Source organism: Leuresthes tenuis, unplaced genomic scaffold, assembly GCF_036924035.1.
Source record: "Leuresthes tenuis unplaced genomic scaffold, fLeuTen1.0.hap1 SCAF_15, whole genome shotgun sequence".
In the NCBI taxonomy this organism is placed as follows: Eukaryota; Metazoa; Chordata; class Actinopteri; order Atheriniformes; family Atherinopsidae; genus Leuresthes; species Leuresthes tenuis.
In genome coordinates, this window is record NW_027325369.1 from 2887753 (window position 1) to 2959841 (window position 72089).

At 40.0% G+C, this 72089-nt stretch overlaps 3 gene segments (V, D, J or C); all 3 read left to right on the forward strand.

Annotated features, from left to right (window-relative positions):
- The first annotated feature begins 19319 nt into the window (after positions 1 to 19319).
- Positions 19320 to 23452, forward strand: LOC140270694 (Ig heavy chain C region-like). The segment is given in 8 exon segments: positions 19320 to 19595; positions 20362 to 20709; positions 20799 to 20825; positions 20943 to 21049; positions 22270 to 22636; positions 22726 to 22752; positions 22870 to 22976; positions 23147 to 23452. Coding segments are annotated over 8 exon segments (1083 nt in total).
- Positions 23453 to 28343: 4891 nt separating this feature from the next.
- Positions 28344 to 49067, forward strand: LOC140270696 (T-cell receptor beta-1 chain C region-like). The segment is given in 8 exon segments: positions 28344 to 28356; positions 28435 to 28714; positions 45306 to 45314; positions 45959 to 45999; positions 47904 to 48251; positions 48341 to 48367; positions 48485 to 48591; positions 48762 to 49067. Coding segments are annotated over 8 exon segments (852 nt in total).
- Positions 49068 to 69522: 20455 nt separating this feature from the next.
- The window catches only part of LOC140270737 (T-cell receptor beta chain C region-like), a 2589-nt gene continuing 22 nt past the window's right edge, over positions 69523 to 72089 (forward strand). Inside the window, 5 exon segments of the C gene segment in view lie at positions 69523 to 69803; positions 71117 to 71439; positions 71532 to 71550; positions 71674 to 71780; positions 71892 to 72089. The exon segment at positions 71892 to 72089 is cut by the window's right edge and continues 22 nt beyond it. Coding sequence covers positions 69662 to 69803; positions 71117 to 71439; positions 71532 to 71550; positions 71674 to 71780; positions 71892 to 71933 — 633 coding nt within the window.

Consider the following 72089-nt stretch of genomic DNA (forward strand, 5'->3'; position numbering starts at 1 on the left):
AGGTGTGTTACTTATTGCTCTGGTCATATCTTTCCCTTCTTGAGAGTTTTCATGAGCTCTTTTCTATGAAAACACTGTTTTTATAAAACTATTTTCATGCTGGTTTAAAAAGTGTGTTGCAGGAAAGATTTCTGCTCATACTTCTTAACATCTATTGTGATGAGTTACTGTGCCAGTGGGAAAGTTTTTTGCATGTGGAAGAAGCTGATTGACCTTAACAAAGCCCAAATAAGTCCAGAGCTTTTTAACAACCGAAGGTATTATTCTGGATATTTTACTATCAAGGGCCGTATCTTTACCCCAGATGTGGAACTGTTTGCTATGACTTTCCAGCCAAGCTGTCTACAGAGAGAGTTCACCTCTGTTGCTTGCCAGGACTGCATGTGACATCATCAGCTCAATTTGTTCATTGCCAAGCAAACATACAAACAATACCACAATGCATCATTCTCACTGTTTCTCACAGCATTTAGATTTCTATCACTGAGACAGAAGAACTCTTTGACTAAATGACAGAAATTCAAGCAAAAACCCATCATCATCTACACTTTAAGTTCATCTCTGTGAATTCTGCCTCCGGAGGACTTTAAAGCATTAAATATTCATGGTCCTTCCTCCTCTTTATCTCGTAAGATAACAAAGCTGCTACACTCAGATCAACAGTCACAGCTAAACACAGAAGGAGGAGTGGAGTGCTGGCTGATTGGTTCAATATTCGGAAGGGGCGGAAGCACAATTACTCAACTCACCCAAAAGAGGGATTTGTTTGTCTGAGCTCTCTTCAGATTCAGAGAACATTCAGCATCGCAGTTTATGCTGTCATAGACACGGGGCATCAAATGTCCTGATGCTGAAATTATTCACTAAACTCGTTTTCTTCTGCATGACTTTTAACGTCATGCTAGTTTCAGGTAATGTTGTTTTATTTGCTCTTCCAGAGGTTGTGTTTATAGTTATTTTGCTGAAAATTGGGCTGCAGAGAACTGTTTATTTCAATCAAAGGTCACATTATTTATCCCCCACAATATTTCATAGGTCTCTCTTTTCATTTGCAATCCTATGTCTGTTTCTGTCTCAAAGTGTTTCTATGTAGTTTCATTTCTTTAAAAAGAGATTCTTTTCAACAGGTTCTTCTCTCAGCGATGAAGTCCTCCAGACTCCAGCTGAAATGTACTGCAACCCTGGAGAAAAGGCCAATATCAGCTGAGAGATCGGATTTATCTGAGAGAAAAACCAACAAACCAAAGACACGGCAGGGCAGGTTATCAAAGTACATCCACAAACAGCACTCAGGACACACACTGATCAAGCAGAAGAGCACAAAAACAGGAACAAATAGGGAGGGAAAGAGAGCAAAAATAACTGAATGAATATTAAAACAAACAAAAAAATCCAGAACATGAAATCCAAAAGTCATGGTATTACTAACACACCGAAAAAGGGAACATTCAGCTGATAAACGCTGATTAGATCAGTCCTTCAGAACCATTAATGTTCTTTACATATCAACAACTGCCAAAAACACACCTGAAAGAAGCCGTTAAATTTAGATTATGTGCAGCTGCCATGGATAAAAACACAGATGTCTACATGTAAATTTCACTGCTTTTTTGAGCATGTGTGACAGTTTCACTTCATGTTACAATTTTCAAGGCTTGGACGTTTAGCAATTTTACAGTTTTTACACCTGAATTGAAGGAAAGTGTTTCACATTTCTGTCCAACATGACATTCCACGTGCTACATCATTAAGATGTGGTTATCAAACTCACAACAGTTGTTCTGACAACAGTTTAAAAAAATGACTGTTGTAAGATCTAAACTAACAACCCTTGAATAAATGATCAGACGAATGACGTCAGTGACTGAATGTAGTGGAATGCTTTATTTCTAACTGTGTTAGAAGGTCTGTGTTGTTGGATTCCTCTCATGAAGTGGCAGTATTTATGTACTGAGGCATGTTTTCCATGTTTAGAGAAGGAGGAAGCGCTTTGAGGCCGCCCACCTGGAAAAGTTTCCTCTTTTCCTGACAGATTAATCAGTCCCCACGAGACACCGCGGTGGATGTGAAGGTGCAGATAAAGGCCAGACCTGCACACTGAGAGCTGAAACACTCGACCCAAACAGCAGCGCAGTTTACTTCTGTGCTGCAGGTTAAATATCTCTGCTCTTCAGTACAAAAATCTCCTCATTGTTTGATCTCTGTGTGTTACAGCTTGTAGGCCTTTGTATCATGATCAGCTCATTCTAATCACCAGATTTTCTTTTCCTTTCAAAGAGGAGGAGCCTTCTGAGAATTAACACGGCATTCAACCTCACTCAGACATTCAGTGTCTTGGCAGCTTCTCCTGTGAACAGGATCATCATGAAAGTTCTCCTCATATTTCTACTCTGGTCTCTGTGGATTAAAGGTACACTGACTGTTTTATTTCATAATGAAATATATAGAAATCTGTCAAAATAATGTCAAGATGAACCTGCATCAGGTCCATGTAACAAATTATCTTCCTATCTTTTTCATTTACGACTGAGATAAATGTAGTTTTGCATTCAGCTTTAATGTCAAACTAAGTTACTTCTCAAAAACACTGATAATCTGGACATGGTGAAACATGACAAACATCTCTTCACTGTAATTTATTTACTTTTTCTCAAAATGAAAGCTCATATTTTTTGATGTTGTGCTCTCTCCACACAGTTCACTGCCAGGATGTAACACAGGACCCCACAGTCAGCTGGAGTTATGAGTCCAAATCTGCAGCTATGAACTGCAGCCACAACAAAGACATTTCTCACACCCAGATGTACTGGTACAGGCAGCGTCCAGGAGTCATCGTGTTCACAGCTTTAGGAGGGCAGCCAGACTATGGAGGGAGCTCTCAAAGCAAATATTCAGCCATCAAAGACAACGCCCAGAGCGGGGCTCTTACTGTAAAAGACCTGCAATCTGATGACAGCGGTGTGTATTTCTGTGCTGTTGGAAATCACAGTGATGTGAAGAGTGGGAAGAGCTGAACAAAAACTGGTTGCAGACAAAACTGGGTGTGAATTAGCAGCCACATCTGCTCTTTTACATCTGTCCAGTAGAGGGCACTAAAGCTCAAGAAATGCTCAAGCTTAACTTCTTAAAATGCAGCTCTATGAAATGTGACGGCGCTGGTGGAGATTTGATACGAGGACACTGACGAAGAGTCTGAAGCAATCAGAGTTACTCTGCGGTCTGTGTTCATTCAGACAGGAAGTCAGCTTGACATCGTTATCTCTGCCAAACATCTGCATGAATGATTGACTTTTCTTTTTTGCTTTTAGGCTTATGAAGTGCATCAGTCTCCCTCTGATTTGCTCACAAAACCTGCAGGCAGATAACAGATTAGGATTATATATACTTTAGGTCATTGTTCAAACACACAGTCATTAAACTTTCAGTGTTTAAACTACTGACCTTATGGGCATTTTGTTTGTCCATTTACATGTCATGTAAGGTCTCTGAGCAACTGAATTACTTTGACAAGTAAAAATGATGTGTATCCTCATCCTCTTTTGTGTGGCAGGTAAGAACTTTATCATAACAGTCTTCTTAAATGTAGATGCAGTTTATTTGTGTTCACAATCCGTTACAATTTAATTACATTTTCTTTATATTTCGATATATCCAGGTGTTAGTCTGGGTCTTGAGGTTCATCAGTCTCCCTCTGAGCTCATCCAAAATCCTGGTGACAAAATGCAGATTCTTTGCAGCTATGACAAAACTGACTACAGGGTGATGCTCTGGTACCAGCGACCACCTGAAGACACATCTATGAAACTCATCGGACATTTGTACTATAAAGAGCCAAAAATGGAAGACCCATATGAAAAGAATTTTAATATCTCTGGAGATCTGAGCGTCAATACAGTGAAGACTGGCTTTCTTACAATCGAAGCTCCAGAACAAAAGCACAGTGCGGTTTACTACTGTGCAGCTAGCAAAGCACGCTAACAGAAATCCCCTCTGAACGTTACAAAAACTGAACTATAATTCTATCATCAGTGGTTTTCAGACACGCTCCCGAGCAGCTGCTGTTGTGGTTAGTTTGATGCACTTTCAGACTTAACTTGAATAACATTGTTTCCACCTGATTTTCCCACTTTATTCCTAATATGTATTTAATTCAACAAGCATTACTCTTTATATAACCAGGCAGCAAACCCAAAATGAAGTCAACTCCTCCTCTCCCTCTAAATCAACAATAATAGCAGACCCGTTGAGCCTTTAGAAACTGACCATATTCTCTTTTCTGGCACCAGGAGCTGCAAAGGCTGATCTTCAGCACTGCATGTCATAAATGCTGTTAAACCTCCTCAGGCAGTATTTTACATGGAGGCCATGCAGTATGAATAACCTCAATTTGTGTCGATTTTTCAGTCAGTGACACCTTCCTATCTGTTACATTGTTTGCAGAGAGGCTTAATAATACATAATATATACAATATGTGTAATAAAACTCATAAATGCACATTTTATGAGAGTTTTCTATTAATGCAGTGTCACAACGGACATAAATACAAAACATGAGCGGTTACTCAGAGAGAAAACTCCTCCCAAAAAACTCAATTTTCAGCTGCACGGTGATGGTGTTTCTACATTACTTCCTTTTCCTCTTTAAACCTCACTCATCTAAGTTGAGCCTTTTTTTGATTGTCATTTTGACATTTGACTCTCAGTGTCTTGACTAACATCAGCACACCTCTGTATATAATTTTATATGTAGTCTATATCCTGTGGAAGGGCTATATAAAGAGGATTTTAACATCTCTGGAGATTTGAGTGGGAACACAGCAAAGTCTCTCTTATAATCAAAGCTGCACAACAAGCTCACACGAAAAGAAAAATTATAAAAATCCTGTCTGAACTTTACAAAAACTGCACATCAGTGGGTTTAAATAAAATATGGAACTAGACAAAGCTGTTATCTGATCATGCTAAAACGCTGAAAATAGTGAAAATTTAGCTTGAAAGTTAGTTGCTGTAGTTTCAAAAGGCCTGAAAGGCATTTTTTAAAGGACCTGGAGCTTGATGAAGACAGCTAGAAGGTTGATGAAGGTTGATGAAGACAGATGGCACATGTATTTTCACAGCCATAGTCAAGTTTAGCTTGTTTCTCCACAGTTTAGATTTATTGTATTCCGGCTCAGCTGCGCTTTGTTTTTTTTTAAATAAATCAAGTTTTGTTTTAATTATATCTGCATCTGGGTCCTCAAACTTCCACCACAGCAAACCAACCCGTTGTGATAAGGACAAATTGTCCTACATTTTAATGCTAAAATGATTTCTGTGGCTTAAAGAGTTTGGAAACCGTGACATGGTAAAAACTTTTTCTTCTGCAGAATCTTTCTGTATTCTTCCACTCTGTCAATTGGAGCCTTCACTCTACACATGAACATTCCATCTCATTGGAATGCATTGTAAACTCAGAAATAAAAAACCTCTATTTTAAAAACTATAAAAGCTAGAAACAGATAGAGCCATGTCCAGAGAGAGCTGAACATTTTGTACAAAAATGGTTTAATTTGCAGTATGCGGAAGTAGTTAAACAGCAAAAAACATACAGAATAATAAGTCAAGTTTATTTGTATAGCGCATTTCATGTAGAAAACTATTCAAAGTGCTTTACATGAAATAAAAGCATTGCAGCCGGGAGTGGAAGAAGCATTAAAAATGCATAAAAGAATATAAAGAGAAGTAAAATAATTCAAATTAAATCAAAATGATTAAAAACAATAAGGAAACAGGAAAACTATGCACGCATAGTGAATTCACTATGGATGCAGAACATCTATGGATGGACAACTATGGATGCAGAACACCCTTATAAAACTATGTGGGTGAATTTTCCCTGTAAGACCCACGGTTGCAAATTTAAAACATCAGATTAAGATTCTTCTCCTCACATATAAAGCTCTTAATGACCGAGCTCCATCATATCTTAAAGATCTCATTGTAAGATATTTTCCTAACAGAGCACTTTGCTCTCAGACTGCAGGTTTACTTGTGGTTCCCAGAGTTCCTAAAAGTAGAATGGGAGGCAGAGCCTTCAGTTATCAGGCCCCTCTCTTGTGGAATAAGCTGCCAGTAAATGTCCGGGAAGCAGACACCCTTTCCACTTTTAAGATTAGGCTTAAAACTTTCCTTTTTGATAAAGCTTATAGTTAGGGATGGCTCAGGTAATCCTGAAACATCCCATAGTTAAGCTGCTATAGGCTTAGACTGCTGGGGGACCTCATCTGTCACACCTTTCCTCACTTTGCTCTCTTTTTCCCCCTGTTTAATTTCTCAAATGATATTATGTACATGTGACATTATTGTGGTTATTAACTTGTGTTTCCCTGTTCCAACAGGTATCCTTTGAATGGTGTTATGGTGTTTTTCCCTCCTCTTTTCCCTCTTTTCTGTCTTCTCAAACCCCAGCTGGTTGGGGCGGATGGCCACCCTTCCTGAGTCTGGTTCTGCCAGAGGTTTCTTCCTGGTTCTGGTTCTGCCAGAGGTTTCTTCCTGGTTCTGGTTCTGCCAGAGGTTTCTTCCTGTTAAAAGGGAGTCGTTCCTTTCCACAGTCGCCACAGGCACGCTCAGGACGGGAGATTGGACTGAAGACAAGTTTCAGTGCAATCTGTTGGTTTCCTTAGCTAGGATATTATTATTTTTTGAATTGGCTCTATATGAATTAATTGGATTATGATTACAATGAATTGAATTCCAATTGGCTTGAATTGGACTATATTACTTAAGTGCCTTGAGATGACAATTGTTGTATTCTGGCGCTATATAAATAAAATTGAATTGAATTGAATTGAATTAAGCGCTAGATGTCCTTTTCTGTTAAATTTTTTACTTAGTTTAGCTTCGACCATAATTAAACACATGAATAAATTGTATGGGATGTGTGAAACTCCAGCATCTATAGCAGCATTTGAAACTCTCTGTATCTTTATAGTTTTTTTCTTTGTTTTTTAACTTCTAAATGATCCTGAGATCTTTTTCTATGTTGCCCAAGCAGCAGTTAGTAGCAATAGGAGATAGAAAAACAGGCCTGTTGCATTGTTCAGGGACAGGTACGAATGCAACAGGTGCGAATGGGACAGGTGCGAATGGGACAGGTGCGAATGGGACAGGTGTGAAAGCAACAGGTGTGAATGGGACAGGTGTGAAAGCAACAGGTGTGAATGGGACAGGTGCGAATGGGACAGGTGCGAATGGGACAGGTGCAAATGGGACAGGTGTGAATGGGACAGGTGGGAATGGGACAGGTGGGAATGGGACAGGTGCGAATGGGACAGGTGGGAATGGGACAGGTGCGAATGGGACAGGTGCGAATGGGACAGGTGTGAAAGCAACAGGTGTGAATGGGACAGGTGCGAATGGGACAGGTGCGAATGGGACAGGTGTGAAAGCAACAGGTGTGAATGGGACAGGTGTGAAAGCAACAGGTGTGAATGGGACAGGTGCGAATGGGACAGGTGCGAATGGGACAGGTGCGAATGGGACAGGTGTGAATGGGACAGGTGTGAAAGCAACAGGTGCGAATGGGACAGGTGCGAATGGGACAGGTGCGAATGGGACAGGTGTGAAAGGGACAGGTGGGAATGGGACAGGTGTGAATGGGACAGGTGCGAATGGGACAGGTGCGAATGGGACAGGTGTGAAAGCAACAGGTGTGAATGGGACAGGTGCGAATGGGACAGGTGTGAAAGCAACAGGTGGGAATGGGACAGGTGCGAATGGGACAGGTGGGAATGGGACAGGTGCGAATGGGACAGGTGCGAATGGGACAGGTGCGAATGGGACAGGTGCGAATGGGACAGGTGTGAATGGGACAGGTGTGAAAGCAACAGGTGCGAATGGGACAGGTGCGAATGGGACAGGTGTGAAAGGGACAGGTGGGAATGGGACAGGTGTGAATGGGACAGGTGCGAATGGGACAGGTGCGAATGGGACAGGTGCGAATGGGACAGGTGGGAATGGGACAGGTGTGAATGGGACAGGTGCGAATGGGACAGGTGCGAATGGGACAGGTGCGAATGGGACAGGTGCGAATGGGACACAGTCACTCTGTCAGAGATGGAAAAGAAGGACAAACTCTGGAAACTCAGACGGTGGCTGAATTTATTCAGGGAGAAATGCCTGCAGGTGCCTCCAGACAGTTCTGCTCCCTACTATGCCCAACATTGCAAATTTATAACATTTCCCTAAAAACTTACTAAAATGTAAAAAATCTGAAAACTCCTTAATTTCTACATCAGAGGCCTCCTAAAACAATATCTGAGAGGTCAATTTTTTTTCTATATCTGGGTCTTAGAGGGTTAATTCTTGTAACCTTTATTTAACTCGGTCATCACGCACAAATTCATGTTGACAGTGATGTTCCTGGTGGAATGTTTTCCTCCTGACATGAAACTCTGAAAGATTTCTTTGTTGTAAAGAACTTATTCACTGTGAAGTGAGATAAAGTCATGAAGCTACCTTCTGCCAGCTTCTTCCACAGTCATGTGACATCCACATAATTTCCTCTTTCCTCTGCTGGCTGTTTCATGTGCAGACGAGACTTCATCCTCATTAGAATCTCATCTGCGTCAGACGAAGACTAAAGATGATTCCATTTCTGATTTTCTGTCTCCTCACAGGTAAAATAGATAAATGTTTCTGTTTTGTTTGAATGTAAAACCAAAGCTGAGTTTTGTCTGTTGTCTTGCAGGTTTTTCTCTGCAGCTTCAGGTCCAACAGTTTCCCTCAGATGTGCTCAGAAAGCCAGATGGTAACATTGAGCTTTACTGCAAACACAGACTGAAGGACCACAGAGTGATGCTGTGGTACCTGCAAACACCTGGAGACAAGGCTCTGAAACTCATTGGATATGGATATGGACAGTTCAGCAATGACAGTGTGGAACAGTCATTCAGAAAACATTTCAAACTAACTGGAGATTTGAGAGGAGATGAGAGAAATGGTTTACTAACCATCGTAGATCCAAATCCGCTCGAACACACGGGAACATACTTTTGTGCTGCCAGGGAGGCACACTGCATCAAGCATCCATCAGTTCTGAACAAAAACCTCCTCCTATGGCCTCTTCTTATCTTGTCTCTGAATGTAGGTTAAAGAGCAACCCTCCACCACCATCACCCCACTGCAGACATGCGGCAGTCGCTACATTTTTGTGGTTTTACTGCTTGTTTAACACAAATGAAAATATTTGATCATCCCTTCCAGTCCATATATGTCATATTCCTGAGTATATTCCTGAGTCCATTTTTTTTTTTTAATTTTCATTTGTAGAGAAATTACAAAAAAGCACAGACCCATCCATTTTCTAGACCCGCTTAATCCGTCGGTCAGGTCGCGGGGGGCCTGGAGCCTATCCCAGCGGTCATGGGTCAAGAGGCGGGGTACACCTTGGACAGGTTGCCAGTCCATCACAGGCCACACAGAGAAACAACCATGCATGCTCACACTCACTCCTAGGGACAATTTCAGAGACACCAGTAAACCTAACATGCATGTTTTTGGACGGTGGGAGGAAGCCAGAGTACCCGAGAGAACTCATGCATACACGGGGAGAACAAGCAGACTCCACATGGAAAGGCCCCAGGTGGGAGTTCAACCTGGAACCCTCTGCTGTGGGGACGATGGTGCTAACCACCACACCACCGTGCAGCCCTGAAGCTTTTTACTGATACGTAAAGATGGAAGAACTGAGGTGGACTATTTACACCTTTTTCTGTTTTACCTTTTAATTTATCCACCACGAACAATACGTTTACTGTTCTAATTTATTCAGTTTCTTTGCCTGTTTGCAGGAGTTTACCTCAGTAGGGAAAGAAGTGTTTCAGTCTCCATCTGAGCTGCTGAGGGATCCAAACACTGCAGGCAGCCCAACCTCTACACATACAATCCTATCATCACTGATACCGCTCGAGAAAGTTCACTATTGATCCTCTGAGCTGGAAAGATATTTTCAAATTCACAGTTCCTGCATGGACTGTGAGATTCTGCGTGACTTGAGTCCAGACGCTGTTCAGGCTTTATAAGGCAGAAACTAGCTGATGACAGACAGGTGGTCTGTAGCAAAAGGGGACTGTAGGATACTTATCAGAAGAACTGGCTTTGTGTTCAGTTTTTGTTTTAAAGGGAAGCAGCTCACACATGCAAAGAGAGTGTGGCTCATTTAAAAACATATGTGGGATTTATTTGAAGTACTAATGAGCGGTCTGCTTCCTCCCTGCAGTTAAAAGCTGTCAGAGTACTCTCAGTTGGGAGAATCTGGGAGAAATTCTGACCAGCGAGATAAGCTGAAAGGCTACTCGTTACCAGGTCACAAAACAAAATTTAAATAAACAACTAAAAGTCAGCTGTGTTATAATCCCAATGGTTATTTGACATATTATGGTCTATATTAATATTTCTGATACATATTAATGAACATATATCATTTTGAGGGAAGCCTTCTTTTAGGTTTATTGCACTATTCTTTAAGTGAACTTTGTGTAATCCTCTGAATCAGCCTCTGTTGTTGAAAACTGGTCATTTACAGCCTTACTTATCAATGGATACCCTGTGTGCAATTTTTTATTCAAGATTAAACAAGTATCAGGACAGCAGGGGGTTTAAAAAGCAGCCATAAGACTGAAAATTTTAAAATCTTCAGGTATTTGTCATGTAATTTTCAGCCAGTCAACAAATCAAGTGAGCCACAGATTGTTTGAGCTCATGTGCACAAGCGTGAAATCTGATGGGTAGTTTTAGTAACTGTCCTGGGTCATGAGCAGGCACTCGCATTGAGAAATCCAACATTGCAGACTGATAACATTGTGCTGCTGTTCATGAATTTATTCATCTTTTCTGATGTGAATGAGCTCACAGACTTAATGGTAACAGGCATTATCTCCATGCTTGTAAGTGGATCCGTGTGTGATAAAGGATGAGAGAAAGTCAAATCTAACGTGTTTGTGTTTAATAGGAGAGACCTTGTGGAGCAGACCGTAATGACTGTTTTACCTGGGATTGCACAATTTGGTGATTATAATTAGAATATAAAGCACAGTACAGCTGAGTCAGGTTTAAACAAATTCAACCAATAGGTGGAGACACAGCCCACTGTACGCAGCTTTTATCATGAGGACGTGGTGATGTATCAAACCAACATCCCATCTTCTCACCATAAATCCTATTCACAGAGCAACTCTTTCCTACATCAGTGCCTGAGAATGCTGTGCAGAGCTTTGGTTTTCTCTTCATCTGGGTTCATCATAAGATGACAGAGCCTCTTCATAATCACTGAAACTGTCACTGACGTGAACAGTCCAAAAATGAGTGTTCACTCTTCTGATGTTTTAAAATCTGCTGTCTCCACAGGTCAGGTGAGCGCTGTGACATTTCAGCAATCTGCTCCCCAGATGGTGAAACTGAGGTCCGCATTAACTGCAGTCATGATTTAACCTGACTCTTACCTCCTTTTTCTCTTTTATATTTTTTATCCAAATGCTTTTATGTTTATAATGTCCTTTATGTTGTTTTTTGCCTTGTTTTGAATAATTTGTGCTGAAGGATGGCTCTGCGGGAGCAGCCTCAATTTCGTTGTACCTCCACAGTGCAGTGACAATAAAAGGCTATTCTATTCTATTCTATTCTATTCTATTCTATTCTATTCTATTCTATTCTATTCTATTCTAACAGGAAGCAGTCAACATCCAAAGAAGAGCGTTGGAATGTCCTTCATTAAGCCTGAAGAACTATTCCTGAAATGTAATTACTGAAAATACGAGAAGGTTTTTTTAAGAGGCTTCAGGCTAAGAATAAAGATCCTCGGACGAAATATTGACTTTCAAGCTCATTAGAATAGTACAAACTCTGTATTTGCGTTATATACTGTGTTTCCATTTATGCTTGCACATGTTTCGGTAAATCACTGCATCTATTACTGGTTTTCCCTGCAATATATAAAGAAATGAGAGGTGGCACAAGACCTTTGTATTATATGTATGCAGTAAGATACTTCTGATGATCTATTGTTTCTTATAAATTAGTGTTTTATGATCTTATTCCAGATGTTTTTCCTCCCAGGAAAAATAAAACTAATCAACTGAATTTTGAGTATTTAATCTGTTCCTTTCAATGCCAGTACACCGGTGTGTAAGTGTTAGTTGTGAGTATTTGTTTCTGATGTCACTTCCTGTCACATCATGTGATCATGTGACCCGGTGCTTTCCCTCTGCTGAACAGAGTGATATTTGTATCAGATGCATCATTCAGCTGAAGACAGCTCATCACTAACATGTTGGTCGCAGTCATTTATCTGGCACTTTTTACACACTCAGGTGGGTGCTGAGTATTAACTCATAATGAACATAATGGCTAAGCAAGACTTGGACGGTTGAGATCCCATCAAATATTTCATATCTGAGTAACTTTGCATTTGTTTGTGTTGAGATGAGACACATTGAAACATTGACCTCCATGTGCTGCAGCTCTCCCTGTTGTAGTCCTTCAGTCTGGAGATCAAACGTCTCCCCCAGGAGCCACGGTGACGTTGGAGTGCAGAATGGGTGAAGGGTTTGACATGAGCAGCTACACCATGCTCTGGTACCGACAAAACCACCACGGAGCTCAAGTAGAGTTTCTCATCAAAGAACACGAGAAAACTGTGGGTTGCTTCCACTCGTCTATCGAGGCAACCAAAAACAGCTTTTCTCTTCAAATCACTGAGCTGTTTGTGAACGACAGCAGCACCTACTACTGTGCTACAGTCACAGTGATGCAGCCAGACCAGGCCCTCATACAAATAACAGGACTCTATATATCGCTCACAGGCATGAAGGAGCTGTGGCTTTTTAGACATCAGAATGCGGGTTGTTGCTGAAAAAAGGACTTTTACCCTGTTTGTGAGGACATTTATGGACGATTCTTTTCTTAAGTAAGCAAAAAGAAGATACCATGAGACTTCGTCCTGTACACTTTGATATGAGCAAGCAGCTCGGGTTGAGACAGAACAGATACATGACTGTCATCAGTTCTTGTTCGACAGTTCATGTCAAAAACTTACCAACTTATATAGTGCAGTGAGTTGTCCTTGTGATTCCTTAAATGCTCATAGTTTAAATTTTTAAATGCTTAAAGTCTGCTGCTCCATATAGTCACACAGGCTTTCTCCATCTGTCTCGCTTTGCCAAATCATGGAGTTTAAATATCTATAAAATCATATCATCATTGTCAAATAGTCAAAGTCAAATATGTTCTGTTAAAGCTAACAGGCCAGCCTAATAGTGTTTGATTCAAAACATGACTCCTCCTCAAACATGAATGTGAAACACGCTGTAATACTTAGCTGCGACAGGTTCAAGAATTAGTTGAATGTGCATTAACAACAAAATCCAAGTTTGAATTATGCAGTTATGAATGGAGATATTCGCTTTGTATCCATCTAAACTGCAGGAACTCGAAACACTAACATCCGGGAGAAAAATGTACCAAAAAACTGTTCTGGTAGGGAGGTTTTCTTTCACAAATACCTTTTCAAGCAGGGACTGACGCACCTTGATTCCATTGCATCATTTGTGATAGTTTGGAGGTGGAACGGGGATCAAAGTTAATTTGCCACTGAAGGCCTGCTTCGTGTGTGCTTAGACACATCAAACCAGCATCACAGAATACGCCACTCAAACCAAAGCTTCTGTCACTACTCAGCTGATTCAGTGACAACAGCTTCTGTTTGGCATGTGTGCATTAAGAGGAGGTACAGTGGCGGGTTCCTTGTTGATTGATTTGTGTCAGCAGTTTTGATCCACCGGCTGTGCCAACACTCCAGAGAGTACTGTCGAAGAAGATTGACACACTTGAGCTCACTTACTTTGCTTTACCCACCTTCCACCTCATTGGAAATGCAAAGGCTGAAAGGTTCAGAGCCCTGGGCTGATTACGTTCTGAATACTGTTGGTAAAAATTGATCTTTTGATCTTCAACTGACCATATTTGGACAAAAAGGTCAAGATGGAGAGAGATACTTGAAAGCAGACTGGACAAACTCAGCTCACAATGAAGATCTATTAAATGAGCTATCTGAGGAAGTCCACCAGCATAGTAATCAGAATGAGTGAATGCATCAAACACCATAACAACTTATAGGAAAACGTATTGACTTACACTTTCATGAGGGACTAGGAGTCTGTTCGAGCCTGAGATTTTGTAGATCCATCATCAATATTCACTATCACTGGTACGGAACTTAGAGAGACTTCAAAAGTGAAAGAAGATGTGCAGTAAAATAAAGGACAATCACAAATCAGGAACACGAAGACCACGGTTTGGTTTGTAGTTTTAATCTTCCACGGTAAGAACATTCATATTCAGTTTGAATAAAAACAGAGCAGTGTGTTCCTCATTAAGTTTGTTTTAACTGTCTTTCTTGCTATCCAGATTTATCCATTTTTGTTCAAATCCACTCGCATTTTTCAGTAAAGGAGACCAGGCTGTAACCTTGCAAATGTCAATGAGATGATGACCAGCATCTGAACACGTTCTGGGACAGACTCAAAAGCTAGAATTTGCTCCTAGCATATTTCATTGGTAAAGATGTGTGGATTACTGAAGCTCCTTCTAATAAAATCCATGCACACCATGTCCCATCACACAGTGCAGTTCCACTCTGCAGATACATCCTGCTGAAGCTGGACATATTTCTATGCCTCCAGTAGGGCGCAGAGGGTCAGGAAGCCTCAGCAACTAAAACACATAACCTCAGACAAAACCAGGAAGAGGAGAAGGGAAGCAGGAATAGGATTTACTGACACACATCACATTTAGAACAAATCACTAACATTTATTTGCACATATACATCAGGTACAAGAACTGCGTGTTCATAGTCGTGCTTCCACAACACCACAAAGCTGATCTGTTCAGATAAGACAGCAGGTGTCTGCAGGGTGGAGAGTATCTGTCACACTCAAATTTTTGTCCCGGACAGCTTCTCATCATATACACCTTCATTCTTTACTATTTGATTTTGCCATAATTCTGTTCGATTAGGATCGAGTTTAAGAGTCTATCACAGACTGACCTCTACTGGCTTCATGTGGGATTACATTCAAAGTAAAAACAAATGATTTTGTGCTTCAAAATCAATCATCGCACCAATCATTAAGAATTAATACAAGTAAGGTACAGCTTCCTCATAAACATAGTTTATGTGTTTAAACACGCTGATGTTACCACTTCATTGTTGAATGATCACTTAGATAAAACCTTAAATGCACAGAGCGATAGCACAGCACACAGACTGGTAAGATGTGGATTCTATAAAAAAATTCACTTTGTTGGTATGCGTGTTTCACAAGAACATGCTCATTAGAATACTTGATCTAAAAACCTTCTCTCAGCTCCATCTAACCACTGTTGGACACTGAAACGACTCGAAGACAAGATGGCTGATTGCAAAGCAACTCACATTTTACCAAATATTAACATGTTTATGTTGCTATCACTGATAATAAAGTGATAAAATACACAATAAAATGTATCCTGAAATAAGCATTCAGAAGTCAGACATCATTAATCATTCTGATGAACTTGGCGATGTAAGAGATTTAAGTTAAGTTAATAAATACAACGATGTCTCATATAATCTGGTGTCATAAGATGTGACAAACTGTATTTATTCAAACACTTAAGTACACAAGTGAGGTAACTTTATCTGTGTTTTCTCCTCATAATACAAAAAACATCACCCTGTTTTTTCTTTTTTACCATCCTACTTCAGGTCAGTGAGAAATGAAGCATATTATCCTTCATTTCAATATATATATTCAATATGTATAGTATACTATTGTATAATAGCATATTGTACTCTATATATATATGAAAACTTTAATCAATGGTCACTTTATGATGCAAAATATAAGATCATATTATCACAGATAAAGTCACCTATAACTTTATAATGTAAATAAATTTAAGAGCAGTTTTAAAAATCTGTCAGATGTGTCAGCGATTGTCACACCCTGACAACTGATTGGATGAAGAGCTGTGACCAGCAGAGATGTCACTTCCTCTGAGCAGCTATAAACAAACACCAACAAAAAGCAGCTTCCCTTTTCCTTCCCTCTGTTCTCTCCTCTTTTCTTAGCTGTCACAGAAATAGCAGCAGTCAGGTTGGAGCGCCTCAGACATCAGTCAGCCCGACCTGCACAGCTGCTCTCACACACACACAGATGGAGGCTGAGATAAGGAGAAGCTGGGTGGGGGAGGCAGAGAGGAGAGAGCGAAAGAGACACAAGGTTTTTGTATGATGCTTTTTCACCGTGGGGACAGGGAGCCACGGTGATACAATCCCATAGAGCCGCCGTACAAAAACCTCCTTCCATTAACTTCCATTGTGTAGACGGCTACATGCAACTTAGGAGGCTCAACAGAGCAGAAAAATCATCCATCTGAAGGTGTGTAGGATGCTGGAACAGGTGGCCATTGATTAGTCACTTTATATGTAGATATTTGATCAAAAGGAAGTTTTTTAAGGTCTTGCTGTTCATATGTGGAACATTTGGAAGTTTGCTTTGCTCATCTTGACAAAGACAAAACAAATGTTGACATGATGAAGTTCAGCCTGTATGTTTAAACCCTCTTTATCCTCTGGATTACCAGAGTGTGTCTGAACAGGATGATTCTGGACAGTTTTGGGACTTTTTGGTCGAAGAGACTTTCAGTGTGACACTGGAGCAGAAGCTTACTTTGGAAAAGGAACAAAACTCACTGTTTTGGGTAAGTTGGAGCTCTTACAAGTTCTGCTCACTGTATTAGACTTAAACTGGTGGAAAAGTTGGGATGAAAGTGAAGGAAAAAGCTGTTGTGTTAAAAGAATCTGCATTATTGAGCTGAACTCAGAGCACTGTGACATACACTGATCCTGCTTACTTTGGCCAAGGAACCAAACTGACTGTTTTAGGTAAATATTTCCCTTTAATACTGTGTTTTGGTGGATTACACATTGGTTTAAGCCTTAGTATAGACAGAAGCATCAGTAAAGACTTTTCAGAGATAAATCAGGGAGAGAAAGAGATTCTTGCTCAGTATTGCTGCACTGTGACAATGCAAACGAAGCTTACTTTGGAAAAGGAACCAAACTGACTGTTTTAGGTGAGTGAAGGAGGATTCAAACAAAACTAATGGAACATGATCTTAAACTGTGTCAATGCATAAAGAGACATCACATCCATTGGTATTTACATTTTAAGTCCAGCTCAGGGCTTTTTGATATTAAGCTGCAGCTCTGTGCCACCTATGAAGCTTATTTTGGACAGGGAACAAAACTGACTGTTCTGGGTAAGTAAGACTTCTGAATGTCTTCTCATGAACTCACATGTAATAAATAAGTTACAGTGACATTTTAATGGGAAAAAAGTTAATATAAAGGAGACTATAAAGAATCAAACACTGGTTTGTGATTTAAAGACAAGTAAAATGAAGAAAAAAAGGTTTTCAATGTTAAATAACAGGAAAAATAGGATAGAAATGCAAAGGCGCAAAGTAAAAGCAGCATCTTGGGCTGTTTTGAGCACAGATCATGTGCACTGTGACTCTGGTACTGCTGAAGCTTTCTTCGGTGCAGGAACAAAGTTAACTGTTTTAGGTAAGAAACCAAAACACATGAAAACCAGTACCGCTGTTGAAGTGTTTCATTAAGAAATGTATTTTTCTCAATTTAAGTGCTTCTTGTTCAGCCTAAACTGATGTAGAATGAGACATAACAGTCATCAGTGAGCTGAAACCAGTTTAACAGGCTGCTGATGGAGAGCTTTTCAGGTTTTGTGGGAAAATGATGCAGCTGGTTGCTTTAAATGAAAGTTTGATTCACTCAAAAATCTAAAAAGGAAGCAAAGTAAAAGCAGCATCATGGGATGTTTTAAGCACTGATCATGTGCACTGTGACTCTGGTGGTTATGAAGCTTTCTTCGGTGCAGGAACAAAATGAACTGTTTTAGGTAAGATACACGTTGTGCATTAAGTCTGTAAAAAGTTAAGTGGTAGAATGTTTTACTGGAAGGGACATTAACAAACTCAGAGTTCTTCAGCTCACTGGAGTTTCAGTTCAGTGCTTTTTGTTCTGAAGCATAAACGCTGTGTCAGTACGAAGCTTATTTCGGTCAGGGAACTAAACTGACTGTTCTGGGTGAGTAAAACGTCCAAATTTCTTATCATACAAATAACAAGACAAAGAGAATATGTCAAAACCAAGCAGGTTTCTTATTGAGAGAGATGTTGTGTGCGCCATAAACAGCTTGTAAAAAATGAATGTAGATCAGCAGCTGGTGGATTATTTTTAATTCAGGTGAAAGTTGTTTATTGTAAAACTAGAAAGCAAAGAAGTAAAGTCAAATCAGCTGACAAGCTGTTTTCAGCACTGGTCATGTGCACTGTGACTCTGGTGCTTCAGAGGCTTACTTTGGTGGAGGAACAAAGTTAACTGTTTTAGGTAAGAAACACTTTGAAGTTTATTAAACGTTCTGGAGGAATAATTCAATGCTTCTAAAACTTTGAATACACCACAACTTCTGAAGTAGGTCAAGTTAAACTCGTGAGATGCAAAATGGTGAAAAAGCTGGTTTAAATAGAAAGTGTCAGAGAGGCAGCAGGAAGAGTTTTTGTTGCAGTTCAGAGTCTCTGTGCTCCAACAGGGAGGCTTACTTTGGAGCTGGAACTAAACTCACTGTTTTAGGTAAGAAAACACTTTGAAGTTTATTAAATGTTATATAGAAATGATTTCATGAGTCAAAAACATCAAATTCCCCAAAATACTGATGTTTAGAAAGTCAAAGTGTTCACATGTCAAAGAGTGATAATGTTGGAGGAGTTACAAAGTATAACAGATAAAGACAGGCAGCAGGAAGAGTTTTTGTTGCAGTTCAGAGTCTCTGTGCTCCTACAGCGAGGCTTACTTTGGAGCTGGAACTAAACTCACTGTTTTAGGTAAGAAAACTTCCAGCAAACAAACTGAGCTCAGCTCCACTCTTTGGTTATCTGTGAGTCAGAACTATCAGTAACACTTGGAACATAATCAATAGACATTTGATACGACGGCAGTCAGCAAAGTGCATGTATCAAAATGCACATGTTTATTTGTGCCAGTAAAAATGAGCCTTCTTCAGTTAAAGTGCTGCAGCTATAAAACATCTGGCTCTACGCCCAGATTATTAGTCTCTCAGTCAGTTCTTATCAGCTCTGTGAAACACTGTGAATACACAGTCAGAAGCTCACTTTGGAGCTGGGACTAAACTCACAGTTTTAGGTAAGAAAGTAAAGATTTTCAGTATCTACTAATGTAAAGCACTGACAGAAATAAGGGAAAATCGCTTATTCTGAGCTAAACTGAACTTAAATCACTCTTTAAAATGGCTGTAAACTGATCAGATTTCGTAAAAGCATGGATTTTGAACAAGATTATGTTGGGAAAAAGAGCACAAAGACAGTCTGCAGCTCTCAGCGCTGAAACTTCAGCAGTTTTTTATGCAGCTGTTTATCAGTGTGAACAACTACGAGCCTGCTTACTTTGGCAGAGGCACCAAACTGACTGTACTGGGTAAGAAATTATCAAATCTTGTGTTTCTGAAGCTCTTTCTGCAACCTAAATCTGCAAAATTATTGTTGAGTAAATAATATTTTGGTGTACTTTTTGGGATTGTTATGCTGTTATGTTGTCAGAACTCTGGAAGAAAATGTTAAAAACCTGTGAAAAAAAAAAGATACCTATAAAAGTTGTAAAAAGTGTCAAAGTCTGTACAGACATGTAAATCCCTCAGTTCAGTGGAAAAAGGCAACATTTGGGTCAGGCCCCAGACTTTGTTATACCTGTTCAACTGTTGTGTTCCTTAATCCGTTAACTTAAAGGCTTCAAAATGTGCAACAAACACTAAAAGTGCTCACAAGATACAGCAGTGAGTCATTTGCAAAATAGTATTATTTCACTTACTAAATAGAAAGTTACACAGAATAAACGTCTGATAAATTGTGATTGTTTGATAGGACTGAAAATATTCTGGCAGCAAGATTAAATATAAGGTAGTGGTCAGTTTTTCCATGTGAGTCAGCAGTGTGCTCTGGCAGTTATCCTGCTGCTTTTGGAGAAGGAACCAAGCTAACAGTTCTGGGTGAGATCATTACAGTAGTTAACTAAAATACACTTTTATGTGATGAAAACAACTGATGTTCACTGATTCTAACCTACAGAAGTGTTAGGAGCACATTGTCTTCTTGTCTCCAGCATGAAAACTGCTTTGTGGGTTTCAGGCTTTTAACAATGCAGCTTTGACTGAAATCTGAATGAATTCTTTCCTCTGACTTTTCAGAATCAGGACGTGATCCCACTCCACCAACAGTGAAAGTTCTTCCACCTTCACAAAAAGAGTGCAGAAACAAAAAAGACAGGAAAAGGAAGAAGACCCTGGTCTGTGTGGCGACTGGTTTCTACCCAGACCATGTCAAAGTGTCCTGGACAATCAATGGAGTTGGAAAACCTGAAGGTGTGGCGACGGACAGCGCTGCCGTGCGAGAAGGACAGTTCTACAGAATCACCAGCAGGCTGAGGGTCCCTGCTGATGAGTGGTTTAAACCTGACAATAAATTCACCTGCAACGTCAAATTCTTCGATGGAACAACAAGCACTGACCATGCTGAATCAATTAATGGTGAAACAGGTATGATACCTGCAGGTATTACCTAATCTGAAGCTTTATGCCATGAGAAAATATCTCTCATTGACTAAATTGGTTTTATTCTTCATCAGATGTTTCAGGTGGAGGCATGTCAAGAGGTAAATGTTTTACTTTGTCCACTGAATGTGATGTTAACAGTTTAAACTGCAGTGAACTTTGCTGCTCTGGTCACCAGTCTCCACTAACTGAATGTTTCCTCTTTGACCTCCCTGCAGAGAAATATCTGAGGATCACACAGAGCGCCAAACTCTCCTACGGTGTTTTTATCGTGAAGAGCTGCATCTACGGAGCCTTTGTTAGCTTTTTGGTGTGGAAGCTTCAGGTGTGTTAAACATCAACTGCAGCTTACATCAGTTATCCAACTTACACCCTTGTTATTTTAGCATTCACTGTCTTCTATATAAAACCTGCTTTGGGATGGAAGGATTTAAATATGTGAATGAATGAAATCTGATGACTGAAAGGACAATATGTCTGGTCTTTGTGTTGCAGAGTTCAGCAGGAAAACAGAAGAAGTGAAACTGAACTGAGGCCTGGATCTACAATCAGCAGGAGATGGATTATTCTGTTGTGTGTAAATAAAATCTGGAGAACACAGAACACACTGTCTGTGTATTGCTGTGACTTTGCATTCATATGAGAGTTGATCAAATCCTGCTAATATAGAGGAACTATGTGCACATTCTTCTCACAGTATAAAAGCTTTTGTTTCCTGCATCATTGGCTGTGTTTTCGCTGAACTATTTCCAATTAATGCTTCTTCTAAATAAACACCTGCAAGTTAATCTTCTCAGTCAAGTCGTGTCTCTTTCCTTTTGACTTTTGCATCAACAGCCCATCATCCTACACTGAACATCACTTGTTCCAGAGATAGAGTCAGATATTTTTAGCTGCAGGCTTATCTGACTGTTATTCTGAGAAATCTGTTAAAATGTTAAAAACCTGTGAAAAAAAAAAGATACCTATAAAAGTTGTAAAAAGTGTCAAAGTCTGTACAGACATGTAAATCCCTCAGTTCAGTGGAAAAAGGCAACATTTGGGTCAGGCCCCAGACTTTGTTATACCTGTTCAACTGTTGTGTTACTTAATCCGTTAACTTAAAGACTTCAAAATGTGCAACAAACACTAAAAGTGCTCACAAGATACAGCAGTGAGTCATTTGCAAAATAGTATTATTTCACTTACTAAATAGAAAGTTACACAGAATAAACGTCTGATAAATTGTGATTGTTTGATAGGACTGAAAATATTCTGGCAGCAAGATTAAATATAAGGTAGTGGTCAGTTTTTCCATGTGAGTCAGCAGTGTGCTCTGGCAGTTATCCTGCTGCTTTTGGAGAAGGAACCAAGCTAACAGTTCTGGGTGAGATCATTACAGTAGTTAACTAAAATACACTTTTATGTGATGAAAACAACTGATGTTCACTGATTCTAACCTACAGAAGTGTTAGGAGCACATTGTCTTCTTGTCTCCAGCATGAAAACTGCTTTGTGGGTTTCAGGCTTTTAACAATGCAGCTTTGACTGAAATCTGAATGAATTCTTTCCTCTGACTTTTCAGAATCAGGACGTGATCCCACTCCACCAACAGTGAAAGTTCTTCCACCTTCACAAAAAGAGTGCAGAAACAAAAAAGACAGGAAAAGGAAGAAGACCCTGGTCTGTGTGGCGACTGGTTTCTACCCAGACCATGTCAAAGTGTCCTGGACAATCAATGGAGTTGGAAAACCTGAAGGTGTGGCGACGGACAGCGCTGCCGTGCGAGAAGGACAGTTCTACAGAATCACCAGCAGGCTGAGGGTCCCTGCTGATGAGTGGTTTAAACCTGACAATAAATTCACCTGCAACGTCAAATTCTTCGATGGAACAACAAGCACTGACCATGCTGAATCAATTAATGGTGAAACAGGTATGATACCTGCAGGTATTACCTAATCTGAAGCTTGATGCCATGAGAAAATATCTCTCATTGACTAAATTGGTTTTATTCTTCATCAGATGTTTCAGGTGGAGGCATGTCAAGAGGTAAATGTTTTACTTTGTCCACTGAATGTGATGTTAACAGTTTAAACTGCAGTGAACTTTGCTGCTCTGGTCACCAGTCTCCACTAACTGAATGTTTCCTCTTTGACCTCCCTGCAGAGAAATATCTGAGGATCACACAGAGCGCCAAACTCTCCTACGGTGTTTTTATCGTGAAGAGCTGCATCTACGGAGCCTTTGTTAGCTTTTTGGTGTGGAAGCTTCAGGTGTGTTAAACATCAACTGCAGCTTACATCAGTTATCCAACTTACACCCTTGTTATTTTAGCATTCACTGTCTTCTATATAAAACCTGCTTTGGGATGGAAGGATTTAAATATGTGAATGAATGAAATCTGATGACTGAAAGGACAATATGTCTGGTCTTTGTGTTGCAGAGTTCAGCAGGAAAACAGAAGAAGTGAAACTGAACTGAGGCCTGGATCTACAATCAGCAGGAGATGGATTATTCTGTTGTGTGTAAATAAAATCTGGAGAACACAGAACACACTGTCTGTGTATTGCTGTGACTTTGCATTCATATGAGAGTTGATCAAATCCTGCTAATATAGAGGAACTATGTGCACATTCTTCTCACAGTATAAAAGCTTTTGTTTCCTGCATCATTGGCTGTGTTTTCGCTGAACTATTTCCAATTAATGCTTCTTCTAAATAAACACCTGCAAGTTAATCTTCTCAGTCAAGTCGTGTCTCTTTCCTTTTGACTTTTGCATCAGCAGCCCATCATCCTACACTGAACATCACTTGTTCCAGAGATAGAGTCAGATATTTTTAGCTGCAGGCTTATCTGACTGTTATTCTGAGAAATCTGTTTTGTTTTCACAATGTTGAAACGTCTCAGCTCAGGAAAATTCTTCATGTCGGTTTAAGTGAGTCATTAGCCAGGCTTTCCAATAAACTCACACAAATTAAAATTTATTCTCCTTCTTCTAACTTGTGAGTAATGTTCTACCCACATGCTTTGGATCCTGAAATGTGTTTTTAATGTAATTAAAGCAGGTTAACTTGAGTTTTCAACTTTGTATGAAAAGATAAGTTCATTTCTATTACTGTAACGTAACAACAGAAGGTTAGGGTCCTCGTGTGTTTGGAGAAGAAGGTCAGAGCTGTTGCTGAAGAAGAAGATTAAGTGGGGCATGAAACCTGCAGAGGAGCAGAGAGCGACAGCAGAGGACAGGATGTGGTCACAGAGCAGCCTGCAGCTCGTTCTCTGTGCTGAGAAACAACGGAGGTGAAACCTTCCACTTCACCACAACCTCCGGCTCTCTGAGTGCACCTGCATGTGTGCACCAGCAACCCCCCCCCCCCCCCCCCCCCCCCCACACACACACACACACACACAGACACAGACACACACACACACACACATGCTGCACATCTCTGAGCAAACAGTTGGAAAAACTTCCGTTTCTGTGTCAATCGAAGCTAAAAATCGAACATGTGTCTGAGTTATATGACAAACAGCAGCTGTTCACTGAGATCTGGGGCAGGAATTTGTTGCTAAATGTTTCATGCTGATGCAGAGAACAAACATGAAATGAATTCTGTTGCAGTTTAAACACAGCTGCCCGTATTAACGCCATCCATCCGCCAACCGTCACAACTCAGCTTTATTTATACGGCACTTTTTCAAATACAAGTAAAACCCAACGTCCTTCACTGAGCAAAGACAACAACCAAAAACAAAGAAAGCACAGGCACTGAACATAACAAAATGTAAAAATCAGAAGGTCAGCAGCACTTTTAAAGGCTTCAAAAAGAAAAACACTGGGGTTTCATTGTATTTTCCTCCTTCATGTTGAAAACAACAAAAAGCACAAACTATAACAACTATATGTGAAGCAAAGCCCAGCAGTTAACCTGATTACTGCCTCTGTAGTGACCCACAATATCTTAGTTCTATTTTCAAGCACTCAGTGCGACTCACATTGAGGAAAACTCTTGTTCTTGTTCCATAAGTTTCTTTGAAAAACATGTTTGTCCTTAAATCGATGCTGTCATATAAGCAGGGACCAGCATGTGCAGAGCAACCACAGAAACACGCTGTGTCTGACATGTGAGCCGATGAAATCTTCTCCGGCAAAGCTTGATCTTTTTGAGATCCTGTTTTTATGTCAAAAAAATTATAGGAAAACACATGCAAATCCAAACACTATCAAATATTGGGTCCTGATAAAAGATCAGCATAAATAAATTGTGAACATGATTATTCTGTCTCTATATATGAGCCACATTTCAAAATGTAAACCAAAGTGGAAATCAGCACTCTCAGACATGGAAATCAAGCTGATACACTTGAAATTTTCCTGAGAAAAAGAAACAGTGGGATCCTTCAATAAACACAAATGTCTTTATACCGAGTCACACTGAAATGCAAAGTTTTAGTTATGTGTAATCATCATTAGAACAGATGTATGTGGTACTTTGTAGGATCAGGCAGAACATTTTCTGATGATCGAGGCTTTAAAGGTAATAAGTAGAATGGACTGTAACTTAACCATCTGAAAGTTTGAACATCAACGTACTGATTTTCTTATCGCTGACTGCTACAAAGAAGTTGCCTGTCACATCTGTAATATAGATTATCAGTGGTTGTTCACTAAAGCATCTTCACAAAATGATGGTTTCAGTGGACTGAAAACGTTAAAATAGCGAGTCAGCATAATCTGCAGTAATGACAGCAGAGCAGTGAGGGAAACTGAAATAGCAGGCTGGAAGATTTTCTATGAATAGCAGTCTTTGTCTGAGCAGATGGTGTTTGCTGGTGTGGACTGAACAGCACATATGTTGTCTGTGCCTGTGTTCTGTGTTAAATTATGACGCTGCAGCCGCTTACAAATTGTTCCACTCAAATGTTCCATTTAATCAGCAGAGTGAGACGCTTGTCATGTTGAACGACCCCCTGTGGTACAAAGTGAACATCACATCATGTGATTCATGCTCAGTATTTCCAACAAACAGGCTGCATTGTTGATCATGATGACAAAAGCAGAATCAGCAGGAAAAGTTTACTGGATTTACCCCCAAAATGTGGTTCTTTCTAATATGCCTTTAAAGTTTTCTATCATAAAGCAGACTGTAACAGTTCCTGATATTCTCAGGAGCTGAAACCTTCAATACTTCTGTTTCAATGACATTAGCGGATGCAAGAATATACCTCATGAATTGTGTTTCAAATCAACACATTTAAGATGAAAAACCAAACAAACAGAATAAGTAAGTTCTGCCAAGGAAGTCAGCTTAAAACTGTGGAATGAATGTTCATAAAGGAGTTAAAAATGTACTGATGTCCTCTGACGCCTGACATTAAAGCGCCAGCAAAGGTCAGTCCTGGCATGCTGGTACTTCAGTGGTCAGTGTTAGTCAGTCTTTGCTTGTGTAAAGGATGAAACCTTCAGGAAAATAAAAGTGTTGCAGCGTTTGTCACAGTTATAGTAAAAACACAGTTAGCACCAACTTTTTTTCACTCACAATCTCCATACTTACCTCAGGATGTTGTTTTCTGCTGTAGTGCACATCAACATCCTCATATTCACCTCTGTGCATGATGACCAGGATAAAATCCACCTCCTGCTTTGTTACTTCGTCCCCAGCAGCTGGCCAGATGTCAGGGTGCCATCTGCTGGATAAACCTGCAACACATCAGTCAGATCTGCAAACCTCAAAATCAGCATCTTTGAACTGGGAATAAAAGGAGATACAAAAGAATTTCTAATTCCTGTAACAAGGCTTGATGTTTAACTGCATGTAGTCTGCAATTTAGTTCAATTCAATTTCATTTATATAGCACCAAATCACAACAAATGTCATCTCAAGGCACTTCAAAGATACAGTCCAGTGCAAGCCAATTCCATTCATTGTAACACTTTAATGCTGTATGACTCAATTAAATAAAATTCATTACATTCCAAGTTAGCCCAATTCATAGAGCCAGTTTAAGAAAATGTTGTATAGCTAAGGAAACCAACAGATCCCATTGAAACGGTGAATATTTGGCTCTGTGGCAGTTCAAATATTGAGTTTGATCATGATTAATCCTTTACATAACACTCTCATTGTCATGATATCAAAACATTGTGCTCTAATAAAGATCAGCTGCATTTTTCCTGTAAACTTCACAAGTCTTTACTTAGTGAAGTGTTTGATAATATTTTTCTCCAGCAGGTGGAGACAAATCTCAACAAATAAACCTCAGATTCAAGATAGTACTTCCTGTTTAATGTCAGTTAAAAATTACATGACTAAGATGAAAGGTCACTCAGTCATCATTGTAGAAGGGATGCCTTCTCGTGCACTGTTGGAACACACAGGACCTGAACTGAGAGCGAGCTGCAGACTCTCAAATCTCAACTTCTGTAACATGAAATTTATTTTCTGCATATTTTGTGTCTTTCATCTTCCAGGAAATAATGGTGAGAAAGGAAACAATATTCAGCAGGAAGATGATGCCAAGGTAAAATTTTCTGCAAATAAAATCCTATCTGCTTCTCCACAGGCGCCTCTGACACCAAAGATGTCGACCAAACTCCTCTTTTCATCATTAAGAAAACCGGAGAATCTGTGGACAGTGAGATTAAATGTTCACACAACATACCAAGTTATCAAGTCATTCTGTGGTACAAACAAGACAAACACAGAGCTCTGAAACTCCTGGGACATCTAAATTTCGAATCCGTAAATCCTGAAAAAGATGTGGAAGGAAAAATCAACTTTGATGGAGATGGTCGCAAACAATCAAGCCTCACCATCTCTGATCTTAAGCTGAACGACAGTGCTGTGTATTTCTGTGCAGCCAGTCGACACAGTGCTGCAGATTCCCCAAAAGTCAATGCAAAAACCCCTTTCATTTGTTCCACTCACAGACGTTTAAGCTGCTGAACACCTGCAGGGAGCCACTGACTCAACAAAGACTCTCAACCAAGATTTTATCAACGATTTGATGTACTTTGATGCTTGTAAATATATTTAAAACAATAATGAAAAAGATGGTTGAAGGTTACATTTTTTTATTTAATCTACCCACATTTTCTTCAAAGGTGATCTTAAAGTGATGAATCCTTCGAATTATAGACACCAGGAAATTGTGTAAAATGCCTTTTCCATGTCCCTCTCATTATATGAAGAGTTATTCTTCAAATGATGTCTTTATGCTCACAAATACAGAAAAATTAAGAAATGTTCACTTTTCTCAGGCTGGAACATACGAGTATGTTTAAGAAGCACTTAGTGTGCCTTGATTTCCCTCTGAAGCAATTCAAAATCAAACCTGATCACAGATTATTCTCAGTAACTGATACACAATGACAAGTCATTTGTGTTAAAATATGTATAAAATTTCACAAAATCCATCATATCTAAACTTTTTTAGCTTTTATCTTCCTTTATCAGGAAATTACATACTCTGTGGGGAACCTCTACTAAAACTGAAGCTGTGCTTTAAAAGCTATTTAAAAGCCACTCCCCTTTCAGCTTTTAATATCTGTGTAACTCAGTTAGAATGTGCCAGCTTCTGTATAACAGGAAATGGATATAATCATCGTTAAATAAAATCTTCTGCCATTACTAGTCTCTTTAATGTGGACATCAGGTAAATTACAAAATTAATTTACAGAATTTACTGATGCATCAATAATATCTTTCGTAAGCTTTGCTCTTACATTTACAGGTTTTGCTGATGGGAGTGATGTCACCCAGCCCTCCACTGTGTGGAAAAACAGGGGTGAAAATGCAACAATAGAATACTTCCAGATGTACTGGTACAGACAGCTGCCAGGAGAAGCCATGAAACTGATCGTCTTCACAACAACAGGAATGAGTGAGCATGACTTTGGGGATTTTGGCAAAGACAAGTTCTCAGCCACCAAGCCTGATGCTCACACTGGGACATTCACAGTGAAGAACCTGGTGCCAGAAGACAGAGGCTTGTATTTCTGTGCTGTCAGTGAGCACAGTGATGCAGGCATGCATGGAAGCTAAACAGAAACCCCACTGCAATACTCACAAACTTAACCTAAGAATCTCATGTACTCTAGGGGGACCTCAAGTACCAATAATAGTAGCATTACTCTTAAAGTCACAATGTGCTAAGAGGATCAGTGATGTCACATGACATTTTGACACACTCACGTCAAACTGCTCTTACCTCAGGAATAGAAATGGGAAATGTTAAGAATTTAGCAATTCTGATTCCATTATCGATATCGCTTATCGATTCAGTTCCTTATCAGTTCTCTTATCGATTCTCATCCAGTAATATATAGAACAAATGGCTTTGGTTGCAGAAACACTTTTTTTTAAGTATGCACCAGCATTTTATCTATTTTTGCCTCTGTCATTTTACTTTTCCCTGCCTGTATGAAAGGTGTAGCTACAGGTATGTGTGATCCTGCCTCTGAGCCTGCCTCACTCTTGCAGTCCTTGTCAACCAAATGTTAATATCAGTTGGAAATTATTCATACAGTATGTCGTTAACATTATTACAATCAACAGGACCTGGAAGTTTTGCGTTACAGGACTTTCAAGTTTTGAATGCAGGCAAGAGTGACATCTCTCCTCCTAAAGCTAAAACTGCTCTGCTCAGACTCATGGGATACGTGCTTCTTTCCTTCTTTCCTGCCGTTTCCATAGCAGGGAAATTTATATTAGAATTTTTTTTTCAGTGTAAGAAATACAATGTGCGACACGACAAAAGACCCAAAAGCATGACTGTCATGCTTTTATTTTATGTAAAGCACTTAGAATTGTTTTGTACATGAAATGTGCTATACAAATAAATTTGACTTGACTTGGCTTGAAGGACTCAGCCTGAACAGCAGTGCAGTTTACTTCTGTGCTGCTCGTTACCACAGTGGAACATATCACTGCTCCTCAGTACAAAAACCTCTCCGTCACACATATTATATCCTTATAATTTTACAACTTCCTCTCACGCCAAACATGGCAAGATCAAGAATTTTATCCTCAAAGAAGCATCGAGCCCCTCTCCCTCCTCAGCCTACTCCACCGACAAAAGCCCCCCCAACTCGGCCCCCACCATCAGTGCACAAAGCTTACAGTAGGGCAGTGGTTCCCAAACTGGGGGGCAAAGAGCCATTGCGGGCTCTGCTAGCATGACATGGACAAGTTTCTGTTGGGCCTCACAAGCAAAGCAGTGGATGAAGCATTGCCAAATGTGCTTCCAAAGCAGTTTCATTCCATGGCAAAGTTAAGAAGACATGATGACACATATCTTGGCTTTGGCTTCACCTGTACAACGGTGGGTAATGAGGGAGAGAAAACATCCAGAGCACAAAGAAAAGCCAGTTGAGTTTTTCAGAAAAAGACTCAGCAGTCATTTTTACTAAAAGTGCATCTATGCCGGCGAATGCTCAACTCGTCTCATATAAAGTTGCCTACCGAGTGGCAGAGTGTAAAAGTTATTTTATATATTTTTTTCAGAAATACGGGACTAAAAAGTATTTAGAAATGTCATGTGCAGTATAAAGGAAGCCTAAATAAAACATGGAGACAGAGACAGACAGAGCTTAAAGGGGAACTCCAGTAGTTTTAAACCTAGACCTTATTTCTGGCATGAAATACGTTTATCTACTCACAAAGAACAGTTTGGCAAAAGTCGGTGTACTTCGGAATCTATTTAGATAACTCTCAATCCATATAATGGAGTGAACGGGGCAAAGACGATGCAGCGTCTAAATAAGGCATTATCTGTCTTTATTTCACCAATACTTTAAGACAAATGAATTAATGAACGTGTGCTATAGCTCTGTTAGCTCATAGCTCTGTTAGCTCATAGCTGCTGTTATGTGGCTACTTGCAGCTATAGGAGAGCTAACGGAGGGATTTCTACACACACCTCTACTGGGACCACTTCATCCACACGCCCCCCTGCAGCACAGCTCATTCACTCCAGTAAGAACGTCCATCTTACTCAAAGTTGTCGTTCACGTTGTCAAAATTTGAGAAATATCCTGTCATGTTGCTCAAAACTAGCAGTACCAAAGTCCGTGTGAAGTGAGCCGACTGTCACAGAGCACGGAGTGAATAAACTGTGCTCCAGGGGGGCGTGTGGATGAAGTGGTGCTCCTAATGGTTCTCTGCATGGTTTCCCCACAGAGACTGCAGGATGTCTTCTCTTATTTCTCTCTACAGATGTAGTAGCAGGTTGCAGTTTTGTCTTGTTTTTCTTATACTATTTTTTCCTAATAATATTCCTTTGTGTCTGTGTCTCGTTTTTCTTCTCTTTGCTTTCTCCCTTTCCTTGTTCCCCCTGTGAGGGAAGCCTGACTACAGGGGGGACCTGACAACAAATATTCAGCCTTCAAAGACAGCATTGGGACTGTCACTGTGAGAAACCTTCAGCCTCACAACAGCGGTGTGTGTTTCTGTGCCATCAGCAAACACAGTGATGAGAGGAGTGTGAGCAGCTGAACAAAGACCAGTTGCCAATTCATCAGGATGCACTTAGGAATCTGTTTCACTTTTATGTCTTTCCAGTAGATGGTGCTGGAGCTCCAGGAATACTTTTTCAGTTAACTATCAGGTTTGAAAAGGGGGCGTTTATAAGAAGTGTGCAGTGACAAGTTAAAGCCAGTCTTGTTTGTGTGTCCACTAAGACAGACGTTTATCATGCTGACACTTTCTCTTCTACTTTGGCTCATCGGTAATCACTCTCCTTGATAAGAAATCTCCCTTTTTCAATACCTTCAGCAGATTTACAGGAATTAATTTTGTCTCTTTCTGGGTGTTTGTCTGGGAGTTGAAGTCAACCAAAGACCTCCAGCTGCTTTAAGAAATCCTGGAGACAAAATCCAGCTGTTCTGCATCCATGAACAGACTGACTACAGACTAATGTTCTGGTTCCAGAAATCCCCTGGAGACCAAGCTCTGCAGTGCATTGGTCAAGTCTTTTGAAAAACATTTTAATATCACTGGAGATATGAGTGGGGAGACAGCAAAGAACGTCTCTCTGTTCATGGTGGACCTGAAGGCTGAACACACTGCAGGGTACTACTGCGCAGCTGGCTGTGCACATCACCTGCAAACCATCACTCCCTCATACAAAAACTCACAGTCAGCTTATTTTCTGAATCAGGGGGTTTAAATTAGAACTTGAACAAGCTCCTCCCAGCTCATGATTTGATGTCAGCAGCTGCCACTGAGGTGACTTCACTTGTTTTTAGGCAGATCAGTAAAGCATCAGTCCAGTGTTGGGACAGTCAACATGATTCGTTTGCTCTTTCTCTGCTGCTTGTCTGGTAATAATTTGTCTGAAATCATCATCTTCTGTGGATGTTGAAGTAACTTTTTATCATATATCATGGTTTAAAAGTTTTCTATTGTCTTTCTTTGTTCAGGTGTTAGTCTGGGTCTCGAGGTCCGTCAGTCTCCCTCTGATCTCATCAGAAATCCTGGTGACAAAATGCAGATTTTCTGCAGCCACAATAAAACTGACTACAGAGTGATGCTCTGGTACCAGCAGTTAGCTGGAGACACAGCAATGAAACTCATTGGATATTTGAACTTCAAAGCTGTCACAATGGAAGACAAATATAAAGATGGTTTCAATCTCGATGGAGATTTGGGTGGAGATGCAGCAAAGAATGAAACTTTGTATATCCGAGATGCAGGAGTGAATTACAGTGCAGTTTACTACTGTGCAGCACGAGAAGCACAATGACAGAAATCCCCTCTGAACTTTACAAAAACTGCACACGACTGATCAACTTCAGTGGTTTTTAAAAAATGAAAAAAAAAAACTGCTGGGACACCTGCTGAAGTGGTTTTATTATAATGGGATGTGAGGGTGTAGAAATTAAATCTTAGTTTTCATGATCCTTAATAAAAATAGTGATGAAACAGAAGTGTCCTTGTTGCTACCCTATGGTATCCAGAATCTTCAGATGAGCTGCCCTTCACCTCTGGAACTCTCTCCCACAAGACTTACATCACATGTCTTGCACTGTTGATGTTGATTTATTGTTTGCTGTCTGCTCAGTTTGAAAATGTGACCTTATGTTACGTGTTTTTGACACGTTGCCTTTAAAGCAAAAGACTTCTTTCTTCCTGTCTTCCTTCTTCCTTTTCTAGTTTGGAAGATCTCACAACACAAGGCAGCACTTTGGGTTTTAAAAAACTGTAATGAGCTTTTTCACGTTTTCTGAAAAACCAAAAGTTTAAGAATGCAAGTAAATGATCAATAATTCAGCAACAATGGGAGCCATCAGTCTGGTTTACAGCGACAGGAAGCCACTCCTCTCTTGACATCACATTGGTTCGCTCATAAAATCCCTCTCAGTTCAGTTAGAAGGAGAAACCCTGTCGTAATTTAACTCCTGTGTTTCATCGCAGACGTCAGAGTAACTGCACTCATGTCACACTTCTACAGGATTATCATATTTCTTATTTGTCATTTCCTCACAGGTATCGATTGTTTAATTGTGAATTAAGATGTCTTCTCATCACTTTTTAAATCACCAATCTGTCTAACTCTTCTCACAGCAGGTATTTCTTTGGGGATTCAGGTCCATCAGTCTCCTTCTGCTCTCATCAGAAAGCTGGATGATGAGGTACAGCTGGTCTGCAGCCATGAACAAAGTGACTACAGAGTGATGCTGTGGTACCAGCAGTCACCTGGAGACAAAGCTATGAAACTCATTGGATATGGATACATGCTGTTCAGAGATGACGCCGTCGATGAGGCTTTTAGGAAACATTTCAGCTTAGCTGGAGACCTGAGTGGAGACAAAGCTAAAAATGGTTCCCTTTTCATCAGGAATCTTAAAACACCTGAACACACGGCAACATATTTCTGCGCTGCGAGTAGCCACAGTACATCAAACACCCAGCTGCTCCTGACAAAAACCTCTTTATCTCTCCCCTCTGAATGCGTGTTAAAGGGTAAATCTTCCCCCAATAAGTGGCTCATTAACTTGACTTTACAGGTGTATTTTGGCATTATTAAACAGCGTGCAAAAAAAGGATTCAACAATAAAATAGATTTTTTTATTTAGTTAAAAGCTATGTTACGATTAGCGGTTAATCATTTTGCTCAGTGAAGTGGTATGTTTTTATTACCTTAGATTAAACCATTCTCATCAGTTTGTGCTGTGGGTTCTGCTACATGATGGAAAAGCTATATTACTGCCATAAAAGATACATGGAAAAGCATTATATTCAAGGTGCCATAAAGACGAAGAAAGTGGAGGAATTAGTGCTTGTAAATACTGTTTTGTAGAAAATGAGAATCATACTAATTATATTATAAAACAATCTCATGAAAGGAATGAATACATGGAGAAGCAGAAGAAAGAAAACAATAGACAATAGTATGGCTCATCCCAGATGGACGTCACCGATGCTGCTTGGAGTTGAAGCTACTTGTTCTCTCCTCAACAGATTATTTAGCCAACTGATATACTGTAAAGTACAATGTACAGTTTATTACTAGATAGTTGCCACCTGAGATGTTTGACACCTGCAACTTCACCCTTAGATGACACTGCTCTTTATCTTAAAGGCCAACACAGCGTCTGTACAATATCAGGGAGACACTACACATCATAAGTGAAGCACTCTTATGTGCAATAAATACTGATATCATACAGATGAAGATATTTTTCTAAATCAGTCCGTACATCATCCTTTACTCCTGGAGAAAAATACACAAAAAACAAGTCGCTGATGTAAAAAAAAGCCCTCAGTTATACGCACCATTTCCTGCTCCTCCTTCAGATGGACAAAGTACAGCAGAGACTCCAGTTAGTTCCTGACATTCAACATGGAGCCATCTCTTCTCATCATAAGCATCATCACTCTATGCTGGATTAAAGGTATCACTTAACTGGTTTTTTAGGCAGTAGAAGAAGAAAAATTTGAGGATTGTGAAAAAAAAATGTAATCTTTACTGAATAACTTTTTTTCCAATCACAGGAATTTACCCCAGCAAAGAAAATCAAGTGTTTCAGAGTCCGGCTAATGTCTTGAGGAAAGCCAACAGTGAAGTCAACCTGACCCTCTCACACAACATCTCGAGCTATGACACGATTCTCTGGTATCAGCGCTCACCAGGAGACACCTCCTTGAAGCTGATTGCCTACGTGACCTACAAAATACCTACGGTTGAGGCACAATTTCAGGGCCGCTTTACAGTGAGAGGTGATGGAGAGAAAGCGGCTTATCTTCACCTTCTGAACCTCACACACCCTGAACACACTGGAGAATATTTTGGAGCAGCAAGTATGCACAGTGAGGAAGATAGTGATTCTCTCATACAAAAACCTGCATAATGATCTGGCAGATAATGGGACACCAACAGGAAACCTCTAAATCAATGTGACTCTCTGGCAAAAATCTAAAGAAACAGCAAAACAACTCCATGATGAACTGCTGCAAGGGTGGATGTAAAAGAAACTTATGGAAATGATCAGGAAAATCTGGATCAAACGCTTCCAGGTGAAACTTTAGCTGTAATTAAGCAGTTTACCTCCATCAAACATACTATGTTTCACATTTTAGAGTGCCTTACAATAATGTTACCTTCCATGGTTCAACTTTCTGTTCTGCAGACAAAGTCACAAGGATGCATGAGATAGTTCATGGTCATTTACAGTTTTACAACCCAGAGTGTTACACAAAAACTATGGAACAAATGCCCTGGGAGAACATTCAGTTTTTTGTCTTTGTAGAAATGAAAACTAAAAATATTGAATAATACAAAACAGTGTCATCACTCAAAATGTCATCGTTTGCTGTACTCAGAGGCATCAGCAAAGCCGAAGCCCACAGACAGGCGTTAACGGGCGTGGCTGATATCCACCTCCAGCTCTGGGGTCATTCGGTTAGAGGCCTTATCAGAGTAAACCATGGTCACTGAATATCAAGAACGCCACAAGGTGACATGGCAACTGTGGAGTAAACATGCAAGTGAATAAGTGGGTGTGTGCGCATGCTAATGTATGGCAAAGGGAAAGGGGGCCGAAACCACCCCCTATTCCAGAGATCAGGAGCAGACAGGAAGGGCCCCCAGACCCGAGCAACCAGCAGCCCCAACGGAGCACGGAAGAGAGAAACCAGGCAGCCTATCACAGGAAAGTCATGCTCCAGCCCAGAGGACAGCAGAGGAAGTTCATGGGTAGAACCCTGAATATGATGGAGCAAAGGAGCCAGGGAACCAGGGGTGGTGGGACAGGCCCCCCCAGCCACCCAGCATGAGCCGGAAGCAGGACCAAATGCACTCTGCCCGAGGACTGCACCTCCACCCGGCAGAGGGCCCGTCCGCCTCAGAGGACCAGGCCACCCCAGACAACTTCCCCCAGCACTCACCAATGCCCAGGGTGAAACACCCCAGCTGCCTGAAGCAGCCTCTGCCCCCCCGTGCTTCCAGAGATTAAAGAGCTACACCTGGGTGATTGACAGGGAAAAAAATGCTTCCATCAGAAAGTCATTGGTGAAAACAATGAAAAGGATTATAAAAGTCCTTCAAACAAGGAGTTGTTCCCACCATCTGTGTCCAAAATCTGAAGCAAGATCAAACAAAATGGGAAAGTTTCAAAAGGGAAACTGTCACAGACGTGGTGTGGATGGGAGGACCCGGACGCAGATATTGCAAAGAAAACTTGATTTATTATCTCACAAACAAAAGGAACAAACAAAAGGCGCAGCTGAGCCGGAAAACCAAACACAGGAAACAATGACTGTGAATAAATAACAAAACAAAACTTGAATAAACTGTGAAACTATGAGAACGAGTACAGACCAACCTGACAACATGAACGGTGCTACGGTGGCCAAGAACCGAGGGAACCTGCAAACTAAAACACTGTGGGGAGGTGATTGGTGATGGGGTGCATCTGTGAAACAAAGACAGGTGACATGGATGAACCTAATTATGTGCAAGGGAAAAAACATGGCATGAAATACACCTAAAACCTGAAAACAAGAAGAGAAAAACAAAACTCCAAACGTGACATGACAGAAACATTCAGGTGGACCAAGGAAGACGCCAAAATCACTGGGACAGAAAACAAAAGAGCAATCTATGATAAAAAAGTTCTTTAAAAACATGCTGTAAGAATAGAAAATGCACAACAACAGAAATGAAATACAAATGAACAGAAACAGGAGTCGATATTTAGGTCTGAACTGTGAGAAATCAGTTGAAGGAAATCGGATTTACGTCCCTAAAAGCCAAAGTTATAAAAGCCAGAGGAACTAAGATGTTACTTTAATTTGTGATTCATGATTTCAAAATCTAAACAGTAGAAATGCTTTTTAATGCCAGGTGTGTTTTACCACCCAGCATGTTTAGATGTTACAGAATATTGTCGTGTCATTGGTATTATCATTCTGTCTAATTAATAAAAAAGCACAGGCGATTCCCAACTGTTCACCAGGGGCCGTACCTTTCACAAATTACCTTCTGTGGTCAGACTTTCTATTCCACAGATAAAGTCAGAAGGCACTTTAGAGAATTTACCGTCATAATTGTACGTTTGCGTTCTTTATATGTAGAGGTGTTGCACATTCTGTCAGATCAGCCGCACAAGTGTCTGCTCTGAGTAAATCAGAATCAAAGCACTGAACAGCAGAGAGCAGTGATAACACACTGACATGTAGATACAGTCGCTGTAAGCTCCTCCCTTCTCATTACAAATGGAGAGGAAAAGAAGGTTTCCAGTTCAGTGTGTTTTCGGTAAGAAGCCGCAGATTATATCAATTCTTTAAGTTTTTTTTTTTGATCCATCTGCTCAGAAATGTTCAAGTTGCTTTTTTCTTTGTTTTTACTTGCAGGTAAGAATCATGAGATGTGTTTACGTTCTCATTACTCCAGCAGACCTTCACTGCGTGTCTACATTCTGTTTTTATTTTCTAGACATTGTTCTATCATCACTTGTCATCCAGCAATCACCTGTGGCTCTTCTGATTAAGCCTGGACAAGAGGCCAGCCTTGAATGTTACCATGGAGATAGTAACTATCCCTACATGCTTTGGTACAAGTCAGCAGCAGGAGGCCAACAGGCCATGGACCTGATTGGAAACCTTTATAATGAAAACCCAAATCTTGAGAAAATATTTAATAACCGCTTTACCATAACCGGCAATTCAAAGGCCAAAGCCCAGCTCATAATCTCCAACGTCAACCTGTCAGACACGGCAGAGTATTTCTGTGCAGCGAGTCAGCACAGTGTTTCAACTCGTCTGGCTCCTTTACAAAAAGCTGGTGGCTCATAGCGACACACGTGCGCCTGCATCAAGCTGCTCAGTACAGAGGAACCGAGACTTCCATTTCTTTCTCTGTGCTACAAAGCCAAAAAAGAAATGTGGCAGATGACTGAGACTCTCTTATGTAGTAAAAGAAATGTCCACATCTTGACAGCACATTGGAGACCTCAAAACTGGAAACAAAGCAGCACCAATGACTACCAAATGAAAAATGAGCTCACTTTGTTCTCTTCCATGTATTTCTCGTTGCGAATGTGCTGATGTCATTTCCTCCCTACAGATGCCAGGTGTTGGCCCTCTGTCTTTCCATTCATTTGGTTCCCTCTTCTAAAGTCCTGATGGCTCCAAGCTTTACCGCCTTGGCATTCATTATATTCTGGGCTGCAGGTAAAACTGATACAAAGAAAAAACACATCACACTTTACTCTTAGTCAGTCTGGGATAGAAAAATGTCACTTATTCCATATTTACATCTTTTTAACCCTGAAGAAAACTATTTCTTAAAAGCATTCAGGCAGTGGATTTGATTCTTAGTGATTCTTTCTTTCTCCTTCCTTTGTGTCAGGGTTAGGGTCAGGGTCTGTGTTGATCACCCAGTGGCCGCAATACATCGCCAGCCGTCCCGGTGGTCCGGCAGAAATGCGCTGCTACCAAAATGACTCTGATTATGAGTACCTGTACTGGTACAGACAACTGAGGGGAAAAGGTTGTCAGCTGATGGTGAATATAATAGCTGGCACTGCAACCTTTGAAGAAGGATTCAAATCCGGCTTTCAGGCAGCAAAACTGAATGAGAAGCAGTGGTCTCTGACAATATCCAGCATCCAGGAGGCAGATGAGGCTGTTTATCTGTGTGCTGCTAGGCCACACAGTGCTGTGGAAGACCTCAGGACTGTGACAAAAACGTACTGTGGAGAGGCTGTTCATTGTTCTGACACCTGACTCTCATTCATGATCAAACCAAGGAAGAAAGAAAACCACACTGTGGAAAAGACTGAAACTCTTACTATTTATTCATTTGTTGACTTCTTTATGACTAACTACTAAAGACAGGATGTAAGAAACTGCCAAGAAATAATACACTGAATATATTCAACCAATAGGTGGAGGCACAGCACATGACATGCAGCCGTCATCATGAGCGTGGGTTGATATATCAGCCAACAAACACAACGCCCTCCGTCTTTACCCTGATCAACCCTTTCCCCAACATAACTACTTGACAATGCTCCCATCGATGCAAATATTTGGTTTCCTCTTCATCTGGTTCTCATGTAAGATCTCAAATGTTCCTCTGAACTTGTAAAACTCTGTTTCACTTTGCACTGACCCATTGTTTGCTGCTGGTTTCTCCACAGGTCAGGTGAGTGCTGCTACATTTCACCAGTCTTCTCCTCACATAGTGAGGCAGGGCAGTGAGGTCCACATTAACTGTAGCCATGACGATAACTCCCTTAAAATGATGCTCTGGTATCAGCATAACAGGGACAACAACTCAATGACCCTCATCGGGTACGGGTATGAAACCTCTCAGACCTACGAAGGTCAGTTTGAAAAACAATACAAGCTGACACGAAGAAACGCAGTCGAAGGAGCTCTGACTATACTGAAGGCGGATCTGTCACACTCGGCTGTTTACTTCTGCGCTGCCAGTACACAGTGATGTGGTTTAATGCTGCTCCCTCACTCAAACCCTCAGCTTTTCTTGCACATGTGATGTGTGTGTGTGTGTTTGCACATAAAGATGTGTCTTTTTACAGACTGGCACTGGAGCAGCAGCACAAACCAGTAGGATGTATCCCACTATGATCCTACTGCTTCTCATATTGCTTCCAGGTAATGTTATCATGCCTTGAAATGAACAAAAAGAAAACAAAACCTTCAGAGAATTGATTTTTAATCTGTGTTTTATCTGCAGATCAAGCAAAGAGTGTGAAATTCCAGCCATCCCATCCGATAATAGTCCACAACAAGGAAACAGTGGATTTCAGCTGCAGTCACGATGATAATGCTCTCTCTGTAATGCTCTGGTACCAGCAAACAGAGAGCGGTCTGATTGGTTTGATTGGATACAGCTATGTTGGCTCTGACCCAGTGTATGAGAAGCACTTTGAAACTCATTTTAAGATTACAAGGAAAGACATCCAAACAGGAGGTCTGATTATTAACAGTACAAATCTGTCAGACTCTGCTGTGTATTTCTGCGCTGCCAGCACACAGTGATGTGGTCTAATGAGAAACCATTACTAAAACTTGCTCCTTTATTCTGCTGTTTTCAAGCTCTTGAGTGTAGGTTCCCTCAGGTATCAAGGGCTTAAGTCCTCAATACACATATCACAAAGCTAAAATATAAATTTAGAGTAAAGATATGCTGGTCATGTTGTCATCAAATACTGGATAAGCAAGGTTTTGACAGTGTTTCTACTGTTTCTACTTCTATTTTTCATAAGGAAGGCACACCAATCAGTCCCACCTGATATTGTGTAGGCTCCCTCTCATCCATCTAAACTCTGACCAGTCAGGGCATGAACAAGAAATATCTGCAGGTGTGCTGGAGTGTCTGACACAGACAGTGGTTTCAGTGTTGTGGTTGATTATTGTATCTGTTCCCATAAGCATAATGATTAAGAGTCACATTTCTACATACTGCACCTTTACAAAACCCCTAAATGTGCTCTACAAATGGATCCCAATATCTGGTCCCATTTTTTCACTTTGATGGCTGAGGGATAAAGCCTTTTCCTTGTTAAGCCTACGACGTGGAATCAGCTGAGTGACGGCAGCACTGCTGGTTAGAGTGTTGCGTTCCATTATGCTGGCTTGATGTGTGTAAGCACATGCGAGGCGGGATAGTTTCATCTCTGTTACCCGATTTAATCAAATTTACTAAGTTCAACAGGAATGATCCGATCTCTGAGTGAATAATAAATGATTCCATCCTCAGTTTTCACGTCACTGCTCTCTTCCAATAATCTGTTTGCCTGATTTCATCAAACAGCCCTTTCTTCTTGTTCTTTAGATGTGACTGTAATGTTTATAATCTCACATTGTTCTACCCCCCCCCAGCTCCAAATGTCTCTGCCATCATAAGAAAAATGAAATATTCTGTTTGAAAATGAACCAAAATCTGCAGCAATGATCCACATGCATCACATGCAGTTACAATGTTTTATTTCCATGTTAAATCTTTCAAATTCTCTTTCTAAATAGTCCATCCAGATATGACTTTGAGGAGCTGCAGTGGAAGAATCTGAACCTGCAGTTACTGCTCAGAGTCCACAAGGAGACAGCTGCTGCAAAGAGAGACCTGCATGTGAAAGACGGCGTGGGAAGTTTTCCTGGTTCAAACAGAGAAGTACGGGGAGGATCTGAGCGTATTTCAGAGCTTTTGATTTGAAGTGCTGTAAGTTAAAGCTGAAGCTCCTCGGTCTGACTGAGCACAGGGATGATTTCATTAGAACCAGTGATGATGAACATCCTTTGTGTCGCAGTACTAATCTTCTCCAGTAAGAACACTTCCTTTCAGTGCTTTCATCGAATGTTTTCACACTTATTAGTTATGATGACCTGTTGTTTATTTACTTGTCTGTTTCTTCTTTTTCAGATTTCTCCCTCTGTGTAAAAATCCACCAGCTGCCCTTTGCAGTCAGCAGAGAAAGCGACAGCGCTGTGACTTTTCAGTGTGAACAAGATGATGATCAGTATTACTACATGTACTGGTACAGACAAAGAAGCGCTGGGAGACTGGAGCTGGTAACATACTCTCTTGGCAAAGACACATGGGACATTGAAGCACCTTTCAACAAGTCCAAGTACAGCATGTCCAGACCTGCGTTGCTGAGTTCCACTCTGCAGATTCAGCCTCCTGAGGTTGGAGACTCCGCTGTGTTTTACTGTGCCTCCAGAAGAGCACAGTGCTGCAAAGAGCCTCTGCAGCTAAACAACAACCTCAGGAGAAAACAGAGAAGAAGAAATGAGGAGACTAAGTGCTCCGTGCAGGATCATGTTGAAATAATAAATAAGAAACATGTCAGGCAACTAACTTTAATGGCATCAGAACACACACCATGATATAACTCCATGTAAAAGAGCACATTCATTAAAAGTATAAGAGCTGTCTCTCCATGGTTCTGTGTGGTTTCTGAAACCCCAAAAAGCTGATGTGTTCAGATGAAAGAGCAGGTGTTAATGGTTTAGGTTTCTGCATCCCATGTTCTATGATTGCTCTGCAGTGTTTCATCTGTGTCACTGAAATCAAGTGTGCAGCTTCATAAATAATTTCATTCTCTGTGCAGCCTGACAAGGCAGAAGTGTATCAACTTTAAGAAGTTATCATATGCTGACCTCTACAGGATCACACTTGGTATTGTTGGTAAAAGTAAAACGATGTCAGCCTGCATAAAGGAGCAACCATGGAGATCAAATCCTGTAAATGTCACGAAAATAAATGATCTCAATACCGACTGAATCTGTCGAGTTTAATGACCTCACAGCAGAGTTACTTTACTTTAGGAACACTTAAGGGACATAAACTTTTATCACTGATGATCATTATTTATTGTACAGTTACACAAACTTTAGCTTCAGATATTCTTCCAAATCACGGATTATATCACGAGATTCATTTTCAATAGAATCAAAGCTTTATTGTAGTAAATCTGTCATTTTAGTCAGTTTGTATGAAAAACCAAAACCATTCAAGTTTGGTGACCTGTCAGGTTCCTGAATTAAAGCAAATATGTAGTTTGACATGAGCAGATATTGGTTCTTGATGGATTCAGCACATAGTGAACAAATCATGCACAGTGGTTAACATTGTTAAATGTTAGAGCAAATTTCATTTCAGTTTATTCATAAAGCGCCGAATCATAACAATGTCATCTCAAAGGAACGTCAAAGATTCAGTCCAATTGAAGCCAGTTAGAATACAATTCATTCTAATATTATCATAATCCAATCAAATCTGGGAAGAACTGGGATTGGACCTATGTGGACCTAAACAAAGGATGCAAAGACAAAAACAGGCCTATGTTAGCTGAAGTATGAAGCTGAATGTTAGCTTTAATTCTGCTGTCAAAGCAGAATAAGGACTAAATGTTTCCTCATCACTGTAAAAGAGAGACCACCTCACATTATACATTTTGTCATTTAGGCATAAAGAAAGGCAAGATTTTTACTCATTACAGCATTTTCTGCTTAAGATTTAGAAAGATTTCTACATTCTAACCTTGGAGTTAGAAGACAGACAGAGGCATTTAAAAGACAACCGACAGTTTCTGTCACATGTGCGATTGTCACACCCTGACAACTGATTGGATGAAGAGCTGTGACCAGCGGAGATGTCACTTCCTCTGAGCAGCTATAAACAAACACCAACAAAAAGCAGCTTCCCTTTTCCTTCCCTCTGTTCTCTCCTCTTTTCTTAGCTGTCACAGAAATAGCAGCAGTCAGGTTGGAGCGCCTCAGACATCAGTCAGCCCGACCTGCACAGCTGCTCTCACACACACACAGATGGAGGCTGAGATAAGGAGAAGCTGGGTGGGGGAGGCAGAGAGGAGAGAGCGAAAGAGACACAAGGTTTTTGTATGATGCTTTTTCACCGTGGGGACAGGGAGCCACGGTGATACAATCCCATAGAGCCGCCGTACAAAAACCTCCTTCCATTAACTTCCATTGTGTAGACGGCTACATGCAACTTAGGAGGCTCAACAGAGCAGAAAAATCATCCATCTGAAGGTGTGTAGGATGCTGGAACAGGTGGCCATTGATTAGTCACTTTATATGTAGATATTTGATCAAAAGGAAGTTTTTTAAGGTCTTGCTGTTCATATGTGGAACATTTGGAAGTTTGCTTTGCTCATCTTGACAAAGACAAAACAAATGTTGACATGATGAAGTTCAGCCTGTATGTTTAAACCCTCTTTATCCTCTGGATTACCAGAGTGTGTCTGAACAGGATGATTCTGGACAGTTTTGGGACTTTTTGGTCGAAGAGACTTTTAGAGTGACACTGGAGCAGAAGCTTACTTTGGAAAAGGAACAAAACTCACTGTTTTGGGTAAGTTGGAGCTCTTATAAGTTCTGCTCACTGTATTAGACTTAAACTGGTGGAAAAGTTGGGATTAAAGTGAAGAAAAAGCTGTTGTGTTAAAAGAATCTGCATTATTGAGCTGAACTCAGAGCACTGTGACATACACTGATCCTGCTTACTTTGGCCAAGGAACCAAACTGACTGTTTTAGGTAAATATTTCCCTTTAATACTGTGTTTTGATGGATTACACATTGGTTTAAGCCTTAGTATAGACAGAAGCATCAGTAAAGACTTTTCAGAGATAAATCAGGGAGAGAAAGAGATTCTTGCTCAGTATTGCTGCACTGTGACAATGCAAACGAAGCTTACTTTGGAAAAGGAACCAAACTGACTGTTTTAGGTGAGTGAAGGAGGATTCAAACAAAACTAATGAAACATGATCTTAAACTGCGTCAATGCATAAAGAGACATCACATCCATTGGTATTTACATTTTAAGTCCAGCTCAGGGCTTTTTGATATTAAGCAGCAGCTCTGTGCCACCTATGAAGCTTATTTTGGACAGGGAACAAAACTGACTGTTCTGGGTAAGTAAGACTTCTGAATGTCTTCTCATGAACTCACATGTAATAAATAAGTTACAGTGACATTTTAATGGGAAAAAAGTTAATATAAAGGAGACTATAAAGAAACAAACACTGGTTTGTGATTTAAAGACAAGTAAAATGAAGAAAAAAAGGTTTTCAATGTTAAATAACAGGAAAAATAGGATAAAAATGCAAAGGCGCAAAGTAAAAGCAGCATCTTGGGCTGTTTTGAGCACAGATCATGTGCACTGTGACTCTGGTACTGCTGAAGCTTTCTTCGGTGCAGGAACAAAGTTAACTGTTTTAGGTAAGAAACTAAAACACATGAAAACCAGTACCGCTGTTGAAGTGTTTCATTAAGAAATGTATTTTTCTCAATTTAAGTGCTTCTTGTTCAGCCTAAACTGATGTAGAATGAGACATAACAGTCATCAGTGAGCTGAAACCAGTTTAACAGGCTGCTGATGGAGAGCTTTTCAGGTTTTGTGGGAAAATGATGCAGCTGGTTGCTTTAAATGAAAGTTTGATTCACTCAAAAATCTAAAAAGGAAGTAAAGTAAAAGCAGCATCTTGGGATGTTTTAAGCACTGATCATGTGCACTGTGACTCTGGTGGTTATGAAGCTTTCTTCGGTGCAGGAACAAAATTAACTGTTTTAGGTAAGATACACGTTGTGCATTAAGTCTGTAAAAAGTTAAGTGGTAGAATGTTTTACTGGAAGGGACATTAACAAACTCAAAGTTCTTCAGCTCACTGGAGTTTCAGTTCAGTGCTTTTTGTTCTGAAGCATAAACGCTGTGTCAGTACGAAGCTTATTTCGGTCAGAGAACTAAACTGACTGTTCTGGGTGAGTAAAACGTCCAAATTTCTTATCATACAAATAACAAGACAAAGAGAATATGTCAAAACCAAGCAGGTTTCTTATTGAGAGAGATGTTGTGTGCGCCATAAACAGCTTGTAAAAAATTAATGTAGATCAGCAGCTGGTGGATTATTTTTAATTCAGGTGAAAGTTGTTTATTGTAAAACTAGAAAGCAAAGAAGTAAAGTCAAATCAGCTGACAAGCTGTTTTCAGCACTGGTCATGTGCACTGTGACTCTGGTGCTTCAGAGGCTTACTTTGGTGGAGGAACAAAGTTAACTGTTTTAGGTAAGAAACACTTTGAAGTTTATTAAACGTTCTGGAGGAATAATTCAATGCTTCTAAAACTTTGAATACACCACAACTTCTGAAGTAGGTCAAGTTAAACTCGTGAGATGCAAAATGGTGAAAAAGCTGGTTTAAATAGAAAGTGTCAGAGAGGCAGCAGGAAGAGTTTTTGTTGCAGTTCAGAGTCTCTGTGCTCCAACAGCGAGGCTTACTTTGGAGCTGGAACTAAACTCACTGTTTTAGGTAAGAAAACACTTTGAAGTTTATTAAATGTTATATAGAAATGATTTCATGAGTCAAAAACATCAAATTCCCCAAAATACTGATGTTTAGAAAGTCAAAGTGTTCACAAGTCAAAGAGTGATAATGTTGGAGGAGTTACAAAGTATAACAGATAAAGACAGGCAGCAGGAAGAGTTTTTGTTGCAGTTCAGAGTCTCTGTGCTCCAACAGCGAGGCTTACTTTGGAGCTGGAACTAAACTCACTGTTTTAGGTAAGAAAACACTTTGAAGTTTATTAAATGTTATATAGAAATGATTTCATGAGTCAAAAACATCAAATTCCCCAAAATACTGATGTTTAGAAAGTCAAAGTGTTCACAAGTCAAAGAGTGATAATGTTGGAGGAGTTACAAAGTATAACAGATAAAGACAGGCAGCAGGAAGAGTTTTTGTTGCAGTTCAGAGTCTCTGTGCTCCTACAGCGAGGCTTACTTTGGAGCTGGAACTAAACTCACTGTTTTAGGTGAGTTTAGGTGAAAACTTCCAGCAAACAAACTGAGCTCAGCTCCACTCTTTGGTTATCTGTGAGTCAGAACTATCAGCAACACTTGGAACATAATCAATAGACATTTGATACGACGGCAGTCAGCAAAGTGCATGTATCAAAATGCACATGTTTATTTGTGCCAGTAAAAATGAGCCTTCTTCAGTTAAAGTGCTGCAGCTATAAAACATCTGGCTCTACGCCCAGATTATTAGTCTCAGTCAGTTCTTATCAGCTCTGTGAAACACTGTGAATACACAGTCAGAAGCTCACTTTGGAGCTGGGACTAAACTCACAGTTTTAGGTAAGAAAGTAAAGATTTTCAGTATCTACTAATGTAAAGCACTGACAAAAATAAGGGAAAATCGCTTATTCTGAGCTAAACTGAACTTAAATCTCAATTTAAAATGGCTGTACACTGATCAGATTTTGTAAAAGCATGGATTTTGAACAAGATTATGTTGGGAAAAAGGTCTTTAGTGTCTGTAAAAGAGCACAAAGACAGTCTGCAGCTCTCAGCGCTGAAACTTCAGCAGTTTTTTATGCAGCTGTTTATCAGTGTGAACAACTACGAGCCTGCTTACTTTGGCAGAGGCACCAAACTGACTGTACTGGGTAAGAAATGATCAAATCTTGTGTTTCTGAAGCTCTTTCTGCAACCTAAATCTGCAAAATTATTGTTGAGTAAATAATATTTTGGTGTACTTTTTGGGATTGTTATGCTGTTATGTTGTCAGAACTCTGGAAGAAAATGTTAAAAACCTGTGAAAAAAAAAAGATACCTATAAAAGTTGTAAAAAGTGTCAAAGTCTGTACAGACATGTAAATCCCTCAGTTCAGTGGAAAAAGGCAACATTTGGGTCAGGCCCCAGACTTTGTTATACCTGTTCAACTGTTGTGTTACTTAATCCGTTAACTTAAAGGCTTCAAAATGTGCAACAAACACTAAAAGTGCTCACAAGATACAGCAGTGAGTCATTTGCAAAATAGTATTATTTCACTTACTAAATAGAAAGTTACACAGAATAAACGTCTGATAAATTGTGATTGTTTGATAGGACTGAAAATATTCTGGCAGCAAGATTAAATATAAGGTAGTGGTCAGTTTTTCCATGTGAGTCAGCAGTGTGCTCTGGCAGTTATCCTGCTGCTTTTGGAGAAGGAACCAAGCTAACAGTTCTGGGTGAGATCATTACAGTAGTTAACTAAAATAAACTTTTATGTGATGAAAACAACTGATGTTCACTGATTCTAACCTACAGAAGTGTTAGGAGCACATTGTCTTCTTGTCTCCAGCAGGAAAACTGCTTTGTGGGTTTCAGGCTTTTAACAATGCAGCTTTGACTGAAATCTGAATGAATTCTTTCCTCTGACTTTTCAGAATCAGGACGTGATCCCACTCCACCAACAGTGAAAGTTCTTCCACCTTCACAAAAAGAGTGCAGAAACAAAAAAGACAGGAAAAGGAAGAAGACCCTGGTCTGTGTGGCGACTGGTTTCTACCCAGACCATGTCAAAGTGTCCTGGACAATCAATGGAGTTGGAAAACCTGAAGGTGTGGCGACGGACAGCGCTGCCGTGCGAGAAGGACAGTTCTACAGAATCACCAGCAGGCTGAGGGTCCCTGCTGATGAGTGGTTTAAACCTGACAATAAATTCACCTGCAACGTCAAATTCTTCGATGGAACAACAAGCACTGACCATGCTGAATCAATTAATGGTGAAACAGGTATGATACCTGCAGGTATTACCTAATCTGAAGCTTTATGCCATGAGAAAATATCTCTCATTGACTAAATTGGTTTTATTCTTCATCAGATGTTTCAGGTGGAGGCATGTCAAGAGGTAAATGTTTTACTTTGTCCACTGAATGTGATGTTAACAGTTTAAACTGCAGTGAACTTTGCTGCTCTGGTCACCAGTCTCCACTAACTGAATGTTTCCTCTTTGACCTCCCTGCAGAGAAATATCTGAGGATCACACAGAGCGCCAAACTCTCCTACGGTGTTTTTATCGTGAAGAGCTGCATCTACGGAGCCTTTGTTAGCTTTTTGGTGTGGAAGCTTCAGGTGTGTTAAACATCAACTGCAGCTTACATCAGTTATCCAACTTACACCCTTGTTATTTTAGCATTCACTGTCTTCTATATAAAACCTGCTTTGGGATGGAAGGATTTAAATATGTGAATGAATGAAATCTGATGACTGAAAGGACAATATGTCTGGTCTTTGTGTTGCAGAGTTCAGCAGGAAAACAGAAGAAGTGAAACTGAACTGAGGCCTGGATCTACAATCAGCAGGAGATGGATTATTCTGTTGTGTGTAAATAAAATCTGGAGAACACAGAACACACTGTCTGTGTATTGCTGTGACTTTGCATTCATATGAGAGTTGATCAAATCCTGCTAATATAGAGGAACTATGTGCACATTCTTCTCACAGTATAAAAGCTTTTGTTTCCTGCATCATTGGCTGTGTTTTCGCTGAACTATTTCCAATTAATGCTTCTTCTAAATAAACACCTGCAAGTTAATCTTCTCAGTCAAGTCGTGTCTCTTTCCTTTTGACTTTTGCATCAACAGCCCATCATCCTACACTGAACATCACTTGTTCCAGAGATAGAGTCAGATATTTTTAGCTGCAGGCTTATCTGACTGTTATTCTGAGAAATCTGTTTCGTTTTCACAATGTTGAAACGTCTCAGCTCAGGAAAATTCTTCATGTCGGTTTAAGTGAGTCATTAGCCAGGCTTTCCAACAAACTCACACAAATTAGAATTTATTCTCCTTCTTCTAACTTGTGAGTAATGTTCTACCCACATGCTTTGGATCCTGAAATGTGTTTTTAATGTAATTAAAGCAGGTTAACTTGAGTTTTCAACTTTGTATGAAAAGATAAGTTCATTTCTATTACTGTAACGTAACAACAGAAGGTTAGGGTCCTCGTGTGTTTGGAGAAGAAGGTCAGAGCTGTTGCTGAAGAGGAAGATTAAGTGGGGCATGAAACCTGCAGAGGAGCAGAGAGCGACAGCAGAGGACAGGATGTGGTCACAGAGCAGCCTGCAGCTCGTTCTCTGTGCTGAGAAACAACGGAGGTGAAACCTTCCACTTCACCACAACCTCCGGCTCTCTGAGTGCACCTGCATGTGTGCACCAGCACCCCCCCCACACACACAGACACACACACACACACACACACTGCATATCTCTGAGCAAACAGTTGGAAAAACTTCCGTTTCTGTGTCAACCGAAGCTAAAAATCGAACATGTGTCTGAGTTATATGACAAACAGCAGCTGTTCACTGAGATCTGGGGCAGGAATTTGTTGCTAAATGTTTCATGCTGATGCAGAGAACAAACATGAAATTAATTCTGTTGCAGTTTAAACCCAGCTGCCCGTATTTAAGAATAAAAAAGAGTCCCAGTTTTCTTAGCATTTCCCTCCTTGTTCCTGTTCATCACTGTCCAGTCTCACAAAATGTAGAAACCTTTGTCAAATACCTCAACATTTTACCAAATACTTGCCTTTAAAGTGTCCCACAACACATTATTGTCATTTGTCAAGTTCTTTATGGTACGAAAACTACAGAAAGCCTTCATTTTCTTGTTGTCCTATTTGTTTCTTTGAAAAAATGTGTTTTTAACAGGAAACAGCATCCGTGAAGCTACAGCAGAAACATAGTGTGTCTCCTCCTGCAAAGCTTAATCTTTTTAAAATCTCCATTTTATGTTAAAAGAATGACAAGTAAATCCAAATACTGTCACCTTGTGGGTTCATTGCAAAAGATCCTCAGAAATACATTGTGAACATGAATATTCCTTTTCCAAATCACAATATTTGAAGATAAAAATGACATAAGAACTAAGCGCTTTCAGGTGCGTTAACTCCTCCATCAGATTGACATTTTCATGAGGAGATTTTGCTTTGGACATGAACTAAGAAATGTGGACAGAGTCATGCTGAAAAGCAATGTTTTAGTTATTGTATTTCAGTTCATATAATGGTCATGTTTACTGACAGCCATTTAAACTGAACTAAGAGATTTAAATAAAGAATAAAAATTGGACATCATACTTTTTCTTTAACAGATAAAAAAACTTCCCCTGATAAAGGCTGATGCTGACATAGTTTAATTATCTGTAGGTTTACACATCGACATGTTAAATTTCTTATGTGTAACTTCTAAACAGACGTCATTTGTCACACCTAGAATATAAATTGAATAAACCACAACTTCAAAAGACTGTAAACTTAGAATAACATGCCACTGTTGTTTGCAGCAACCACAGCAGAGCAGTACAGAGCTATTCGGCTATTTCACAATTACAATCAAAAGTTACACCTGTGTTGACTTTGTATCGCTTTTCAGGTTTAAAACAGTTACTCTGAGTTCACACAGGATAAGTCATGATGTTCTCTGGAGGAAATTAAACCTTAAACCTTAAATTAAGCTGTCTCAACAATAATCGCTTAAACAGGTGAAGGAATCCTACATAAGACTGGTTGCTGATTCCAACTGTTGTGAATCTTTAGTGAGAACCAGTCGAGGCTGCTCACAAGACAAATCTCATTACAGACACACACTGCGTTGGTGCTTTATCATCTTTATGCTGTGCAACATGTGTGCGGTGGCAGGTGCTACTGATCTTTGCTTGTGTAAAAGAAAAGACTTAAGACAGTGGAAGAGAGCCACAATTGTTGTGATGTTTGTTGGACTGATGAAAATCAACAGAATTTGTCAATTTCAGAACACAGTTAGCACAAGCAGCAATCTTCACCTCATTCTCTGTCTCCATAATAGACTGGAATGTTGTTTTCTGCTGTAGCACACTCAACATCCTCATATTCACAGACTCCAGATGACACTGGCCAGATGTCAGGGTGCCATCTGCTGGATGAACCTGCAACACATCAGTCAGAGCTGCAAACTTCTGAACCTTGATCTCAAATGCCTCTGAATTAGATATAAAAGTGGATATGAAATATATTTAACAAGGCATGATGTTTAACTGCATGTTATCTTGTAGATTCCGTCATGTAGAGTTGGTTGTTATATTATTGTGAAAAACGTTTGAAAAAGTTTTGAATGAATTAATTAATTTATTTCAGACCAAAAAAAGTGATTGGTAAACAGTATTTACAAAAAGAACAATCCCAAACAACATATACATATTCATTAGTATTAACTTAACATCGCATTACATTTTCATATATAAATTAGTTAGTTTGACATCAGCATCCAACTGAAAAAGGCCTGAATGAAGTGAGTGCGATGTCAGTACTGTTCGCACCACCAGGGGAGGACATGCAATAGCCATGTATCAACAGTAGTTCCACTTCTTCATAGTTAGCTTTGTCTGCATGCGGAGCTTCTACCTTCTCGTAGAATATTGAGTGATCCATTGTAAACTCAAACTTTATAACAACACAGTTTTTAAGTGTGCAACCTTTTTTAAGCTGCAAGAGATGTGTTACAGCAGCGTGGTTTCCATTTCTTCTCACTGGTTATACAGTATGAGCTACATGGGTTACATCAGAATCAGAAATGTGCTCATCACAGGTTGTTTAACGCTGCTTTTTTTCTTTGACTTTTACAATGAGGGAGACACCTTGTGTGCAGCATCCTGAGATGAGCTCTCCCAGGAGGAGAGTTAAATGTATTGCATCATATCATGAATCTAGTAACATTGTTTATGCACATCATACGCTGCTTTGCTGATTTAATGCTTCATGGATTTAAGGGGAGGAAAATGTGCTCTGAAGTAGGCACTGTTCAGCTGATGACCTCATAAGTGTCTGTCACAACAACAGTGAATCAGAAACATAAGGTATGGTTAAGAATTCCCATCCCCAGTCCACTCAGCATTTCAGCAAAATAAGCACATAATGGGGGGATTTGGTAGATGTCCCAGCTGCCATCAGGGGAGGGGTTGTTAATTCATCACAGGGCTAACACACAGACAGAAGACATTTCCAGTATTTGACTCTATAACAGTGCTGTGTATTCACAGAGATGCAGATTCTTCTGAGAATACAAAAAACTTTGTTCAACTTTCTGAACACTTTTGCTGTAGGAAATTGTAGCAATTTCTGTTTTCAGTAGTGTTGACTTGTTCAGATGGCATTGCAGTGAAAAAAAGGAAATAAATCAAGCCTCGACAGTTACCATTTACAGCTGTTTATCAATGCTGAACTCAAATAAACTAGACTATATAGTACAAGGCTGCAAAAAGTGATACAACTTAAGGAAATACTCTTTCGTGCCAAATTGTATAATATATCTAAATTTTTTCTGCACATATAGAAACAGACTTTTTGGTGTTTCTGATTAGAAATCAGAAATAATGATGGACTGAAGGGGGAGCCCCAGCATCACTACATCATAAACAACACTGAAGATTCAGAACAGCTAATAAGATCACGTCACACAATGTTACACCATGAATGCCATGTGACACATCCACCTGCAGCTCAACAAAACAACTGGACTGCGCTCTTTCAGTCTGATGAAACATGGACGTCATCATCTTTAAACAAGATCTCTTCATATGGTCGATGTTTCTGCAGTGGGCATCAGGGAATTCAAAATCATCTGCTGTGTCGTTTAAATGAACATACACTGACTCATGCTATTGCGGTTTGATTCATATTTTGATGTAAAATTAGAGGATGTGAACGACGAATGTTAAAACTGCATCCTGCTGCCATGCACACACAGGTCACGCTGATGGAAGTGATGTCTACCAGACTCCCATATTGTGGGAGAAGAAGAGTGAAAATGCAACAATACACTGTAACCACACAAATGTGCTGGTACAGACAGCTGCCTGGAGAAACGATGGAACTTATCATGTTCACATCAACAGGCTCAAAAGATCCCAACTTTGGAGAATTCAGCCAAGACAAATTCTCAGCCACCAAGACTGAAGCTGAGAGAGGAACATTCACAGTAAAGAATCTGCAGCCAGCAGATACAGGCTGGTATTTCTGTGCTGTGAGTGAACACAGTGATCCAAACACACGTGAACACTGAACAAAAACCTCTGCACACTGTTCCCATCTGTATTTATCTGCTCTACTGTAGGGGGACCTCAAGTACAACCACACAATGTCTCACAGTCATGTGACACTCCCATATGCAAGTCAGAGCTCCCATCACACACACTGACAGTGACTGTCAGAAGCTGATGAATGACTCTGCTCTTAAACTGAGTGGATATATTGTATTCACCAGCCCAACCACTGAAGATGAATTTAACTAGCATTTCAGTTTGAGAGGAGACGGCTTCATGTGGAGAAATGCAACATAGAAGACAGCGGCTTTTATTACTGTGCAGCTAGTAGACACAGTGACTCAGTTCCCTTCTCATTTGTACTAAAACCCTCTCTGAAAACCCACCACATAAACACACAGAAGAAGAGACACCTGCATCTAACCACAGTTAATGGCAGCAAATAAAGAAAGATCTCATCATTAAAGCCTCCTCTTCCTGTGTTAACCCACACAGCAGGATACTGTACAGATCCACTGATCAAATGTGACGCCCATGTGTTGATCCCTCCTCCTGCTTTACATCCAGGCAGCTCTGTTCAGTTTGCACTTCTCATTATCATTCAGTTTTTCTCTGCTCTGGGATCATGATCAGGCTCCTCATATATTTAGCAGCTCTGCCGTTCTGTTTAACAGGTAACATTCAATCAAATCATAAGGAATCATCCCAAGTAAAATCTATTCTCAGCTCTAAATCTTTTTGCTCTCTTTTTCATCCTGCAGATCTCTCAAAAAACAGCGTTCAACAGACTCCCACTGCTGTGATCAGAAGACATGGAGAAGAGATCCAGATAAACTGCAGCCATTCAAACACCAATTTCAATATGATCCAGTGGTACAAACAGTCTCCTGGGAAAACTAATATGGTGCTGATTGGTTACGCTCTCTATTCTTCTCTAGCTGTTGATGATTTATTCAAAAACTCCTATAATGTGACCGGTGATGGCCGCAGTCTGTCTTCTCTTGTTATTCCAAAGCTGAGACAGTCTGTGGACAGCGCAGTATATTTCTGTGCTGCCAGTGATGCACAGTGCTGCATGAAACCTCCAGCTACAACAAAAACCTCCTCTGCTGCAGGCAGTAACAATCATTCACCTGCTGATAACAACATGAGCAACAAGTAAACCACGATTGAACGAGTGATCAGAGAGCTGGAGTCTTATTTAATCCAGCAGGGGGCAGTGTTCCCCAACACATCCCGTTGTATTTTTCTTTTTTTTAGTCACTTTGCCTGAAAAAGCAATGTCACACATAATGAAAAGCATGTTTAAACTGACAAAAAAGCACTCTTGATAAACATAGAAACACAAGTTCTTGTCATTTTCTATGTTTAACATATTCTGCAAATCAATTAAATTTGTATTGCATTTCTGTTGTGTTTGTCTTCGTTGTTAATATGATGAACAGTCTAGTGTGTTTCTTGAATTCAGTGCATACATTTTTAGGATAAGCAGATTTTGCAAGGGATTTTGTCAAAGAATTTAGAAGTTCAAAGTGTCTGTAAGAGGAATGATTTTTACAAAATATTTTATCACCTGACAATATCTTTGTATGAGAGAAGAGTTTTATGAATATTTGAGCACAAATTGTATTGAATTTAAGTGGTAGTTAAGACCTTAATGAATCCACATATGGCAGGATATGTCAAATGGAACTTACTCCTCTTTGGATCTTAACCCTGTTTTGTTTTTCTATCCTTTTACAAATTGCTGTGTTCATCTTTAAAACCAGGGTCCATCTATTTGCTGAGTTTTAAAGAATCTCTGTATTTCTAGTTCATGAACGATCACATTAGCCCACAAAACCAACATCACAGAAACTCACTGTTAGTAAGTGAAGTCTTTCATTAGGATGACATGTGAAACTCACAGTGAGAGGCAGGACAGCTGTAAAGGCTGTTGAGTGGAGGATGGGGACATGGTGACACCACCCACCTCGATTCTCTGCACATGCAGTCATGATAACAGGACCAGACACAATCAGAGTTGAACACAAAACGGTGATGTTCAGTGTCTGATGCATGGGCTTGTATGTCATAGTGGTTTCAGGTAAAGTAAGAAAAGTTTATTTTGGACTTCTACATCTTTACATTAAAAAAAAAAACTTTTTTTTTAATGTAGCGAAAGTATCTTCCTTCCCAATATGTTAATGAGTTGAATTTGTGTCTCTCATTAACACAGATAGAAACTCATCCTCATTGTTTTTCTTGTCTTTTCCACAGGTTCCTCTCTAAGTGACCAAATTATCAAGTCTCCAGGCCACACCTTCAAAAATCCAGGAGAAACAGCCAAATTCAGCTGTTCACACAGTATTTGCTTTGATCAAATCCTCTGGTACAAACAGTCAGATGCAGCTCCTGGGATACGTGTTTGAGGACGTTGGATTTCCGGAGACCAGACTTGATGTGACCCTGGATGTGCAAACAAAGACCAGACATGTAATTTAACAATCCAAGGACTCAGTAGGAGCAGCTGTGCAGTTTATTCTAAACTGCTAGTTACCACAGTGCCTCATATCACTGTTCCTCAATACAAACACCTACACATCTAACCTGTGGACTTAGAAGCTTGCTAAGTCTATCTAATGTGTGACATTTACGTATCTAATGCTAACTGTAACCTGGTAACAAAAAGAAACATCCGCATCAAAAAATGCTTGCCATTCATGTAATAAGTCCATTAGATAACCAAGATTTAGCACTTTTTTCTTTCATTAGATGCCATTATATTGTTACACAACCAGTTGTGCGTGGTGGCAGTTGATTGGCTTTAATGTTTCAGAGAGGAAGAAAAACAAAGTCAAAGCCCACCTTAAAAGGTTGTGTTCGTTTCTCTCATGGGCGTGTTTCCTCTGACAGAGAGGCACAAGTATGCAGCATACCAGCATGCAGTGTTGTGGTAACACACTATCAACTCTTCAGACTCTACTATCGGTCAGAAAACTCAACATTATGATCATCTTCTTCTGTACAACATTAAACATTATGCTGGTTTCAGGTAACAATTAACTGTTTTCTCATTTAACTTGATACTTTAGCTGCTGGACATATTCAAATTGGACAATCATTGAATATTTGTTGATGTGCAACCAGCTTGTGTTTCACCTCAGATGTTTCATTAGGTTATTCTCTTAAACTATCATCCACTGCTCCGTCACTTGATATGTATTTGCTCTCAGTGTCTCTTCATGCAGCTGCATGTTGTTTCATAATCTGTGCTGAAACCTTTTCAACAGGCTCTTCTCTCAGCAACCAGGTCCATCAGACTCCAGCTGAGGCGCACTGCAACCCCGGAGGCACAGCCATCATCAACTGTTCACACATCATTGACACCTATGATAAAATCCTCTGGTACAAACAATCAAACAACCAGATGCAGCTTCTGGGATACATGAATGTCAATCATGGATTTCCAGAGAAAGGAGCGAATGTGAAGATTGAAGGAGGTGCAAAGAAAGGCGAAACCTGCACATTAACAGTGGAGGAACTCAATATGAGCAACAGTGCAGTTTACTTCTGTGCTGCTTTTTACCACAGTGTTTCATATCAGTGCTCCTCAGTACAAAAACTCCTCAGTGCTGATCTTTCATCTCTTTATCAGCTGACAGCTGACATCCTCCTGCAGCTCTATAAACTCTCTCTAACCATCTGTTAGATGGAGTTCTGCAGTACTAAAGGGATATCTATATACACATAAATTTTAGGGCGGGGACTCGATTAAAAAAATTAATCTAATTAATTAGAGGCTTCATAATTAATCGAATTTAATTGTTGCATATAAATATTTGACCTGAGAACAGTGAGAAACAATTTTTTTTCCACATGAATTTTAGAATACCATTGAATAATGACAAAATACATAAGCTCAAGCAACAAAACATTGTTGTTTTTTTTTTAAATTGCAAAAATAAGTGCAATTAAAATGCGCTCATTTTTTTTAACACATATGTGTATATATTGGGGCTAGGACTTCAACGCGTTAATTAAGATTAATTAATTACACCAAAATGAATGTGTTACATATATATAGCTCACTGCCACTGCAATCAGAGCGGCTGCCCAACATGTGCTGCCTCTGATCAGCTGTCATTCAAAAAGTCTGCTGGTATTATCCCAAAACACCAACTGCCAGACAGTAAAAGTTTGTGAAAACCCTGGAAAAGGCAAAGTCACAGTGAATAGTCAAACAATTGTCACACAACACCCGGCAGGGTCAGCTGACATGTTTGGGAGCCATTGTGCAACAGCGCAACACGACATTCTTTGGTTGAGAAAATTACTTTTCACCATTTTTCCACCAAAAAAAAAAAAAATTCTCCTCCAGTTTCCAAATCCTGGGGATCCTGTCCTCTTCCTACTTTTAGCAACTGATACATTGACAATATATCTGATATATCTGAGTCTAAACGCCAAAAATTTTCCATTTCTGTCAATCAATACATTTAGTTACTCCATTTCAAATTACTTGACTTAATTTAATCTCCCTTGAGTTTTAGGGTTTCATCTGGCTCACAGTTTCAAAATAAGTCAACAGTCAAAATACTCAAAGTTAAAGTTAAATTCTAATATCACTTAAACTTTCTTCCTGCTAAAATTGTCAGGGGAGGTTTTAACCAGATAATGTCTTGTCATGGGGCATGTGAGAAGGACCCAAGCACAAACTGAACTAAAGGTAGAACCTGTTTTTTTAAAAAGATGAACAATCTGAAGAACCAGCCGGGCAGGTTATATCTTGCCAGTGCTCAAGCAGGTCAGAACAGGGACCAAGTGGAAGAGAAGGCCAACAAGCTGACAAAGAAGAGCAATGTATACACCGGGTGAATGATGACTGATGAAAAGCAGGTGTGTGTGGCAGGGACAGAACCAAGGTGAGAGTAATCAACACCACTCAGAACACATATGCAATCACTGAAAGCAAAACTAACACAAATGCACAAAGGGAGAAAAATGGTTTTAGAATAAGACAAGATTTAAAGAAAAGGATTCATCCAAAGCACCAGATAATACAAACACACAAAAAAAGGCAACATTAAAGTGACTAAGTCCTCATTGGCTGGGTCCTTTGGAACCATTGTGTGCTTTCTGTACCAACCACAGGCAAAAACACAGAATGAGTGTGTTAGAGTAGCATTAGAACAACAACAATAGAACAAGTCTGTGGTATAACCCTAAAACAAGGTGAAAGGGAGCAGTACACGGGCATATTCTGCGAGAAAAACACCACCTGTAACCAGATTTAAAGATTTGCTCTGAGAATACAGCAAAATGATCCTTGCCTTGTGCTTAAGCCTTAATCTTTTTCTCTTTACAGGTAAAAAAAAAAAAGGTTTCTTACAGTACATGTTCTTCTAAAGGATATTTCATATGAGCAGAAGGGTTTCTGTAGTCATAGGTTGTGAATTCATTCCCTTCAATTATATCTCACTTATTGTTTTAATTATCAGCACATGCTTTCAGTCTCTCTGCTGCGCTGTTGATAGTCTATTAGACTTCATCTGAAATGTAAAAAATGATGTCTTTCACTCACTCATATATTACATATTTCATTGTTTTTGTTGCCTTTTCCACAGATTGCTCTTTAAATGACCAAGTTTACCAGATTCCCGTCCATGGACATGGACAGCTAAAGTTTCTGGGATACATGTATGTAAACATGTGGAATCCTGAAGCTGGAGTGATAGTGAAGGCAGGTGGGAATGCAGATAAAGGCCAGACCTCAATACAAAAACCTCAACATCTGTGGGTCACAGCACACAGCCTTTTGCACCTGTTTTCACTCTCTTTGTTACGCTCTTCTCTGTGGATTCAAGGTACACTGATAAATATTGTTTTCTAATAAAATATGTAGAAATGTGAGGATTTACTTTAGAAGTTAACTTCCATCTTGCAATAGATTAGCTTTGTTGCTTCACAGACTTCTGTGATCACATTTTCAATAAAGAGCAGACCAACTAAAACCTCCCTTCAAAATCACTACTTGTGCAAAAACTACTGTGTAAAGATTGAGGTTAAGTGAACAAGTGGGATTTTGCAAAATGTGTCTCACTTTTGTATTCACATTTTTTTTTTATTTTTTTATGTGACCGCTGTGCTCTCTTCACACAGTTCACTGCCAGGATGTAACACAGTACCCCACAATCAGCTGAGTCCACAGCTGCAGCTATGAACTGCAGCCACAACAAAGACATTTCTCATCCCCAGATGAACTGGTACAGGCACCATCCAGGACAGGCCACGACCCTCGTTGTGTTCACAGCTTTGGGAAGGCAGCCAGTCTATGGAAGGAGCTCTCAAAGCCGAGGAGGAAAGGGAAGAGCTGAACAATTGGGTTGCAGATAAATCTGGACTTTTACATCTGTCCAGTAGGTGGCACTAAGGTTCAAGGAATGCTTCAACTTTATAAAATGTAGCATTATGAAATGTGTAGTGGTTTGATTCAAGGACACTGACAGAGTCTGAAGCAAACAGAGAGAATCACTTGATCTACAGTCTCACACTGATTGACAAAACCTGGTGACAGATAGTAGATTATGACATTGTAACATTTACTTGATGTAAATTCACAAATATGCATTTATTAAACTGGCTATCAAATGTGTGGTTCAGTTTGTCTTAAAGGTAGCACGACATAAATATTTAGTCATCCTTAATTTGGCTTTGTGGAGCACAGAAAATGTCTCTTTCACAGTTCAATAGCTTAAATTGAACACTGCCTTCTACTGCACAGCCAGCTGTTGAAAGAAGAACTACTAACCTCACTGGCATTTAGGAATTTAATCTGGACTTTGAACAAACAGCCCTCAGCCAGCTGAAATGTTTCCTCTTAAGTGATCAGTCAGAATCACAAATCCCAGTCAGATCTTAATATCTCTGGAGATTTGAGTGTAAATCCAAAGAACAGCTCTCCTCTGATCAAACACAGAGCAGTTTACTTCTGTACAGCGAGTAAAGAACTTTACCATCAGTGGTTTTCAGACAGGCTCCCATGCAGCTGCTTCTTTGGTTGAAAGCATTCATATCAGAATAATTTAATCTAATTTTCTTTTTTCTTTTTTTTTCTAATTCCCCCAGAGTATCTTACTTAACAATCACTTATATAACGAGGAAGGCAACATAAATGAGCAAAAATAAGTCAGATCCTCCCCTCCTTGCACATCACAATAACAGCAGACCTTTGAGACTGTAGGAAGTTGACTTGTTCTCTTTTCTACCACCAGGAGTTGAAAAAGGCTTATTCATAACAGCGCACATTACATAAAATATTGTAATTCAAATATCCATTGAGGCTGTGCAGTGTGAGTAACCACAGTGTGTGGTAATTATTCCGCCAAACATCTTGTTTATCCATTACATTGTGGAGAGGCCCAATAAACTCCTCCCAGTAAGCTTCATTTTCAGCTGTACAGCGATATTTAGTAGTTTCTTCATCACTTCCTTTTCTTTTTTAGACCTCACTCATCTAAGTTGAGCCCTTTGTTTATTCTCATTGACACTGAGTGTCTTAACTAACAACAGTATAACTCTATATTCTTTTATATTAAATTCAAATCCTTTCAGACATATATGCCCTTTGTTGTTAAAAGACAAAATGATCTGCCTTCTTGTTCTCTGTTGCCTGCCTGCCTGGTAATGTTTTGAAAAAGTGTCCATTCATTTTAGTGTGGAAATGTTTATTCAGTATAATTTCCCATTTTTCTGTTGTCTAGGTATTTATCAGGGTGTTGAGGTCCATCAGTCTCCCTCTGAGCTCGTCACAAAACAAGGTGTAAAAGTGCAGAATTTCTGCAGCCATGACAGAACTGACTACAGGGTGATGCTCTGGTACCAGCGGGCACCTGCAGACACAGCTATGAAACATCTAACATCTCTGGAGATTTGAGTGGGAACACAGCAAAGAACGTCTCTCTTATAATCAAAGCTGCACAACAAGCACACACTGCCGTTTACTACTGTGCAGCGTGAAAAGCACAATGACAAAAATCCCCTCTGAACTTTACAAAACTGCACTCAATCGTTCATCATCAGTGGGTTTGAATAAGAAATGGAATAAACTGCTCTCAGACCCTACTTTTGTGGCTGTGCTGTCAATGTAAAGGTTCTAACCTACAATGAAATAAAACAGAACATCCTTATGTGACTACATGTATGAATTTTCAGTTTAATTCTTGTAACCTTTATTTAACTCGGTCATTACGCACAAATTCATGTTGACAGTGATGTTCCTGGTGGAATGTTTTCCTCCTGACATGAAACTCTGAAAGATTTCTTTGTTGTAAAGAACTTATTCACTGTGAAGTGAGATAAAGTCATGAAGCTACCTTCTGCCAGCTTCTTCCACAGTCATGTGACATCCACACAATTTCCTCTTTCCTCTGCTGGCTGTTTCATGTGCAGACGAGACTTCATCCTCATTAGAATCTCATCTGCGTCAGACGAAGACTAAAGATGATTCCATTTCTGATTTTCTGTCTCCTCACAGGTAAAATAGATAAATGTTTCTGTTTTGTTTGAATGTAAAACCAAAGCTGAGTTTTGTCTGTTGTCTTGCAGGTTTTTCTCTGCAGCTTCAGGTCCAACAGTTTCCCTCAGATGTGCTCAGAAAGCCAGATGGTAACATTGAGCTTTACTGCAAACACAGACTGAAGGACCACAGAGTGATGCTGTGGTACCTGCAAACACCTGGAGACAAGGCTCTGAAACTCATTGGATATGGATATGGACAGTTCAGCAATGACAGTGTGGAACAGTCATTCAGAAAACATTTCAAACTAACTGGAGATTTGAGAGGAGATGAGAGAAATGGTTTACTAACCATTGTAGATCCAAATCCGCTCGAACACACGGGAACATACTTTTGTGCTGCCAGGGAGGCACACTGCATCAAGCATCCATCAGTTCTGAACAAAAACCTCCTCCTATGGCCTCTTCTTATCTTGTCTCTGAATGTAGGTTAAAGAGCAACCCTCCACCACCATCACCCCACTGCAGACATGCGGCAGTCGCTACATTTTGTGGTTTTACTGATTTGCCAACATGTCGCCTTTATTCATCATCAAAAACAAAAGGGGTAAATTATGTAAGTCTGGTCAAGTCATTTTATTTAAAGGTTTTGACCAAAGTGCTGAAAAAAATAAGTCACTAAAGCAAACACTTAAAAATGTTATTACAACTCAACAAGAAGTATCAAAAAAATAAATAAGGAAGTCGGCCTAATTTGAGAAAGTAAGTAAAGGGAGACGTGTTTTTGGTTGAGATTTAAACTCAGGACGGCCTAATTCATGTTTCAGCGTTATGGAACTGCAACTAAAGAGACACAATCCACCCAGGAACAACTACAATGTGCCGGTCCAATCACCGTACATGACTTTGAGCATAGGGCAGCCATAGGTCTGGCTGATAAGATGGTGCTAGATCACTTAAGCATTTCTATGCAATAGGCACAGTTTTATAACTGACCCAATACTGGACCGGCTGCCTACATTACGAGGCCAAGGCAGGTGAAATACATGTTCCAGTGATGCAATCTGGAGTGAGAAATGCATGAGTGACTGTCACAAATGGTGTAGAGGGAGGACCCAGATGCAGAACGTAAAGCAAAAACTTGATTTATTTCCAAAAGACAAAAACAAAAAGTGTGGCTGAGCCGATTATCAAGAACTAAACTGTGGAACAAGACAAGACTAAGCAGAACTCAAAACGTGACGTGACAAGGCTGTGGCTTGGCTGCCACCTGTGCAGACCTCCGCCCAAAAACCTTCTCCAGGGCTGCTTGGTTGATCCTCTCGGCCTCCTCCAAAATGTGCGACACGTCCGTAAATGTGGTGAAAACTGGATTGTCTCTGAAAAAATCCAGGAGTTCGCCGGACGCCTTCATCCATCGAAGAGGGTTGGTGTCCCTCCCCTGGCAGGAGTGAAGGGAACCAACCAGCTCCAAAAACTCCATGAGGTCCGCTGGGTCCATTCTGGGCAGAATTTTTCTGACACGAAGCGTGGGGTAGAGGGAGGACCCAGATGCAGAACTTAAAGCAAAAATTTTATTTATTTCCAAAAGACGAGCAAAAAGCGCGGCTGAGCCGGTTATCAAGAACTAAACTGTGGAACAAAACAAGACTAAACAGAACTCAAAAGGTGACGTGACAGTGACCACCTCAAGGTCATTAAAAGCAAGGAAATGTTTAACATTTGCTAAAAGTTTTGGCTTTTGCTACATAACTTGCACATCTAAAGAAAAATTAATATCTAGATGAACACAAATCTTTACGTGTGATTTACAGAAGGATGAAAGGAAACTAAATATGATCACTGAGAATAGTAGTTATAGAGCAAATCTACATGAAAGTGACCCAATATTGAAAATGTATTCCTGCTCTGTAAAACTTGGCCTGCTTTTTCTTAGCAAGGCCATTTACTGCAATGTTTGCATGTAACTCTAAGTTGTAAGGTTGGATTAATGTTAATCATGTTCTTTGAGATCTCCAGTGCCTTCAACACCATACAGCCTCCCATACTGAAAATAAGCTTCTAGGTATGGGTGTGGCCCCCTCCCTGACATCATGGATGACTATTTGACTGCCAGACCACAGTATGTCAGGATGGGGAGATGTGTTTCTGGAACACGAGAATGCAGTACTGGGGCTCCGCAGGGTACTGTTTTGGCTCCTTTTCTTTTCACCCCGCACACGTTGGACTTCAGGTACGACTCAGAGTCCTGCCACATACAGAAGTATTCTGATGATACGGCTGTTGTGGCATGTGTGCGCAGTGGACAGGAGAAGGAGTACAGGGACCTTGTTGAACTGTTTGCTCCTGCTGAAGCTCAGGAGGAAGAGCAGTCGCCCACCAATCGGAAGGCGACTCTGGCCTCCCAGAGAAAACTGTGGGTCGCTTCCACTCGTCTATCGAGGCAACCAAAAACAGCTTTTCTCTTCAAATCACTGAGCTGTTTGTGAACGACAGCAGCACCTACTACTGTGCTACAGTCACAGTGATGCAGCCAGACCAGGCCCTCATAATAACTCAGATAACAGGACTCTATATATCGCTCACAGGCAGGAAGGAGCTGTGGCTTTTTAGACATCAGAATATCAGAGCACAGAGTGAGAGTACAAAGTCACACATTTTCTATTAAAGCTGACATGCCAATTTCTGGAATTAGATTAAGTAGTAATAGAAAATGGACAGATTGATGGCTGGCTGGCTGGCTGGCTGGCTGGCTGGCTGGCTGGCTGGCTGGCTGGCTGGCTGGCTGGCTGGCTGGCTGGCTGGCTGGCTGGCTGGCTGGCTGGCTGGCTGGCTGGCTGGCTGGCTGGCTGGCTGGCTGGCTGGCTGGCTGGCTGGCTGGCGCGTGCGCAATGGAGCTGATGGCAAGTTCTAACACTAGATGCTGCAACCTGGCACTAACATTCTCAGTTTATTGGGATTTTATGACCTGTTTAAAATGTCTGGAATACCGCCTCCAACCCCCCATCAAGCAAGAGGCAAACCCTTGCCAGGGCCATATACACCCAGAAATAATCCCTACTGTCAATCTAGAATTTCCAATTAGCCAAACCTTTGCGTGTTTTTGGATGGTGCAAGGAAGCCGGGGTACCCTGAGAGAACTTAGACATGCAGGTGGAGAACATGCCAACTCCACACAGACGGCCCCAGCCGAGATTTAAACCTGGAACTTTCTGGATGGGATGTTGCTAACTACCACATCACTATGCAGCCCACTCTAAAACCAGTTGTTCACCAACAGCTGCTATGTTTTGACATATGCAGTTGCATGTTTCATGGGAAAAAATCATTCAGTATAGGTATATCAAAGATTATCATTATCGCTACAACTGCAGTCAATGTGTGTAGGTGCAATTAAAAAAAATCCCACATTGACATAAATTTGTGTCATAAAGTTTTAGGTCTGTGTTGTGGAGAAAGATGGTAATTACAACATTTTCTCAACCAAAAACAACAACTTTGTGCTGTTGATCACTTCAGATTTATGTGGCAGGGTTGTTGCTTATAAGATAGACCAGAACTCCTGAAGTAATCAGCTTCCACAAAGGGGCTTCTTGCTTGACCTAGCATCTACTGTGTGATGCTAACCCCAAAAACTGAACTACCTGTAGAAATGGAGGGCTAGCTATCTGCGCTGAGTTAACTCCTTCAACTTGAATTGTGGGAAGCATATAATAAGAATATATTTCCTATATACTTCCACGTGCATACAAACTTGTAAAATTCCTTTGGCTTGTGTAAGAATGGCTCTCTTTGGGATTTTTTTGAGTCATAACATATTAGGTATACAAATGTATGCCTGAACTGCACCATTGTTAGAACTGTGCGTTGCGTTGCTTTGCAGCAAAACAACAACCAGAGAAAACAAGGAGCAGACACGGAGGAAAACTGAAAGTTTAATGAGTCGTGACTCATTTAAGCCATGAATCAATGGGACATGAAAGTGTGACATGAGTCTTGTTGAAAATAATATGTTTGTTAACATGTATCATCATGGTACAAGAACTGTTCACAGTCATGTTTCTGCAACACCACAAAGCTGATCGGTTCAGATAAGAAAGCAGGTGTCTGCAGGGTGGAGAGTATCTGTCACATTGAGTATTATTGTCCTGAACAATAGCAGCTTCTCATCATAAACATCTTTCTGTGCTTCATTCTCATTTTTTTGATTTTGCTATAATTCTGCTTTCAGCTACATGATGGGATCAAGCTCAATATATTATCACAGACTGACCTCTACTGGCCTTGTGTGAGATTACATTCAAAGTGAACTAATTATTATTGCTTCTTCAAACTCGACATGACAAATCATCATTAAGAATCACCAATCATTAAGAATTAATACAAGTAAGGTACCCATAAACATAGACTTTATATGTTTAAGAATACTGATGTTTTGTCATTTATTGAGCAATCACCTAAATAAAACCTTAAATGTACAGACCACAGCGCACAGACTGGTGTGAAAACTGGTGTGAAAAATAAACTCAGTTTGTTTTACAGGAACAGATATATTAGAAGACTGAATAATTAAACCTTTACTCTTGTACATGTTAGCACTGTTTGACTAACACCTGTACATGTGTGAACCGACACCAAAATGACTCAGACAAGATGATTGTTATCACTGATTATAAAGTAAAAAAATGACATAATAAGCTGACTTATCCGTGTATGAACCTGCAAAACACAAGAAATATAAAGCAATATGATGAACCTGCATATGTGGAAGATCTGCAGAACTATAAGTTTATAAATAAAATGATGTATCAAATCATGTATTCGGTTGTTATGGTGGGATGTAAAGGTTTACATTTATTCAAACTCATTCATAACTTAAGGAAAGTCATGAGGCAACTACTTGTGTTTTCTCCTTGTAATACATAAAACATCATCCAGGGTTTTTTCCGGTTAGAAATGGTTAGAAATTAATGCTGACATATAGGTGGTGTGGTGGTTAGCACCGTCACCTCACAGCAGAGGGTTCCAGGTTCAACCCCCACCTGGGGCCCTTCTGTGTGGAGTCTGCATGTTTTCCCCATGTATGTGTGGGTTCTCTCCAGGTACTCTGGCTTCCTCCCACCGTCCAAAAACATGCATGTTAGGTTAACTGGTGACTCTGAAATTGTCCTTAGGAGTGAGTGTGAGCGTGCATGGTTGTTTGTCTCTGTGTGGCCCTGTGATGGACTGGTGACCTGTCCAAGGTGAACCCTGTCTCTCAACTGATGAGTGCTGGGATAGGCTCCAGCCCACCCGCAACCGGACTGACAGATTCATTATTGTATAATATGCAATCTAACTTCATACATTAGATTCTTATGATCTCTGTTTTAAACTAAATCAAACATGTCAGAATTTGTTAATATGATAATATAATTTGTTAAATGATGACATACAAACTGGATTGTTGAAGCCGACGTCTTCAACATTTTACTCATATTCTAACATTGCTTTTAACACATTATCTCCCACTTTACCTAACTTTGTGTTATCAGTTAGAAATCATTTGCAAGTTATTGCTTTAACTTGAATATGTTCCACCTTATTCCAGTTTTGATGTCACAGTAGAAATTTGCAGTGTTGTTTAGCGTGACTGAATTTATCAGTTTTGTCTTAGCAGTTTGGGGTTTTTTTACGGTCACACTTGCTACAGCTTGGAAAAAAATGAATAAATAATGTCTCACATGTGTCAGCAACAGTCACACCCTGACAACTGATTGGATGAAGAGCTGTGACCAGCAGAGATGTCACTTCCTCTGAGCAGCTATAAACAAACACCAACAAAAAGCAGCTTCCCTTTTCCTTCCCTCTGTTCTCTCCTCTTTTCTTAGCTGTCACAGAAATAGCAGCAGTCAGGTTGGAGCGCCTCAGACATCAGTCAGCCCGACCTGCACAGCTGCTCTCACACACACACAGATGGAGGCTGAGATAAGGAGAAGCTGGGTGGGGGAGGCAGAGAGGAGAGAGCGAAAGAGACACAAGGTTTTTGTATGATGCTTTTTCACCGTGGGGACAGGGGGGCACGGTGATACAATCCCATAGAGCCACCGTACAAAAACCTCCTTCCATTAACTTCCATTGTGTAGACGGCTACATGCAACTTAGGAGGCTCAACAGAGCAGAAAAATCATCCATCTGAAGGTGTGTAGGATGCTGGAACAGGTGGCCATTGATTAGTCACTTTATATGTAGATATTTGATCAAAAGGAAGTTTTTTAAGGTCTTGCTGTTCATATGTGGAACATTTGGAAGTTTGCTTTGCTCATCTTGACAAAGACAAAACAAATGTTGACATGATGAAGTTCAGCCTGTATGTTTAAACCCTCTTTATCCTCTGGATTACCAGAGTGTGTCTGAACAGGATGATTCTGGACAGTTTTGGGACTTTTTGGTCGAAGAGACTTTCAGAGTGACACTGGAGCAGAAGCTTACTTTGGAAAAGGAACAAAACTCACTGTTTTGGGTAAGTTGGAGCTCTTACAAGTTCTGCTCACTGTATTAGACTTAAACTGGTGGAAAAGTTGGGATTAAAGTGAAAGAAAAAGCTGTTGAGTTAAAAGAATCTGCATTATTGAGCTGAACTCAGAGCACTGTGACATACACTGATCCTGCTTACTTTGGCCAAGGAACCAAACTGACTGTTTTAGGTAAATATTTCACTATAATACTGTGTTTTGATGGATTACACATTGGTTTAGGCCATAAATCAGGGAGAGAAAGAGATTCTTGCTCAGTATTGCTGCACTGTGACAACAACAACGAAGCTTACTTTGGAAAAGAAACCAAACTGATTTATAGTTTAAGTCCAGCTCAGGGCTTTTTGATATTAAGCTGAAACACAGTGTAGCAACAGAGAAGCTTATTTTGGGCAGGAAACAAAACTGTTCTCGGTCAGTGACACGTCAAAATATTGCTCCTGTAAACAAAGTCATTGGAGGACAACTGCTCAGGAATATCTTTGATGTTATATCAACTTTTCAAAAACCCAAGGTAGTGTAAAAAAATGTATTTGTATTTAAAGGAATGTAAGATGCAATACAAGAAACTTTTAAAGTCAAAGCAGCATCTTTTGGGTGTTTTTTTACCGTTGATCTTGAGCAATGTGACTGGTAGTACCACTGAAGCTTACTTTGGTGGAGGAACAAAGTTAACAGTTTTAGGTTAGAACTAAATCAAATTCAATACAGCATACAACATAACTTTAGATGAAGTTCAGTGCAGTGTTTTGTGTTCTCAAGCCTAAATCCTGTGTCAGAGTGATGACTATTTGAAGGGACAAAATCAACAGGATTAACAGGCTGCTAGATGTGAGGAATTTATGGTGTATCTTCTGTAAAAAGCAGTGAAATTTCAAAGGAAAGCTACATTAACTACAATATATAAAAGTAATGACAAAGAAAGAGCAGCTTCTTGAGAACTGTGATGCTGGTGCCTCAGAGGCTGTCTTTGGTGTAGGAACAAAATAAAACCTGTTTTAGGTAAGAGAATGTTTTAGAGTTTTAGAATTAAAAGTTGTTTAGGAATGCATATGTTAAGATGCATGTGAAATTACAGATTCACTTTAAATCCTGAAGAACATAAAGAGTGTTCACATGTCAAAGAGTGGCAAAGTTGGAGAAATTGCAATGAGTCAGGCAGAGACAGGCAGCAGGAAGAGTTTTTGCTACAGTTGCGAGTCTCTGTGCTCCTACAACGAGGCTTTCTTTGGAGCTGGAACTAAACTCACTGTTTTAGGTAAGAAAACTTCCAACATATAAAGTGAGCTGAGCTCTATTCTCATTATCATTACGTCACCCTTTCTAATATACATCATAGGCATTGTCAGAGATGTGATGGACAAATTCAACTTTTTACAAATGTGAAATAAGAATTAAAACCTTTGTTAGAACCAATGATGTCTATTTTCTCCAGTAAATGTTATACAGACCCCAAACATTTGGCTTGACGCCTTAGTTCTTATCAGCAAGTGAAACAGTGTGAGTTGGCAGTCAGAAGCTCACTTTGGAGTTGGAACTAAACTCACCGTTTTAGGTAAGACAGTAAAGATAGTATAATATAAAAGCAACCAGAAGCAATAGGATAAACTGCGGAATATATTTTCAAAGCAGTTTGTTAAGTATCTACCAGTTTCAAGTTCACTTTCACTGTATCTTAACCCTGCCTATAAATCAAAAACTCAGTGCTTTTAGCAAATAAATCCATTCATGTCAGCATGTTTGCATGCACAAAATGTGTTTAGCGTGCAGCATTCAGCGCTGAATCCTTCAGTTTTGATGAAGCCTTTTATCAGTGTGAGCAACTACGAGCCTGCTTACTTTGGCAACGGCACCAAACTCACTGTATTGGGTGAGAAATCAAGAAAATCCTACACTCGCTGTCATAAAATTGATTTGGAAAATTATAACTGAAGTTGTAAAGTTTGATGTTTTAATGTCAGGTTATTTCTTAGATCCGATGTTGAAACTCTGTTCTGTGAAAGCTGCAAAAGAAAATGTGGAATTGATCACTATAACTTAATGTAATCTTTGGCCAATAATCAACAGTAAATTGAATTCTATCAGAATCTGACGGTAGTAGCAATGTTTTTGAAGAGTATTTTTAAAAGCAAACAGCTGTAGAATGTTAATAAGATGCTGCATTTGCTTTCTTCCCCTCAAAAAATTGAGGAGAAAAGCCCTTTCAAGCTGCATGTGATGGAGTGGTTATTTTGTATTTGGGCTCAAAAGGCAGTAAAAGAAACCAAGTGGTGGAACTTTGAAACCTCGCAGCTTTGTATATTTTTTTTTTACATGTGATTAAGTGGTGTGCTCTGGCATAGCTTGTTTTGGGGAAGGAACCAAGAAAGTTCTTGAGTTTGCTGCAGTGACCAGAAACTGACCAGAAAAAACAGTATTGGCTCCGTGATCAGAGATGATTATGTGTTTGACGTTAATGTTGAGAGTATTAAAGTTATTTCTGTAGGCACGTCTCTGTTGAGGTGTTAAGAAGTCACATTAATATTTTGTATTGTTTTTTGGGTTTTTTTTACATAATTTCTCTCGCTGCAGATCCAGACATTACTGTCACCCGGCCGACAGTGAAAGTTCTTTGCCCTAATCAAAGAGAGGGCAGAAACAAAAAGACCTTGGTCTGCGTGGTCTCTCGTTTCTACCCGGACCATGTCAGCATCTTCTGGCAAATCAGTGGGGTTAACCAAACTGGTGGTGTGGCGACAGACAGCGATGCCCTGTGGGACAAAAAGTTCTACAAAATCACCAGCAGGCTGACGGTCCCCGCTAAAACGTGGTTCTCACCCAAAAAGAATTTCACCTGCAGTGTCAGGTTCTTCAATGGAAGCCAATATTTCTGGGATAATCACACAATTACTGGTGCTCAAGGTATGTTACTTACCTAAACTGAATCTATGTGATTAAAGAAGATCTCTCTATGTCTAATCTATCTATTTTTCCATCACATAACTCAGGTGGAATCCTATCAAGAGGTAAATATGTCTCTTTGTGGTTCTTTTCATTTAAAATCATTGCATTGTTTGCAATACATTTAAGAAAAAAATATTGAATGTGATGTTAAAAGTTCAAACAAACTCTCCACAAACTCTCTGCAGAGAAATATCTGAGGATCACACAGAGCGCCAAACTCTCCTACGGTCTTTGTATCGTCAAGAGCTGCATCTACGGAGCCTTTGTTAGCTTTTTGGTGTGGAAGCTTCAGGTTTGTCCAAAACAGCCTAATGTGTTTCGATGAGCTGCCCTGTATGTGAATTGAACCAGCTGTGCAAAGAGCTCTGACACTAATCCAGCCTGTCATTTTTCTCTGTTACAGAGTTCCCGTGAAAAGGAGAACAGTGGGAACAGTGAACAGTGAGAGCCGAGCGGAAACTTAACTCCCATTTTCTCTGTACATAACAGCCAAATTGCTGCCTTTCTGTAAAGCTGAAGTGTTACATTGGTATGCGTATCAAAGGGTTATCCAAATTATTCTTTTTCTTTCCATTAAATACTTGTTTGCTGAATTTTCTTT